Source organism: Phalacrocorax aristotelis, chromosome 2 (genome assembly GCF_949628215.1).
Source record: "Phalacrocorax aristotelis chromosome 2, bGulAri2.1, whole genome shotgun sequence".
Taxonomy (NCBI): domain Eukaryota; kingdom Metazoa; phylum Chordata; class Aves; order Suliformes; family Phalacrocoracidae; genus Phalacrocorax; species Phalacrocorax aristotelis.
In genome coordinates this window covers 140000820-140052188 of record NC_134277.1, presented here as the reverse complement: position 1 = coordinate 140052188, position 51369 = coordinate 140000820, and the positions used below count along the sequence as shown (strand labels likewise).

Here is a 51369-nt window from a genome sequence, read left to right as displayed (position 1 = left end):
CAAGAGAGATTTTGGCAACAGACCTGTTTTGCAGGCTGTCCGGGTGTCAGCTGGGATAGAGTGAATTTTCTTCATAGTAGCTAGTATGGGGCTGTGTTTTGGATTTGTGCTGGAAACAGTGCTGGTAATGCGGAGATGTTTTAGCTGTTGCAAAGTGGTGCCTACAGTAGTCAAAGACTTTTTCAGCTCCCCACGCTCTGCCAGGTGCACAAGAAGCTGGGAGGGGGCACAGCCAGGACACCTGACCCCAACTGACCAAAGGGATATAGAATCATAGAATCGTAGAATCATTAAGGTTAGAAAAGGCCTATAGGATCGTCAAGTCCAACTGTCAACCCAACACCACCGTGTCTCCTAAACCATGCCCTGAAGTACCACACCTACATGTATTTTAAATACCTCCAAGGATGGTGACTCTACCTCCTCTTGGGGTAGCCTGTTCTAATGCCTGACCACTCTTTCAGTAAAGAAGTTTTTCCTAATATCCAATCTAGACGTCCCCTGATGCAGCTTCAAGCCATTTCCTCTCATTCTACCGCTAGTGACCTGGGACAAGAGACCAACCCCCACCTCACTACAACCTCCTTTCAGGTAGCTGTAGGGAGCGATAAGGTCTCCTCTCAGCCTCTTCTTCTCCAGGCTAAACAACCCCAGTTCCCTCAGCCGCTCCTCATAAAACTTGTTCTCTAGGCCCTTCACCAGTTTTGTTGCCCTTCTTTGGACGCACTCCAGCAAGTCGATGTCCTTCCTGCACTGCGGGCCCCAAAACTGAACAGGTATTCAAGGTGCGGCCTCACCAGTGCCAAGTACAGGGGCACTATCACCTCCCTGGTCCTGCTCACCACACGATTCCTGATACAAGCCAGGATGCTGTTGGCCTTCTTGGCCACCTGGGCACACTGCTGGCTCATGTTCAGCTGGCTGTTGACCAACACCCCCCAGGTCCTTCTCCTCTGGGCAGATTTCCAGCCGCTCTTCCCCAAGCCTGTAGCATTGCATGGGGTTGTTGTGACCGAAGTGCAAGATCCAGTACTTGTCCTTGCTGAACCTCATACAGTTGCCTTGGCCCATTGATCCAGCCTGTCCAGATCCCTCAGCAGAGCCTTCCTGCCCTCGAGCAGATCAACACTCCCATACAGTTTGCTGTCATCTGCAGTCTTACTGGGGATGCACTCAATCCCCTCATCCAGATCATTGATAAAGATATTAAACAAGGCTGAGCCCTTGGGAACCCCGCTTCTGACCAGCCACCAACTGGATTTAGCTCCATTCATCACAACTCTCTGGGCTTGTCATCCAGCCAGTTTTTTACCCAGCAAAGAGTACACCTGCCCAAGCCATGAGCCACCAGCTTCTGTTGGAGAATGCTGTGGGAGACGGTATCAATGGCCACATAGACGACATCCACAGCGTCTCCCTCATCCACTAGGCAGTTCACCCTGTCATAGAAGAAGTTCAGGTTGGTCAGGCAGGACCTGCCTTTCATGAAGCCATGCTGGCTGGGCCTGATCCCCTGGTTGTCCTGCACATGCTTGGTGAGCTCACTCAAAATTAAGCGCTCCATGATCTTCCCTGGTACTGAGGTTAGGCTGATAGGCCTGTAGTGCTCAGTGTGTGAAGCTGGGGGAAGAAGAAGGAAGGGGGGGATGTTTGGAGTGATGGCCTTTGTCTTCCCAAGTAACTGTGATGTGTGATGGAGCCCTGATTTCCTGGAGATGGCTGAACACCTGCCTGCTGATGGGAAGGAGTGAATTAATGCCTTGTTTTGCTTTGTTTATGCATGCGGCTTTTGCTTTCCCTATTAAACTGCCTTCGTCTCAACGCATGAGTTTTCTCACTATTACTCTTCTGATTCTCTCCCCATCCCACTGTGGGGGGAGTAGGGCTTAGCTGCTGTCTAGGGCTAACCATGACTGAGGGATGTTGTTCTCTGCTGGAAGTGTCACATTCTCTGATCAGGGCCTCTGTTTCTTAAAAATCTTTTCATTCTGTCAGGGCAGCATTAACAGACTATAGCCTAGAAGCCAGAATGCATATCTCCAAGAATCCATAATTACTTTCACTGTGAAATTTGAACTTGAATTTGTCCTGTTTGTGATCTGGGGCAGCAGACTGGTTTTTGATTGAGTGCTACACTGAGAGACTCTGGCATCAGACATTTGTCCCCTTAGAGCTGGAGAGCACCTTTATATTGTTCATATATCCCCCTCCTAAGCCACTTTCAGCCTTTGTTTTAGTTCTGTGTAGGCTGCATGTTGGAACACGAAACAAAACGAAACAAAACATTTTCTTCATTAACGCTTCCCTTATTACTATTGGTCTGACCCTGATGGTTATGTCATACCTGACACTTCCCACAAATTTACGGTATCAGCACATAAATCAGCATTAAGCAATCATAAAGGATGCAGTGTGCATGAAAAACATTTCTTTCCTGAACATGTCTTCTCTGAACACAAAATCTAAGGAAGATGACACTTATTTGCATTTCAAGTAAGCAGGATGGGTAATGTGAAGAAGTGAATGTGGCTTCCTTTGTAACATATTTTTCTCATTCGTTTTTACAGTCTTGCAGAATCTGACTAGCACTTCTGCAGCGAGGATTCTCCTGTGCCAAGTTACTGCTCATAGCAATTCTTCTGTGTGCTATAGCTACACATACACACATTTGCTTATGGGACAGCAAAGTGAAGCGCACTTGCCTCAATAAGCCTGTGGCATTTTCTGGCTTCTTGCCTACACTTCCATTACTGCTCAGGAAGGCTTTTCATGCTCTGCCTTGGAAACAAGAGTACTCCAATGATTTCCAGAGCCCTTTTCATTCATACCATTGCCCATATGCAGGAAAGAGTTCAGCTGCACTTCTGCCAAGCCCTCTGCTTCCTCCTGTTCCTTACCTCTGCACGCTGCATCTTATTGCTCAGGCAGCACAGGCTCCTATGCTCCTTGCCTACAACAGGTGCACTTACAATTAACTCTGATTGAAAAGATACTGCCAAACACCTTCTGCCATTAGCTGCCAGAGTCTGAATGACAAACAGAAGCCACCCTTTCTGTTCACAGAATCACGGAATCCCAGGTTGGAAGTGACCTCAGACGTCATTTATTCCAACCTTTCTAGGAAGAGCACAGTCTAGACAGATGGCCCAGCCCCCTCTCCAGCCGAATCTTAAAAGTGTCCAATGTGATGGGGTCAACCACTTCCCTGGGGAGATTATGCCAGTGGTTGACTGTCCTCACTTTGAAAAATTTTCCCCTCATGTCCAATCGGAATCTCTCCAAGAGCAACTTGTGTCCATTCCCCCTTGTCCTTTCCATATGATCCCTTGTAAAAAAGGAGTCTCCCACTTCTTTGAAGCTACCCCTTAAGTACTGGTAGACGGTGATGAGATCCCCTCTGAGCCTCCTTTTCTCAAGGCTGAACAAACCCAGCTCTCCCAGCCTATCCTTGTATGGCAGGCTTCACAGTCCTTTGATCGTCTTGGTGGCCCTTCTCTGGACCCCTTCCAGCCTGTCCACATCCTTTTTGTATAGCGGGGACCAGAACTGTACACAGAACTCCAGGTGTGGCCTGACAAGCACTGAGTAGAGCAGGATGGTGACTTCTTTCTCTCTGCTGGCGATGCCCTTTTTGATGCAACCCAGCACCCTGTAGGCCCTCTTGGCCGCTGCAGCACACTGTTCCCTCATGTTGAGCTTCCTGTCCACCAGGACCCCCAGGTCCCTTGCCACAGAGCTGCTCTCCAGCCAGGTGCATCCCAGTCTGTGCTGCACTCCCGGATTATGTTTTCCCAGGTGCATGCTCTTACACTTGTCCTTGCTGAACTTCATAAGGTTCTTGTTGGCCCACTCCAGCAGCCTATCCAGATTTCCCTGCAGAGCAGCTCTCCCTTCTGGAGTGTCTCATTCCCCACTCAACTTGGTGTCATCCGCAAACTTCATCAGGCTACACTTGATGCCGTCATCCAGATCACTTATGAAGAGGTTGAATAACATTGGGCCCAGTATCGATCCCTGGGGGACCCCACTACTGACAGGTTGCCATTTTGAGAAAGAGCTATTTACCACCACCCTTTGGGTGCAGCCTGTCAGCCAACTCTCTACCCACTGCACAGACCACTTGTCTAGGCCATAACGCATCAATTTCTCCAGGAGGAGGCTGTGAGGAACTGTCTCAAAAGCCTTGGAGAAGTCCAGGTAGACAATGTCCACCGCCAGCCCCACGTCAACCAGGCAAGTCACTTTGTCATAGAAGGCCGCCAGGTTTGTCAAGCACAATCTGCCCTTAGTGAAGCTGTGTTGGCTTTTCCCAATCACGTGCTTCATTTGACTTGTGATGGCCCCCAGGAGGATTTGTTCCATAACTTTCCCAGGGATTGAAGTAAGGCTGATGGGCCTATAGTTACCTGGAACCTCCCTCGAGCCTTTCTTGTAGATAGGGGTAACATTTGCCTTCCTCCAGTCCTCTGGGACATCCCCCATTCTCCATGACTTCTCGAAGATTATGGAGAGCGGCCTTGCGATGATGTCGGCAAGCTCTTTCAACACCCTCAGGTGGATGGAGTCAGGGCCCATTGATTTGCGGGGGTCAAGCTCCTGTAGTAATTCATATACTAACTCTTCCCTCACTGATGGTGGGTCAGTGCTTGGTTCAATTGGCAATTTCATTCCCAAAGCCTGGGACCTGACAGTGCTGGTAAAGACCGAGGTGAAGAAGGTGTTGAGAACCTCTGCCTTTTCAGCATCGTTAGTGTCTGACTCACCTTTTCTGTTTAACAGTGGGCCTATGTTTTCCTTCTTTTTCTGCTTGTGGCTGACATGCCTGAAGAACCCTTTTTTGTGATTTTTGACATCTGTGGCCAGTTTCAACCCAAGCTGGGCTTTTGTTTTTCTAACTGTATCTCTGCACACTCTGCAATGCCCTTGTAGCTCTCAACAGATAATCCTCCACTTCTCCATCTCTGGTATGCTTCTCTTTTGGTTTTGGGTTGACCCAGGAGTTCATGGTCGAGCCAAGGGAGCCTCTTGCTCCACTTACTTCCCCTTCCTTTATAGGGGATAAACGGGTTTTCTGCTTCCAAGAGAGAGTTCTTGAAGAACTCCCAGCACTCACTAGCTCCTTTATCTTCCATGGAACCATCCCACGGGATCCCTCCCAGCTGAGCTCTGAGTGAACTGAAGTTTGCTCTTCTAAAATCCAGAACCCTTGTCTTAGAGCTGACCTTCAGCATGCTCGGGAGGATCCCAAACTCCACAGTATTGTCGTCACTGCAGCCAAGGCTCTCACTAACTGAGATACTACAAAGCAGGCTTTCTCAGTTTGTGAATAGCAAGTCCAGCAGTGCCTCATTCCCGGTTGACACATCTAACATTTGTATCAGGCAGCAGTCCTCTATGCGTTCCAGGAACTTGGTGGATGACATGCGAGCTGCCGTATTGTTCTTCCAGCAAATGTCTGGGTAGTTTAAGTCACCCATCAGGACCAGGTTCTGTTGGCCAGAAGCTTGCTTTAGTGCCCCAAATATTGCTTTGTCGGCTTTGTCTTTGTGGTTAGGAGGTCGGTAGCAGATGCCCACTGTGAGGTCCTGCTTGGAGACGACCCCTCTGATTTTAACCCAGAGGCATTCGATAGAGCAGTTGCAATCACCATAGCTGACTTCAATACATTCGAGGTTTTCTTTCATGTGGAGAACCACTCCTCCACCTCTTCTACCCTGCCTGTCTTTACGAAAGAGCCTATAACCATCCATCGCGATGCCCCAGTTGTTCGAGTTGTCCCACCATGTTTCGGTTACTCCTACGATATCATAACCTCTGAGTGGGCACGGAGCTCCGGTTCCTCCTGTTTATACATACACTTGAAGTGATTATTCTTCTGTTTTACCTCTTGGGAGAGAGCTAAGGAGCCTTTGTCACCACACTGCTTGTCCTGACTTACTCCCCTGTTGCATGTGCTGGCACGAGTGTTTCTGGAACGGATCCCACCCCTCAAGTCCTTCAGTTTAAAGCCTGCCTCACCAAATTAGCCAGCCTACTGCTGAAGGTTCCCTTGCCACTTCTAGACAAGTGGATTCCATCCCTCCCTAGAATGTTGTAGTCATTGAAGCACCCCATTGCTGTAGAAGCCAAATCCCTCACGACGGCACCAGCTACGTAGCCAGGAGTTGATATACATTATATGGCTATTTCTGGCTGCCCCCTTCCCTCAAAGTGGCAAGATAGAGGAGAAGATAACTTGGGCACGAAAGCTGTCTTGATAAAATCCAGTCTTTACTTACGTTCCCATGAAGTTGATGCAGGATAGAGCATAGCATACTGTGCTGGTTTTGGCTGAGAAGGGGTTAATTCTCCTCCCTGTGTGTGTGGGGGTCGGCTACCTTTCCAGCTTCTGGCAGGAGGCTGGGAGGGGCAGGGCCATGGTGGGGGCAGCTGACCCCGACCGGCCAGTGGGATGTTCATTCCATACCATGTGACACCGTGACCAGTACATTAAGGGGGGCAGTTTGCAGCTCGGGGGAGGCGCGGCGTCACGTGGGCGGGCGGCGAGCGGCTGCGTTGCGTGCGGTTTGTTTCAACGGTTCATTCCCCTTCCCCATCCTTACCCCCCTCCCCCCCCGCGTTTCGCACCTCTCGTTTTTCTCCTTTACATTGCATTTCTGTTGTTGTTTCTTTTATCTTCAATTATTAAACTGTTCTTATCCCAACCCACGAGTGTTACCCTTCTGATTCTCTCCCCCATCTACCGGTGGGGGAGTGAGCGAGCGACTGTGTGGGGCTGAGTCGCTGGCTAAACCACAACAGTCATTTTTGGTGCCCAAGGAGGGGCTTAAGGGTGGGAGATAATAACAGCTGCTGGTGACAGCACCGTTTTTGCAGTTGGTGTTAAAGATTGGTGTTGGTTTGTTTAGTCTGTTGTGTTCTGCTGTGATTAGTGATGTTTTGCCTGTGAGATTTGTTATACAAACACTGGTTTTCAGCTTTACCTGGTATTTGGGGTTTTTGCTGAAACTGTTACTGTACTTTGGATACCACCTTGTTGAAGCAATTAGCAATTATACCTCCTCCTCTGAGAGACTTTATATGGAGGAAACACTATGATGTCTCTGCCTCTATTACAACAACCTTTTTGTATCTTGAACATCCTTGGGTGGTTAAGGTGCCCTTATTGTTAGTTTTTGGGCATGTTGTTTTGGTTTTGACTAAGCAACTTAAGAATATTACCCAGAAATCTGCCCCAAGGCTTGATAGTTATGAGTGGCAGGGCATGTGGGATAGCATGGGCAAATACCTAGGGCAGTGGGCACCCCTAGTGTTTTGGAGCTTCACCCCCAAACAAGTGCAGAATCCTGAAAAACTAGTAGAATATTTGGAGAATATTGTTACGCTGTGAACTCCAGAGAGACACAGATAACTACAGCGTGCTGGGGCCTGGCCCATGCATACCGAGCCCTGCTTGACAGTATTCAGCGCCCCCAAGGGGAAGAGGTGGTCTCTGGATTGAAAGACAAAGTGGCAGACACTGTGGCCACTCAAACCCCCAGGACAAGGACTGGAGCTGGCTCAGAGAATCAAATGGGGCCCTGAGCAACAGCAGGCCTTTGCACAAATTAAACAGGAGATAGTTGATGCAGTAGCCCTTGGGCCAGTTTGGGCAGGACAAGATGTAAAGAATGTGCTCTGCACCGCAGCCGGGGAGAATGGCCCTACCTGGAGCCTCTGGCAGAAAGTACATGGGGAGACCCGAGGTTGACCCCTAGGGTTTTAGACTCGGGGATACAGAGGGTCCGAAGGCCGCTATACTCCAACTGAAAAAGAGATATTGGCAGCATATGAAGGGGTTCGAGCTGCTTCAGAAGTGGTTGGTACTGAAGCACAGCTGCTCCTGGCACCCCGACTGCCAGTGCTGGGCTGGATGTTCAAAGGAAACATCCCCTCTACACACCATGCAACTGATGCTACATGGAGTAAATGGGTTGCACTGACCACCCAACGGGCTCGAGTAGGAAACCCCAGTCGCCCAGGAATCTTGGAAGTGATCATGGACTGGCCAGAAGGCAAAGACTTTGGAATATCACCAGAGGAGGAGGTGACATGTGCTGAAGAAGCCCTACTGTATAACAAACTGTCAGAAGATGAAAAGCAGTATGCCCTATTCACTGATGGGTCCTGTCGCCTTGCGGGAAAGCACCAGAGATGGAAGGCTGCTGTATGGAGTCCTACACGACGAGTAGCAGCAACTGCTGAAGGAGAAGGTGAATCGAGCCAGTTTGCAGAGGTAAAGGCCATCCAGCTGGCCTTAGACATCGCTGAATGGGAAAAGTGGCCAGTGCTCTATCTTTATACCAACTACTGGATGGTGGCAAATGCCCTGTGGGGGTTGTTACAGCAATGGAAGCAGAACAACTGGCAGTGCAGAGGCAAACCCATCAGGGCTGCCATATTGTGGCAAGATATTGCTGACCAGTTAGAGAACCTGGTTGTGAAAGTATGTCATGCGGACGCTCACGTCCCCAAGAGTCGGGTCACTGAAGAACATCGAAACAACCAGCAGGTGGATCAGGCTGCTAAGATTGAAGTGGCTCAGGTAGATCTGGATTGGCAGCATAAGGGTGAACTATTTCTAGCTCGGTGGGCCTGTGACACCTCCGGCCATCAAGGGAGAGATGCAACATACAGGTGGGCTCGTGATTGAGGCGTGGACTTGTCCATGGACGTTATTGCACAGGCTATCCACGAATGTGAAACATGTGCTGCAATCAAGCAAGCCGAGCAGGTAAAGCCTCTGTGGTATGGGGGACGATGGCTGAAATATAAATATGGGGAGGCCTGGCAGATTGACTATATCACACTCCCACAAACCCGTTAAGGCAAGCGCCACGTGCTTGCAACGGTGGAAGCAACCACCTTCTGGCTGGAAACATATCCTGTGCCCCACACCACTGCCCGGAACACTTTTCTAAGCATCAAGTCAATATATTGCTGAGTTAATCTTTGTTCTGCTTGTATGCTGAAGTGCATTCTGTTCCGTCACTTGACACACAGCGCGTTTTAGGTGCCCAGCTCTTTCAACACCTACTAATTTGTACTGTGTTTTTTACTGAATGCACGAACCAAGTAATTTTCCTTCTTCCTGTTAGAAGAGCATCGACTCACGATCATTTGTTGTAATGTTGACCTCTCTGTTTTCAAAATCATGGCCATGTAAACCAAATTCCAAGCCCTTCCTTTGACTCTCATACTGACCCATCTAGGTAGCTAATAACCAGATATTTCAGTAGCCCACTCGTCTTTCATGTTTTTCAGTGACATCCATTATATTAAACATGTGTTCCTCAATAAGCACTTCTAATTTCTTAGGGTTGTATTTGAGGATCTTGATGTCCAAGACAAAGCAGTTATTCTCCCACTATTGTGTGGCATCTTGTTTAGCTTTGCATTTTATTTTCCTCATTTGCCTTTCTTCTTTTAAGTTTAGAGCGTTGAGACGCTTGCAAAATTATAGCACTTGACATAGTTTCTCGGCTGCCACTCCTCCTCAGTCAAAACTAAATCCTGTAGAAAAAAAATGGGAAGATTTACAAAACCTGATGTCTTATGAGCTAGAGAACAGGGACTTGACAGATCTAGTGTACTCCAGAGTCAGAGATCGTACACTGATACTTCTGAAGTTCCTGTTACACAATGAAGGTAAATTTCAAGAAGAGATTTTTAGAAAGTGTCTTCAGTTTCAAGTCTCACATGTGCCGAAGGCATTTTGTCCTCTAACAGAGCTGTGACCTGGCCCGCGGTCAGATCACGCATCTCCCACGCTGTTTCCCACTTCAATATCCTCGTCCTATCTAATGTGTGAAGGCATTTCTTCACCTCTGTAGGCAGGGGAGCACAGAACAGCCCTTATGGTTCTTCAGGCTAATGCCAAGCGCTGGCATCTTTTAGACTCTCTGTGGCTGATAATTAGCCTTTCCCCTATCAACACCAACTCCTGTTTTCCTTGCTGAGACAGAAATGCAATCTGATACTGAGGTATCTTCTCCTGTGGTTATTCAAAGGAAGGTGATTTTTTCAGGAAACGCAAGAATCCTGTGTGTTCCTAAGGAAGAGCTAATACTACTCCTAAGCACTGCATTGGCCCAGCTTATCCCCTTGAAAGACCCTTCCCCAGCTCTGCAGGTGGTCTGTTCTCTAGGGCCTCTTGTCCCCGCGGCCTGCTGGGCTCCTGTTACGCAGTGCAGTGCAGCCTGCACCCCCATGGGCTGTGTCTTCCACAGGCTACCGACGTTAGCCATGCTCCAGTCCCTCCCACCGCAGAGATGCCCGCTAACAAACTAGATGTCAAAGAGCCTACTCCTTACATTTGGAAAGTAATGACAAGTTACTTAACCTGGGTGCCAAGACCATCTTAAAAATAATACAAGTGTTTCTTGTTTGACTGCATAATTGAGCGTCTGTGAGTAATGTAAAAAAAAAGTGTTTACTCTTAGAACAAGAAAGTGTTTGGGTAAAAAATTGCTTAACTACAGCGAGGACGAGTCCCACCTGGAGTAACCAGCCATTTTTCCTTCCATGAGTGCTTATTTTGTTGTGCTATAGAAAACACAAATAAGAGCTAGAGGCTCGGCGCTCTCCTGGGAAACCACCTTGTGAGATGTAAGGCAGGGCAAATCTCATTCACAATACTGTTTTTAATATCTAAACCCCAACAACCGTAGCATTTGCCAAGGATCATATGTTTATTTATTGAAATGCTTCAGCATCTACGACTTGCTTCAGGTATTTGTCAATAACTTACACGTCTTAATTGTAAGGAGTGAAAAATCAACAAACACATTAAAATTTCTGAGATTCTAATGCCCGCAGAGAATTTCAGTAACATCAGTCACATTTATAACCTCGCATCTGACTGCTACTTTCCTTCTATCCAGAAAGAAGGAAAACAAAGGCTTGTGCCTCATGCCCAGAAAGTTAATGCATTCATGTAAAAACAGATTTTGGCAAAGAGCAGACAGAGAAAGGAGTTTCTCAGCTCAGAATTCTCTGTGGAAATGGTCTTAGTCCAGAGCCTTATTACATTACCTGCAGTGCCTGCTACCTGTTACCACCCGAGATGTCACCTCAGGTGTCTCAAATCCCTTAGGAACTCTGGTCCTGCAAGGAAAAACTTCAGAGGATGGTACAGCGCCTTGCTGTGACACATAGCTCAGCACCAAGCCTGACTTTGAACTCTTGGAGAGAACGACTGTCACGTTTAGCTTGGTGCTGATTTCTGGGTTTGTACTCCCTCTGTGCCCTGATACGGTCTGGGACCGCGGCTCCGTTGTTAACCAAAGCTTTGGAAGAGGTGGTGCGAAAATGCAGCATTTGCACATACAATCGTTACAAAAGCAGGATCAAAATGGTGCTATACCGTAACAGAGGCACGTGTTGTTTGTGTGAAGAGCACATGGGGATGTTCTGGGCTGGGCAACCTAAACTACACCCTAGGTCTTCTTTCCGCTCCATGTCTTCTGATTGTGATAATTGAGAGATTTTAGTGCTCAAAAACGGTGGCTTCCAAAAAGCGGAAGAAGCACCTCTAATATCTTTGTTTTTACCTTAATTTAGTGCATTTTTATTGTTCCTGTTTTGTGTCCGAAGAAAACCCCACTGAAAGAAAACTGCCACAGCAGACGCAATTGAAATGCAAACAGAAGGTTTCACAGGAGCCCTGCCAGCGAGCACTGTGTTGGAGATGCACAAAATTACCCTCCTGCAAATGACCTTACAATGAGGGGAGGGAACGAAGAGAGGTCTAAGTAGCGACGGTTGCCTTCTTCCCTACACCATTGCTCTTTCTCTGGGCAGACATCAATAAAAGGCAGTGATGCTAGAAGCTACAGGGACTTGTGTAAGATTAACTTGGGGTTAATTCATAGAATCAAAGAACGTCCTGAGTCGGAACGGACCTGCAAGGACCACTGAGTCCAACTCCTGCCCCTGCACAAGACAACCCCAAATTTATACCGTATCTCTGAGGGCGTTGTCCAAACGCTTCAGGCTTGATGCCGTGACTGCCTCCCTGGGGAGCCTGTTCCAGTGCCCCACCGCCCTCTGGGTGAGGCACCTTTTCCTAAGATCCAACCTAAACCTCCCCAAGCACATCTTCCTGCCATTCCCTCGGGTCCTGTCATTGGTCACCAGAGAGAAGAGTTATAGCGCTCCACGCAGGTTGTTCTGCTGGAAAGCAAAAGTACTTCCGTTACTGTGGTATAATTTGTTCGTTGAAAATACCTCTCCTGCAAAAGGGTAATGAATGTGGGATATTCTAACAGAATTTAAATGACCAAAAACTTTGGGTTTATCCTTCTGAGACAATATGTCTGCCAGCAATTACGCATTAGACTAGTTTGCCACTAACATGACCTTGACTCAAAGCATGTCTACCAGTTTGAATTACATTTTTTTCACTTTTGCTAAGGATTTGGTTATATTTTTAGAAGTATACTAGTGGCTTCTACTTCCCAACTCAGGTTTTGACCTTGCAAATATCTGGTCTGTCTTTTGTTATGTTTATCAATTAGTTTCTTAGGATTGTGACTAGACCTAATGATTTTCATAACAATTTTGCAATTAGTCTAATATTTAGCACTTATCTACCAAGCAATGTTTGTTCATACAGTGCTTTATAGTTTCAGAGAGTTACATGATAGCTCACTATTAACAAACAGACAGAAAAAAACCCCAAACCTGGAAAACAGAGTGGTTTATAAAACAAGCACAGATCAACAGGCATTGAACTGATGTGTAGTACAATGGTTAGTGCTTTAGCATGACTGAGCACGTGGGGAGAACTTCAGATGACAAAAATTGCTCCGGATAGGTAACGTCAAGGTGCAACTCTCAATGTCAAGGGAACTCTATTTACTCTTAGCTGCTGTAGGTTCCACGTCTATGTCCAGATCCGACAGAGCACAGTAGAAGAGCATCTGAATGTATTTTGTTGTTGTAACTGTAATGCATAGCAAAAACGCGTGAAACAAAGTTATTATATATCTTAGACAAATATATGGATTCTGAGGCTTTGAAAGCACTACACAGATATCAGGAAAAACTTAGAACACCTTCATCAATTGGATTAAGCACATATTATAAAGAGCTAAAGGCAAAAAAAGCTCAGTAATTAAAGGGAAAGTCTCCTTTAATGAGCCTTTCTTCAACATTTTCATTGACTTGTCAGACTGATAGTGGAGTTCAAGTGGAATAGAAATATTAAAGTTTTGCTTTTCAAGAGTGCCTGAATTTGACGAGTGGAAAGTACCCTTCTGGCCAATAATTCCTTATTTTATAATTTACAAGAATTCATGGGCTCCTCTGACTCAGATCCCACTCCTTGTGCAGAAAGTGAAGCAACAGTGTCCTGGTATTTCTGCCTTTGAGGGTATCAAACTGCACGTATCTAGTCTTCACAGTCCTTACACGGCTTTTATTGAGCCAACATCCTGAAATGGCTCAACACCACAAATAGCACGGAAACTACCATGCTGCTAGAAAGCTACGACCTAGTTGCCATGACTGAAACTTGGTGGGACGAATCCCATGACTGGAACGTGGCTATCGATGGCTACAGACTTTTCTGAAGGGACAGGTGAGGAAGGAGGGGCAGAGGCATTGCTTTCTACATCAAAAAATCAATACGGTGTGAAGAGCTGTCCCTGTAGAATAACCACGAGTCGGCCGAAAGCTTATGGGCAAGAATCAGAGGCAGAGGCAACAAAGGAAACCTGTGGCCGGTGTCTAGTACAGGCCGCCTGATCAAGGGGAGCCTGCTGACAAAGACTTCTTCCTCCAGCTCCAGGAGGCTTCGCGCTCGCAGGCTCTTGTCCTACTGGAAGACTTCAACCACCCCCACCTCTGCTGGAAAAGTAGCATGGCGAGCTGTAGGCAATCCAGGAGATTCCTAGAATGCATTGAGGATAGCTTCTTGAGCCAGGTTATGGACATCTCTACCCGAGGGGATGCAATACTAGACCTGATGGTCACCAATGCAAGTGAGCTCATAAGTGACGTGAAGATTGGAGGCAACCTGGGCTGCAGCAATCAAGCAGTGGTGGAGTTCACACTCCTGAGGGATGCGGGAAAAGCTAGGAGTATAGTCGGCACCCTCAATTCTAGGAAAGCAGACTTCCAGCTCTTCAAGGAGTTAGTCAGCAGGACCCCCTGGGAAATGGTCCTCAGGGGCAAGGGAAGAGAAGAGGGCTGGCAGATGTTTAAGGACACATTCCATAAAGCGCAAGAGCTCTCAGCTCCCAGGTGTAAGAAATCAGGCAAGCCAGGGAAGAGACCAGCATGGCTGAGTTGAGACATGCTGGTCAAACTAAAGAGCAAGACGGAACTGCACAGGCAGTGGAAGTGGGGACAGGTGTCCTGGGAAGAGTGTAGGTACACTGCACGGTTGTGTAGGGATGGGGTTGAGACGGCCAAGGCGCGGCTGGAGCTGTATTTGGCAAGGGATGCAAAGAATAACAAGAAAGGCAGAGGAGCCAGGAGACCTGCAAGGGTAAGCAAAGAACCTATAGAGAAACTCAGATGGAAGAAGGAGGTTCACCGTATGTGGAAAAAGGGACTGGCCACTTGGGAGGAATATAGGAAAAAAGGGTAGAAAGGAGGACCCGGGGCAGTACCGACCTGTCGGCCTCACTCTGTGCCTGGGAAGATCATGGAACACGTCCTACTAGAAGCTATGTTAAGGCACATTTAGGACAGGGAGGTGATCTGAGGCAGCCAGTATGGCTTCAGGAAGGGCAAGTCCTGCCTGACTAACCCAGTGGCCTTCTATGATGGAGTGACTACATCAGCGGACAAGGGAAGAGCTATAGATGTCATCTCTCTGGACTTGTGTAAGACCTTTGACACTGTCCCCCTTCTCTCTAAATTGGAAAGATATGGCTTTGATGGGTGGACTTTTCGGTGGATGAGGAACTGGCTGGATGTTCACAACGACAGGGTAGTGGTCAATGACTCAATGACCAGATGGAGACCGGTGATGAGTGGTGTCCCTCAGGGGTCTGTACTGGGACTGGTACTATTTAATAGCTTTATCAATGACATAGACAGTGGGCTCGAGTGCACCCTTCAGCAAGTTTGCAGACAGCACCGAGCTGAGCAGTGCCATTGCCACACCTGAAGGACGGGATGTTGTCCAGAGAGACCTAGACAAGCTGGAGAGGCGGGCTTGTGTGAACCTCATGAGGTTCAACAAGGGCAAGTGCAAGGTCCTGCACCTGGTTCAGGGCAACCCTTATTGCAGCCTTCCAGTACTTAAAGGGGGACTATAGGAAAGATGGGGCCAATCTTTTTAGCAAGGCCTGTTGGGACAGGACAAGGGGTAATGGTTTTAAACTAAAGGAGGGTAGATTTAGACTGGATATAAGGAAAACTCTTTTTTACTATGAGGGTGGTGAAACACTGGGAAAGGTTGCCTAGAGAGGTGGTAGGTGCCCCATCCCTAGAAACATTCAAGGCCAGGTTGGACGGGGCTCTGAGCAATCTGATCAAGTTGAAGATGTCCCTGCTCACTGCTGGGAGGTTGGACTAGATGACCTCTAAAGGTGCCTTCCAACCTAACCCATTCTATGATTCTATGATTCTGTATTAAATGACCATATCTAGCCACATATTGGAGCGTTTTTGCAGGTGTGCATGGTTCTGTTTTCAGTACCATGTGATGAAGCAAAGGATCTCAGACACGCTCTATACAGCGTAGTAACACTTCATAAGGAAAAAGGATTCCTGGAAAAATTATTTCTGTCCTCTGACCAAGCATTCAAGATTTTGGCACACTGACCAGAACAAGATGACGTTGCTTACCAGAGAGCCACTGTAGACATTTAGGTCGTTTTTCAGCTGGCAGATGGACTCCCAAATAATATGCAGGAATGCCTGAGAGAGCAATACCGATGCCAATCAGGGAGCTGATTGTGTCACTGTAGAGAGGAACTATGACCAGCAAAAGGGAACATATACAGTATACTATAGGGAAGAAGAGGTTAAGCTGTGGAGACAAAAGAAATTTCAGTGTTTATTAAAAGATGCAGTAAATATTGCCTTGTCAGGCTTTGCAGATCAAAACTAGACGTGTCAGGAGTAAAAACATAACCATTGACTATATGACTACTCTGCAGGGAATCTTTTGACTGCCTACAGTCACAACAATTTGCTAGCCTCTGTGCGTGCTGCAGAGAGCCTCTTATCTGGTACGCACCTGAATATCTGACCATTTTGATGTTTTCAGGCCTGCACAAGCTGAGTTCCTTTCCTCATTAGTAAGCAATCAACCTCTGAAAGCAGTACTTTAAAACTGAGCAGCAATGGCTACTTTTCCCTCCAACTTCAACTGCAATTTTTTAATTGTAAGTTTGCCTGGGAACTCACTCAGCTAGACCTTCAGATACTGTGTTGATGCTACAGAACTAACGCACCGATGGACGCCATTTTTCCCGGGCACTTAACAAATACCATACCACACCGCACCACAAATAAGGAAAGTTGCAATAACCTCTTCGTGGATTTGTTGTGCACTAAAATATCTTTCACTGGCTGTAGTAATGAGCCTTCTCAAGAGTCCAGGACCTGACATTGAATAGTAGCTGAAACGCCTGAGAGTTTACTGGTATTACTATTTCTTTTTCCTTATACAGGATAAAATGTAAGTTGATGAAAACCAACTGCTACGTTTCAGAAAAGGAAAAAGCGTATGCGGAGTTGTGCATTGACGAAGCTGGCAAATGCTGATAGGAATGACACAGTCATTATCAATAATCTGACTGTAATCCTTGCTTTAGTAGAGTCAACAGCAAAACTGCCAATAAGGCAAGATTTAAACTTTACCTTCCACATATTTTAGGGGAGAGTTTGGAAACGATGTGTGAACATGCTTCAGGGGAATTTGGTCTGCTCTGGAAGACTGGAAAGTTTTCTAGCCGTAGCTGCTTAGTAGGTGCTTAACTCCTTTCTTTGACTGTTTTCTTTGAACGTTTTTTTTATAATCGGGACGTTACGTTTAAATGGGGAGGAAAAAAAGTGTTGGTCAAAACGGTGCAGGAGGTTATAGGAAGAAATATTTAGATAGGGTGTTAATTTGGATTTCTCATAAGTTTTACCGCATCACCGCAGAGCCAAAACGCAGGTCACAGAGCCAAGAGAGCCCTGGGAACTGGGAGCCAGCACACTGTTTTTTGTGCCTGGGGGAAGCTGTGGTTTTCCGTACCCGCTTCCTGGACAGTCACTGGCCTAACACTAGAAACAAGTTTTAGGCGCGCTTTGTTCCTGTGCAGGCTCCCTCTCCTAACGGATAGCCAGACGCTCCTCTGCAATCAGTCATCACACTTGCATTTTACTACGGCCACTCTGCAGTGGGAGAGAGCACTCAAAATGTGTTTGATTATTTAAGCTTTTGATCTTCTGAGTGAGCAGAAATTTGGGCATTTATGGGCTTTGGAGGGATTTTGCTGAATTTGTTCAGCCCTGTAAGTTTGATCAGAGTATTAACCTCTGTGGAGCCCCCGTCACCAGCTCTACTGAGGTCCGCTGTGAACAACACAAAAGGGGGTTGTTCCTGGATGGGCTAAGAGCCCCAGGCATTTATTCATTCCTTAATTATTTTGAAATAAAGATAGTTATAAGGTTGAATGAAAGGAAAAAGAAATGGTAAATATCATTTCATCCTCACAGCAGAAGTACCAGAGCAGATGTTCTTGTGGAAACTCAAAATGGGGTTTGCGCCTTCTTTTCTTACCTTGTATGTTGAAAGGCTTTCTATGGCTGGGAAATAGTCTGTACCAGGACGGGTAATGTTATGGCTGTGGTATTAAGGATCACATGAACATGTCCCTTAGCTGTCTTTTAGGGCTTGTTTCCTCTCTTGTCTACTTACTTTAATAGGCCGTGGTCTATGCGGCTGAGTATATCTCAAATATACCAGTCCTGCAACGGAGAGACCCACAAAGAGCCAGTAGTTGAAGCAGTAGTAATTAATGAGGAGGAAAACATCTTCCACAAGGAGATAAAGCAAAGTCATTAAGCCCTAGGGATAATAAAAACAAAGACTATTTAATGTGGAAATAAAGACATGTCTTATAAAATAAAGAGGTAGGAAAGTTATAATCCGGCCCATTTCAAACATATTGGGAGTTAGGAGATCAGGTCCTTGCAAGAAGGAGGTACTTCAAACTCTGGGAAATCCGCAAATGTGCTGTGTGAAACATGCTTCTATCTCCTCCTTAAACGGAATGGTGAGACCGCCACATTTGGCTGAAGCGGTGTTGGGTTTGTCAAGTTTATGCTTCAGCACAAGCAGGAAACACTCCTAAGAAGGCCAGATGAGGAGCCCCAGACGCAGCTGCACCATGGAGAAGGCTGCTAGGAAGGTTTCGATAGGCAGCGGCTTACTCTGCTGTTCTGGTTGCCTTCATTTGGAAAGCAAACTTTTAATTGATTTTCACTGTTGGAGGCTCACACAGCCCACTCATACATTGAGACCAGTAGAGTAAATTCTGTGGTATGCAGGTATGCCGTACTGCCTGCATGGAAAGACCTAAAAATACCAGGAATTTAATGTCTGTTTTAAACCGAGGAGCGGAAAAGAATTCCATGTGAAGAACGTGAACGGTGGTGTATTAAGGGAGTATAGCTCATCTTACTGGTGCAAAATGAATCCCCCGAGAAGAATATTCATAATGAGACCATAACTTTTAGCAAACTATTTGATGTCAAACAGGATCGGTGTGATAATCTATTCATACACCATATGTAACACAGGGCAATGGAAGCCACCAGATAAAACACACGTTCACGTAAAAGCAGTGAAATGTTTTAAACAATTCCACCTACTTTGCTTGTGCATATCATTCCCCTTATTTTAATCTGTTAGATTTATGGATTATTTATTAGAATCGTTTGCACTAAGTCTATACCTTATGGGTCCTCGATTTTGTGTCACAAGATTCATTTGTATAGTGACAGCAGGAAAAGGTCAATATGTCTGTAGGCATCCAACGGTAGGCATTTAATTTTAAGTCCTTTGTCACTATTCTTATTACTAGACTACTAGAAAATTAGCCCACGGCAGGCTCTGAGAGGTGTTCCTGCCATATTCTTCCCCAGTGTCACTCTGAAAACTTACAGAAAGACCTAAACAACTCCTGTCTATACTGTTACATCGTTAGCCATTCTCTGTTTTCTAAGTCATGCTATTGTACTTACTCCTGACTAACCTTGTTCAGAGAGTGTATGAACGTTAATCAAGCCCTCCTCTTTCCACTGATAACAAAATGCCACCAGACAAAATAACACACCACCACACACCCCCAGTGGGATTTAGAAATTGTGGGCACTTGAGGAAGATGCCTCTGGCGCAGGAGAAGCTGGAGAGAAATGGCTGTCAGAGGTGAGGTGTTTACACTGCCCGGGTCCCAAGCCCCGGCTGCCCAGGGCAGGCACGGGGCCAGGCGGTCACTTACATTGAAGAGGAGAGCAGGGACTGGTGTGAGGCGCTTCACATGAATCAAGCTCAGACTGTCCGGGAGGTGTCCTTCCCTGGCCCCAACATAAAAAAGCCTGAAAAGAAGAATAAGAAAACTCAGCCAGACAGTTAGCCAAGGAATAGCTTGTTGCTTTCCAGCAACGGCAGCGTGAGTTCTTTTATTAGTGTATTGTAAATGCTGCCCTCTTCTCAAATGGCTTTAGTTTATCGATTGGTGCTGATCACAGGAACACACGTCAGATAGTAACAATCCTGCCATCGTAAATGAACATCTTGACATGGCAAAAATGAACTGTGTCACTTTCACAATGCAGAAGTAAAGAATGCAGTTTAATAACAAATAATTCCTTTGCATTGATGTATATCCTATATTTCCTACCTTGATGCTGCAATTATTGATGCGTTTAAGGCACTGTAGCAAGACATGGCCACTGCTATAGGAATTATCCACTTCACATAACTGAGGGTTTCACCGCCAAACATCTGTAACAGAAGAAGGAAATAATAATGAGGCCCGTTACGTTAAGCATATGGACAATCCTGAGAAACTCTCCTGAAAACACACCAGCCCAAATACAGTGTCATAGCCCACGCTTCCTTCTGAGACCCAGTAATGACTTGGGGAATTAGAATTGGGAAAAACTGATCAGATTCAACATAAAAATGACAGATATGTTTAAAAAAAACCAAAACAAATCTAAGCCTAGTTCCAGTCAGTGAGATAATAGAAGAAGTTGTATTGGCTTTAATGTACTGTACAAATCCTGACTGTAGCAATTTATGAGCTATAATTGTACTTTTGTATAAAATATTGGTAAGGTTTTAAAACGCATTTCACTGCAATTTTTTTTTGTGTTGAAAAAGTCACAGTGATCCTGCAGCATTAAACAGCACACACTCTACATTAGCATGCTAGCAAAACATCCATGGTTCTTAAACCACCCACACTTCCCATAGCTCTTTCTCTGTCTGGCCCTGGCAAAAGCATCCTCTATGATGAAGTACTGGTAGGAGCAGGATTTGCAGAGTATATCAGAGGATTTTACAGAGGCTGATTTATTCAAGATATTCTTTATATGCACCTTCTAGTACACTGGTGCTCTTACACAAAACCAGTGTTTTAAACAAAGCAACAATCTTCAGCATGGAAATGTTTCAATTGTTTTGCCAAGTATGCTACCCGAGCTTCTCCCACAGTGCCATATACTGCCACATGCAGTAACTTCTGGTTTAATTATTTTATAGAACTTACCACGGCCACTGCATCGCTTGTGAGGAGAGCTGACATGTCCAACACTACATAGTACGCTATGTTAGTCAGCAAGTAAATAACAGTCACAATAGGCATTGAAATTGCAATAGAAAGAGGTAGATTCCTACAAAAGGAAAATGGCAAAATTATTTCATGTTCTTTGAATAAGGACTATTTAAACAGAAGATTGTTCCCAAATCCAACCATTTGGGAACGGATGCCTCCATCACTTTCTGTAATCCACCACTGTGTAATCATAGGGCTACAAAATAATGTGCCATCACGTGTAGAACAATTCCGTCGGCAGCTTAGCTGGCTGCTTGTGGGTCTGTCACAAATTTTAGAGAAAAATCATACATTTATACTTGTAAATTTCATACACTGTCCTTCTATGAAGCAATTTAAGAAAACGCTTAAGCAATGAGATTTAAAGACACACTTAGGTGTTTTTGCGGGAGTAGCACTTTTTTCCTGACTTTGGGACTATGTACGTCCCAAGACAAGGTGGGCTCACTCTGAGTAGGTGAGGCACACCACTCCCACAGGGTGGACGTCCCTGCAGAGGGGAGGAGGTGATACTTCCAGTGCTACTGTGGGCTTTTTCATTTTATTTTGAATAAACCTTTCATCTCTAGTAAAATGAAAGTTTTTTCCCCACAAACAGTAATGCTGAAGATGACATGATAAAACAGTCATGAACCCGAAGCAGTCTTACTGTGCTGGTGGAAAATAAAATAACTGCTCTATCTGACTGAAAAGCAATAGAGGATTTTAGAGATCTAGGTGGACCCACACTTTCCCCTGCTTTCAGCAGGGATTTGGTCTCCTCCTTTATCAATTCTCGCCTAAAGTGGAAGGTTTAAAATACATATATGCAGACAAGTGATTTATTAGCGTGATACAATTGGTCATCAGGAAGGGTTTGCATACTTAGTACTTCTCTCAGAAAGAAGAAGGTTTTTTGCACGAAACTAGTTTGAATAATTTCCAGTCAGAAACAAATGCAGAGCGGCTTGTCCTGCCATCACCTGTCTTAACAGGACACTTCAGGGATTCAGAGGAAAGGCAGCCGTTTACCTCTCAGGGTTCTGCATTTCCTCAGTGACGTAGTTGAGTGTGTCCCATCCCGAGTAAGAGAATAGGGCAGAGTAGAGAGCCAGCGCGATCATCCCTGGATCTGTTGCTGAGCCCTCGAATGGAGCTCTCAGGTTTTCTGTTTCTCCTGTACAAATGGCAGGTACCAAGTGCGTGTTACATTTCAAAGATTACAACATAGGAAGACATCATGCAGGGCTAAAACATTGTGACCATGCTTTTCATTAAGACAGCTTCTGAGTTTAAAAGAAGGCATTGACCGGATCACATCTTCCTCCAGAAGTCTACATCATTCCTCCTCCCAGTCCTCTCTGTATTTAAGGGCTCAGTTCTGCTTTAACAAAGCAAGAGATGAGACTTCTACTGCCACCAAATGCCCTCAGCATTTTGCGTTCCTCACAGTCATGTTTCCTCTCTGCCTTTACCCTCCCTGACCCCACGGATTAATGCAATGGACCCAGAGTGAGAGGGAGATAGGTATGTGGAGCTACACCATACCACCCCTGGGGCCATGGCCGCAAATGGAGGCTCCACAAGAAGCAAAGGTTTCCCTACTCTCTTGCCTCCAAGCAGAAGGAGGGATCCTAAAAGATTGGTTGAATAGGAACAGGTCCCTGTGGGGGTGGCAGGCGAACCTCCAACTGGCCTACCTCACCTTCCCAGCTGCCCTTACACAACAGATATGGGGCTCTGAACTTGAGGGCCGTGTACATTAGGATGTAGGTGAAGGTCCGTCCAGAAGGTTGCCTAGGGAGAGTCGGTCAGCCCCAGGCATTACGACTTCCTCTGGTAAGAAGAAAGGAGGGTAATTGTTGTAGGTGATTCCCTTTTATAGGGAACACAGGGCCCAATATGGTGACCATACCCAACCCACAGGGAAGTCTGTTGCCTCCCCGGGGCCTGGGTAAGAGTTGTTACTAGGAAACTCCCTAGTCAGGTACGGCCCTCTGATTACTCTGTGCTACTGGTTATGCAGGTGGACAGTGATGAAGTTGCGGAGAGAATTCCAAGAGTAATGAAAAGGAACTTCAGGGCACTGGGGCGATTGGTTGAAGGACCAGGAGCACACATAGTGCTATACTCAATCCCATCAGTGACAGGGAAGAATACTGAAAGCAACAGGAAAACTCATCTCATTAACACGTGCTCAGAGGCTGGTGCCATCAGTGGAATTTTGGTTTTTTTGATCATGGGGAGGTTTACATGGTACTGGGCCTGCTGGCTGCAGATGGAGGTCATCTGTTTCAAAGGGGGAAGAGGATTCTTGCACATGAGTTGGTGAGTCTCATTGAGAGGGCTTTAAACTAGGTGTGAAGAGGGAAGGGGGTATAGGCAGGTCCACTAGAGAGGAGCCTAGGGGTGGCGTGCCAATGTTGGGGGTGAAACCGATAGCCCGGCCCAAGTGCATCTACACCAATGCACGCAGCACGGGCAACAAACAGGAGGATCTAGAAGCCATTGTGCAGTGGGATAGCTATGACTTAGTCACCACCACAGAGATGTGGTGGAATGACTCTCACGACTGGAGTGCTGCAATGGATGGCTATAAGCTTTTCAGAAGGGATAGGCGAGGAAGGAGAGGTGTTGGGGTGGCTCTATATGTTAGGGAGTGTTTCCATTGTATAGAGCTTGGCAACTGTGATGATAAGGTCAAGTGCTTATGGGTAAGGATGAGGGGGAAGGCCAACAAGGCAGATATCCTGCTGTGTGTCTGTTGTAGACTATCCAACCAGGATGAGGAGGTAGATGAAGTGTTTTACAAGTGGCTGGTAGAGGTCTCACAATTGGTTGCCCTTTTTCTAGTGGGGGACTTCAAGTTACCAAGTCTGCTGGAAACATAACACAGCACAGAATAAATGGTCTAGGAGGTTCCTGGCGTGTGTAGGAGACAACTTCCTGACACAGCTGGTAAGTGAGTTTACCAGGGGAGGTGCCTCGCTTGACCTCCTGTTCACAAACAGAGAAAGACTGGTGGGGGATGAGGTGGTCAGAGGCCGTCTTGGTGTTAGCCACCATGATATACTAGAGTTCTTGCCTGGCAAAGTAAGAAGCGCGGTCAGGAAAACCACTACCATGGACTTCTGGAGGGCAGACTTTGGCCTGTTCAAGACATGGGTTGGGAGAGTCCCTTGGGAGGCAGTCCTGAAGGACAAAGGGCTCCAGGAAGGCTGGGCTTTCTTCAAGAAGGAAGTCTGGAAGGCGCAGGAGCAGGCTGTCTCCATTGGCACAAGACAAACCAGAGGGGAAGATGACCAGCCTGGCTGAACAGGGAGATTTTGCTGTGTCTCAGGAGAAAAAGGAGAGTTTACCACTTTTGGAAGAAGGGGCAGGCAACTCAACAAGAGTACAGGGATCTCATTAGGTTGTGCAGAGGGACAATTAGAAAGGTAAAAGCCCAGCTAGAATTCAGTCTGGCCATTGTTGTAAAGGATAACAAACAATGTTTTTATGAATATATTAACCACTAGAAGAGAACCAAGGAGAATCTCCATCCTCTATTGGATGTGGAGGGGAACATTGCCAGTGAGGATGATGAGAAGGCTGAGGTGCTTAATGCCTTCTGTGTCTCAGTCTTTAATAGTCAGACCAGTTATCCACATGTCCTGCCAGGAGCCTGCTCCAGCACAGGCTTCCTACATGGACACAGACTCCTTTGGGCACATCCACCTGGTCCGACAGGAAGGAGGATCCAGGGGAGTGCAGGCCTGTCAGCGTGACCTCAGTACCAGGGAAGATCATGGAGCGGTTAATTTTGAGTGAGCTCACCAAGCATGTGCAGGACAACCAGGGGATCAGGCCCAGCCAGCATGGCTTCATGAAAGGCAGGTCCTGCCTGACCAACCTGATCTCCTTCTATGACCAGGTGGCCTGCATAGTGGATGAGGGAAAGGCTGTGGACATTGTCTCCTTGGACTTTAGCAAAGCCATTTAAAACTGTCTCCCACCACAGCCACCTAGAGAAGCTGGAGGCTCATGGCTTAGACAGGTGTGCTCTTCACTGGGTAAAAAACTGGCTGGATGACAAGCCCAGAGAGTTGGGATGAATGGAGCTAAATCCAGTTGGTGGCCGGTCAGAAGCGGGGTTCCCAAGGGCTCAGCCTTGTTAATATCTTTATCAATGATCTGGATGAGGGGATCGAGTGCATCTTCAGTAAGTTTGCAGACGACACCAAGTTGGGCAGGGGTGCTGATCTGCTCGAGGGTAGGAAGGTTCTACAGAGGGACCTGGACAGGCTGGATCAATGGGCCAAGACCAACTGTATGAGGTTCAACAAGGTCAAGTGCTGGGTACTGAACTTTGGTCACAACAACCCCATGCAACGCTACAGGCTTGGGGAAGAGTGGCTGGAAAGCTCCCAGCTGAGAAGGACCTGGGGGGTGTTGGTCGACAGCTGGCTGAACATGAGCCAGCAGTGTGCCCAGGTGGCCAAGGAGGCCAACACTATCCTGGATGTATCAGGAACAGTGTGGCGAGCAGGAGCAGGGCAGTTGTCGTGCCCCTGTACTCGGCACTGGTGAGGCCGTACCTCGAATACTGCGTTCAGTTTTGGGGCCCTCAGTGCAAGAGGAGATTGAGTAGACAAAGCAGAAGGGCAAAAAAGCTGGTGAAGGGTCTGGAAAGCAAGCCTTATGTGGAGAGGACGAGAGGACATGACTTCAAGGTGCATCACAGGAGGCTTACATTGGGTATTAGGAAAAATTTCTTTACTGAAGGAGTAGTCATTCATTGGAATGGGCTGCCCAGAGAGGTGGTAGATTCACTGTCCCTGGAGTTATTAAAAAAATGTGTAGGTGGCACTTCAGGGCATGGTGGTGTTGGGTTGACGGTTGGACTTGATGATAATGTCTTTTCCAACCTTAATTATTCTATGTTTCTTACAATTCTATGATGTGGATGCACGAGCAGAGGGAATGGCCCCTGGGCCAAACCGCGTTGTGGCAGCTTCACGTACGTGAGCGGGCTGGGAGTTTTGACAGGGTCAATTTGAAAGCACGTGTAAATTTGTGACTGTGATAACAGGGCAAGGCCTCTATAGTGGTGCAGCTTTTATAGACATCATGGACTCACACCTCTGTAAAACTGCAGCAGCTTCATGCAGGGAACTATTCATTCATAAAAGTGTGGCCATTAAGCAGAGCTTTCCCTCCGCATCTTCACATTCTTGCCCGTAGGGCTGGGTTTGTTGCTCAGGTTTCTTTGGACTTGAACAAACCCGAGACAACTTGCATGCATGGGTAACAGCTACAGAATTAAGCTGTCTTAAAGTCTGGTGTTGCTTTAGATCATAACAGCCAATGCATTAGAACTACAGCTGAGGAAAGCAGAAGGCAGCAGACAAGTGAAAACAAGCACGCTCAGTAGGTTTGTCTAGCTAGTTTCAGCAGGAGAAAAAGAATTTCACAGGAAAGGAAAATGAAGAAATCCTAGTAACTAAGCAACAGAGCTAGAGTTGGAAGAGACCTCGCTGTACCAGAGATGCAAATTAATAAAGTCAAATCTATTGTCACACGCCAAGATCAGAGGTAGCACTGGAAAAAACTAGTCTCTGGCTTTTCAGTGTATTCACTTCAGTCCAGGTACTGCTGCTACAGGGTGGCTCATCTGTCCTGTGGTGTCTTACAGTACCGCAGTGATTCAAAGGACCACAGTATTACAGCCTTTTCCCTTGTTTCTAGGAACAAGCACGCCCTCTCACCAATGAAGGAAAGGACCTCCCCTGTCCTCTCCCCACGCAGGGCGCCGTGTCGGCTCTCTGCCACGGGCAGGGCAGGGAGAGCGGCGGGGTGAGGAGCGACGCAAAGGATGTGTCCGGCAACTTCTGCTGTGCTGTCCTGTCACAGGACAAGTAGCAACACTAGCCTTTAACATGCGTGAGTCAGAGACACTGAGGCTGACTTTAAAGCAGTTAGCACTGAACCGATGTTAATTCAGCTGCTATTTGCTACTCAGCCTGAGCAGCGTAGAACTTGGTGTGTGTTGGTTTGCCACACTGAGGGTAGAAGAAGAATTCAACCCCCGTTGCTTAACGAGCCTTAAAATTCCTCTAATCCTCCTATGGCAGACAGGTGTTTTCCAGTGTAATTAGCACTTCTTGTGTTAGTCTTAGGAAGTCTGATCTTCCTGCACAGATTTTGAAACTCCTATACGGTTCGTTTTTAAGAATTGAAGTAAATGAAAAACATTCTCACCTTTACCGATTTTGTAGAGGCCAACAGATATCACCAAGATGAGAGCCATAACTTTTGCATATGTGAAAATATCTTGTACACGGGTTCCCCACTTCACATTAACACAATTAATAAAAGTTAAGGAACCTGTAGAGAAACAGAATATGCATGAGAGGAGCACTGATCTTTCATAATATCACCTAAAGCACATTTCAAATACTTTCTTCCAGATCCCACCCCTCTTTCAAGAAATAAAGCCAAACCAAATCTCACCATTTCAAGACCACCTGGACTTATTAAAAAGAATGAAATACCTGATTTAAAAGTTACACAATAGTTTTTTGGAGGATACTTTTTTCCTGACAGTAGGTAAGACAAAACGCATCACATTTTGAATTTTAGGACTCACTCCTGCTCCTTTCAAATAACCTTTGAATGTTACTACAGCCAGCAGAGTTGCTCACATGCAGAAGGTGATCTTTCTCTAGAGTCTTGTCTTTATGCTGAAGTTCTTCCTGAAGTTCTCCATGCCAATGTGAACCCTAGTCTACGTAGAGCGTAAGGACAGCTTCTGCACCAAAAAGCTGGGACGTGCTTGACCAGATGCTGAACTGAGCCAGGCCAGCATGCTGTTAGTCTGTGCCCTTGGCTTAGCAGCTGTGTCGTTCATGCTTTGACCCCAGCCCTGAAGATTACAGAAGTACTTACTTTGAGAGTTCTCTCAAGCCTCAATTTTGATGGAATTGAATAGAAATAACAAAGCAGTGTGGTTGCAGAGAGTGGGTGGGATCAGTTAATTTTCCTTTCCTCCTTCTGCCGTATTCTTTGCATTCAGTTTTGTTGGAGAAGTTAGACCCCGATGAGCAGCTAAAGCACTGTGACCAGCACTGCTGCTCGGCTGGTGGCGCGTCCAGCCAGAGCTCCAGCCGTGTGCCCACCTCCTCTCGCTCTAGTACACGCACACACAGCATCACAGGCAACTTCTCTCTCTTACAACTCCATAACTCAAAACAGGGGTAGACGAGGAAAGGAAAGGGTATGCATTGGTACCAGGTACAAAGCCCAGCTGCTGGCTTCGTACAGCAGGCCAAATGCAGCACGGGCGGTCCAGAGCGCTCCCAAGCATGGATCAAAATGGGCTACTTCTTCTCTAGCAGTCTTGTTGGTCTTTCCTTGTCTTTCTTTGACCTGCTTATAATCTCCACTTCAGTTTTGAAAAGAAGAGAAAGGGTTTTGTGGTGCTTAAAATGAAAACCATTTAGAAACCTTTCTATGTAGGAAGGAAATCAGCATCCACCCACGGATGCTCACAGACTTCTTGCCTTCATTATCACAAGTGACTCTGCATATTTGCCAGAGAGTCCTGTCATCTGTCAAGGTAATAAGAGACCTATTGACAGGAGTGGGATCTGATTTGCCTCCACTATTTCCCCTTAATATACCAAAAGTGTGCAATGGGGACAGAACTTTGGTTTTATTCTGGTATTAAAAAATCCCAAAAGGTTCTACAATGATTGCTCATGCCTAGTGTCACGTTTGAATATAATTTTAAACCTGTCTGTAAATAATGACTTCTGTAAACCTTGCTGTGGTAAATGTGGCATTTATATTGAAATAAGATTTTATGCTCTATAGTTAAAAAAATGTGCCCTCAGTGGAACTTAACCATATAACTCTTTCTTAAAAGTATGGTAACACAGATCAGTTACTGTTAGAATTATAGGTCTACGTCTTGAAAATTATAAATTCAGTGTTGACTGATGTTTTTAGTACTGAACATTTAGGGGTCATTTGTGATGCTATGAAGTGCTATTTCAAACACTGCAAAGGGTATGGTTACTGCATCTTCGTATGACACATATCCTGTATCACGTGATGCAGTGCAATTCAGTTCAAGGCAACGGGATCTTGACATGGAATTCCCAGTAAATTCTAGTCCATATATATGGTTAAATAAGCTCTCCACTCTGTTGGTGAAGTGCCAGTTAAATCCATGATCCTGAGCCTTGCCTAAATTGCTCAAGGTAGGAATATATTTGCTATCTGTCACTGCTAAATTGCGTCTCACGGCTAATATAATACCCTGTAATTTTCCCTACAGTCTGGACTGTTACTCAAAATGCTAAGCCTAGTCAGTGGTGAGGCAGCTACTTTACTGTATGAGAAAGCAGCAGCTGCCAGCCACAGCAGGGGCATGACTCAGAAATCAGAGGTGCTGCAGCACACAGCTGAATCGCATGAAGACCTCAGCAAGACTAACTACAAAAATGAAGGCTTAAAGAAATGTCAGCATTTGAAGGCTGCTTCTCTTAAGTGTTAGGATTTCATGAGGGGGACCTAGAACACTGGGAAAAGCAATTTTGGTCTAATAAATCACTGCTTTTCTGTGCAAGTGGAGAATTTCAGCTGACAAACTCTTTTGGTGTAGGGTTAGTTCCCTTTTTGAATGCTGAGTGGTCATGATGGTCTCAAGCTCCTGCACAGAGCCTCTTTCAGAAGTGGACTTCCTCTGCACCACAGTGGCAAGAGTCAGGGCCACAGAGAAAACACCTTCTCAGAACTGTCAGTATACATTACACTATCTTAATTTAAAATTACTTATCCTTTTGGAAGCTTTGGTTGAGTTGTACATTTTAAGCCATTTTTAAGAGATCGTGCGATAGCACGGCCTAAAAGGAACACATATTCCATCTTGACAAATCCACGTTTAAAAGGAAAAGAATCTGAGTGCAGTTCATCTACCAGAGGATAGGTTTGTAAGGCTCATCCCTGTGGTTACCTAAGACATAAAGTCATGACAAAGTCAACTCTGATTACACTACACATTTTTTCTGGAGACAAACTTAATATTAGGCAGAACATTATTAATTCCATATGATTTTTGAGATTTCTGTTCATTTTTTGTGATGTGCAAGAAATAGGGGAGAGAGGACACGGACCAAGCGCAGGCTGTGAATTAGGTGAATGATCCATAGATGTATGTACCTTTAACCAGCAGTCACAGTTTCCCCCCAGAGAAGTGGCTGTAATTGTCCTCTCCCCTCTAACAATCCTAGCCCTAGATAAAATCCATCTGGAGTACAGATTATTAGATCCCAAGAACTTGTTTTAGAGAGGCAGTAATTATTTTCACAGAAGGAGAAGGAATAGAAGTTCTGAAAAATCCCCTGGGCACCTACAAGTATAGTTCTTAACTTCTAGGAATCATAACTTTACTTACAAATACAAGCAGCTGCAATCAACCTGACTGCATCGTACGGCGGCTCACATTGAGGAAAAATTGGTTGAACAATATAGTTAGCAAAGGTGATTGCTATCACTGCCTGGGTAGTTGGTTCGATAATTAGCAAGGAAGACCACAGTCGGATGAAGGCTACAAAGGAACCAAATGCTTCCAGGATATAGGCATAACTGGCTCCAGATTTAACAATGGATGTTCCCAATTCAGCGTAACACAAAGCTCCAAACACTGAAAATATCCCACCAAGTGCCCAGATGACTAGTGAGAGTCCATAGGAGCCACCGTACATTAAAACACCTCTGGGTGCTACAAATATCCCACAGCCAATCATGTTCCCTACAATTAAAGAAACTCCATTTTGTAACGTGATTTCTTTTTTCATCTGCATTTTTTCACTTGTGTCTGCCATGTTGTCCATTTCAGCATTTCCATTTTTAGTTTTGGGTTTTTTATTGCAGCATATTTGCCAGGGGAATGGCATCCTCGACTACTGTTACCTGAAAACAAAGGAAGAGAACATCTTTTGTAGCACACATGGCATCAGAGACATAGATGAGATAATTAGTAGACAAGGCATAAATGGTAGAAAGAGCAATTATTTTGCCTATTTTTTATCTTGCAGCCCAGGAACCACATACTACTGGATTTTCTTAACTTCTACTGTTCCTTACCTTTTCAATGGATAAAAGTGAGGCCACAGTCTTTGGTTATAGATTCTGAACCTTTGATGAACTCCAAGTACACTTCTATTACTTATCTTGAATTGTAATTCTATGTTCTGTTATTGAAGTTACCTTAGGACAGAAAGAGACTCTGTACCCCTGGAAACATACTCTAATACAGCTAGAGTGTCCCACACAGGTATACCTCTCCCTAAGTTTTGCTCTCATCCCAGGAAGGACTTCACTTCATTATTATTTGTTTCATCAAATCGCACCCACCTGAAAATTATCTGCTGAGGAACAGCAGAGAAAAGAGAAAAGTTTACTCAGGAACTCCAGCCTCAGGAGGTTAATGCTAATGTCAGGATAAAGAAAAGAGCTTTAGTTGTCCCTAGAGATGAGATTGCTGCTGCAGTGAATAATGCAGCTTGTTTAGTTACTAACCTCACTTGATTTCTGGCAGAAGCCACTCGCATGCATAGGGACTGAGTTTTGAACACCCTGTTCCTGGAATGCTTTTGTGTAAGGGAGCCCAGCAAAACATGACTGTAAAAGCTTCCCACTCCGATGCTCACAGGGCGGGATCCAAGTATGGGGGGAGCTGGGAAGAATGATGTAACTGCATAGTTACGTCAATAAGTCAGCCTTGTGCAGACATCGCACCCCTCTGGGGCTGTGGTCCTCAGGGGCAGGGAAGGGAAATATAACAGCCGGGACCGTAGCGGCCGTCTCAGTTCTTTGGTCCTGCTGACCCATACCGATGCTTACTTAGAACAGTGATTTCTTTTGGTGCCTGCCTCAAAAGAAATGTATTTGTCCTTCCCTTGCCCCCTCCACACGCACTCTAAAACACTTCCAAAGAAAACTTCCTCAAAATTGTGTGAGCCAAAGCCAAGTTCTCCAAGCAGAACAAAGCTCCCCCGTGCGACGCTGGCCAAAACCATTTGACCACAACTTCATGTTGTTAAAGGGTGGGTCATTGGCCAGTTTAAAACAACCAACCTGCCCTCCCCAAACTTCCCAAAAGGTTTGCTTTCCTTTGTAAAGTATGTCTGGTTTAGCACCCCTGAATAATTTATGATTGGATGTGTTCTTTTCCAGCTTTTTTTTGGTGCAACTCAGTTTCCTAGTTGATCAGATAACTAATGAGGCCTGATGAGGATTACGTATTGAAAGATGTCAAACTCTCTTGAAAGATTAAATGCTTCTCTCATCCCAGTGGCACTTTCTCTAACCGCAGGAGCACTGTGGGAACATCAGGGTAATCTTAAACATTAATTTTTGCAATAGGTGTTCAAGCATTACTGCTGAGTCTCCTGTCTTTTGCTGACCTCCTCTTCACACATGGGTGTCTCCTCTTACTTCTTCCTTTGTGCCTCTAGAAGAAAAAAGTCACCTTGGTCTGGGGGGAGGAGTTTCAGGCATCCAATACAACAGTCACATATCTTCCTTAGAATTCCTGGTAAGCACTCCCAGTTTCCTACCACAAACACATTTTTTTCTGATTGTATGAAAGAAAGGAGTGGAAATATGTATGTCTGTTTCGCCCTGTCCCGTCTGTGTCCCCTTCCCCCCTACTCCCCCGAAATACATGCTAATACATCTAGAACTTCCTGGCTCCTTTTCTGCTCTCCACAGCATGGGAGATGTTGGCAGAAATCTCCTCTCATGATCACAGCTGTCGGACCAGAGGGCCCATCAGCACAGCAGCACACTAGAAATTTGGGCAGAACTCTGTATTAATATGACTTTGGCAGCAGAGCTCATTTAAAATCACATAGTGCTTCTTGTGCCTAATCTGGTATTTTTTTCATCTCTTATTTTTTATTTTATTTTTAAATGTGGGTCAATCACATTCACAGAGGCCTGGCCCACAGTCCTGCCCTAGTGTCACTGCTGTTACTTTGTCCTCATCCTACCGTCTTTCCTTTCTGGGGCCACCACTGCTGTTTCTGCCTCAAGATCGTGTCCCAAGAAGCTTAAGCTAAGAAGCGCAGCTGTTCAAGCACGTCTCTGTTCTCTGTCACTTGGGCACCTCCGTAAGTGCAGTAATTTATGCGGTAATTTAAAAACGGAGGTTCTTTGCATTCAGGCATTCTGCTTTAGCATGGTTGAGTTTTTAAAGGCTAACCCTACAGAAATAGTAAAACTTTATGGCACCAAAAATATAAGTACAGGTATTTTAGTATCTCTTGTGGATGAAGTCTGAAGAGCAAGTCATAAAAGCTTCCTGACATGAAGGAAGGTCCCTGTTCTCTTGGTCCCCGTGGACCGTGACAAGCAGAAAGAGCTTCTGCGCTCTTGAAATCAGAGATTCAGACAGGCATCGACATGCCAGTGTGCCTCGGAGCCTGCAGCAGGCTAAATGAAAGCTGCAAACACTTGCCTGTGCCTGCGTCAGTAAGGGAGCTCGACTACAGAACTTCAGCACCCTGTTTTCCTGCAGGTCCTGCTCTTCCTTAGGGCCTCTCTTGACAAACAGAGGAAAATTTTCCTCTCAGAGACAAAAGAGAATGCCTTGGGAGCACACACAGGCATAATGGCCCTAAATTCTTTACAGTCTCCTGTTTACCTCCCGACTGTATGTACAAAGAACAACAGAAAGGAACTCGCAGAGCGACACCTGAGGAGTTCAGGTGATTCTCCACAGCTCAGTTTTTTCATCAAGCCACTGCCAGAAACCATACAGAAAAGTGCAGGAAGAAGGGACAGCTGGATAGAAGTTGAAAACCAAAGTTGAAATCAAAGTCAGTTCTTCCATAAATTAGTGCAGGACTGGTTTGTCAGGCCAGGGTTTTCTCAGACACTTGCCATCCTTCAGGGATCCACATGCTCATGAGTGATTCCCTCCTCCTCCTCCTCGATTTGGCAATCAACCTTTGCCAAATAATTAAGTAAGGCTTGGTCAGGGGTTATGGAAGTGTGAACGGCTCCATAGATTTCCAGAGGGACCCAGCTGCCTCAATTTGTTAGGACCCTTTGAAATTCTCAGCTTTTAATTCAAGAAGTACTAGGGAATAAATCCGAGGAGCTCTCTCAGAGACCAAATAATATTTGCAGATTCCATTGGAAACTGAGGGCATTTAGAAAGTCATCTCCTATGAAAGATGTTGGAACATGCTGGACAGCAAATTTACTCCTTAATATTATTTCAGATACTTTCACGGCCTTTTCTCTCAGTGATTGTTGTCTACTGCCGCATCATTTCACAATAATGAAAGTGTGCTGTGCCATCAATAAACAGCAAAGTCAAACCAGGCAATGAAAGTGGTAAAACCCCAATATTTTCTCATTTCAGTTGGCAAATGGATGACATTAAGGATGTCGTTTTAAAAAAAAAAACAACAAAATCCAGTGTATTTTAATTAAGTTTGTATTAGGAAACAATATATGTGTAGAAAGCCGTTTTAAAGTCATGAGCAATCTCTTATTTTCCCCAAGTACACTCTAGGAAGTTTTTTTTCCTGCGTGCAGCAGATTGACCAAAATAAAAATCCCCAGTCATATATATTTCTATGAGTAGCTATTGGAACATGAAATCAGAAGAGCCAGCCGTTTTCAACAAGACCAAAATGTGTAGATCAAACCTCAAAACACTGTTTTTTTAGCATGAGCATCAACAGGTCTTAAAAGGAGTATTCCTCGCAGATTATGCTGCCCACCGCAAAGCAAGTCACAGAGGATATTTGAGAAAGAAGCTATTGTGCTCCAGGTCTAAGAAAGGTATTAAAAAGAGAAGGTAGCAGCTTACCAGAGGGTAGGTGAGGTGCTTGTTCCCTTTAGCAGAAAGGCTACTGTAACTGAATAGTGACTCTCTAGCTGCTGCTCTAGATAAGCACACATCTGTTGCACCAGGATGGGTAAGATAATGCTGATACGAATAGCCTCTTCTCTCACTCTTGGTTTAGCCTTGCCTTTAGCTGCTGTTTTTGATACAGTCGCATGAATACTAAAATCAACGAGACCTTTCAAGAAAGAAGATCCCAGAGTCCCCTGGAATGTGGTTTCTCCAAACAACCTCAGCTGAGGTCATTAGCAGGCAGAAGCAGGCAGCTGAAATATCTGCTGCTCTCTGTTCCTTAGGAAGCTGGGATAGAAATAGGGAAGTTTAGGAAAAAAAAAAAAACAACCAACCAACAAATTAAAATCCTTCATCCCGGTGTCACTGAAACCAAGAACAACATTTTCCCAGGTGCTAATTTTGAAACAAGTACCAGCAATGCCTTCTTGTGAATTTAGAAAGCCGGAATGAGACTTGTTACTAACACTGTTCACAAAGATGATGTTTATTCTTGCGTTGTAACTTGCCAAAGCAGAAGGATTTTCAGAATGGAGAGACTAGCGAAGAGTGGTAGTTAACTGAAAATCGTAGGTATTATTTCATTTCATTTCAAGCAACCTAATTATTCTTCTATACATTTTCTCTACAATAGAAACACCATTTTAAAATTGTTTAAATGGCTTTTTTTTTTTAAAAAAAACCACTATTCCAAGCAGGTATGTGACAAGTATTTCAAATAAAGAGCCTCCAAGTTGCTTTATCTTCGTCTGTGAAGAACAGTTATTTATCTCTGAGAGCCCTCTATGTCTGCCTGAAAAGATTGCACTATTCCAGCTGCCTGCGGGTCTTTGATTATGTACATTATACCATACCAAGAGAGATTTTGGCAACAGACCTGTTTTGCAGGCTGTCCGGGTGTCAGCTGGGATAGAGTGAATTTTCTTCATAGTAGCTAGTATGGGGCTGTGTTTTGGATTTGTGCTGGAAACAGTGCTGGTAATGCGGAGATGTTTTAGCTGTTGCAAAGTGGTGCCTACAGTAGTCAAAGACTTTTTCAGCTCCCCACGCTCTGCCAGGTGCACAAGAAGCTGGGAGGGGGCACAGCCAGGACACCTGACCCCAACTGACCAAAGGGATATAGAATCATAGAATCGTAGAATCATTAAGGTTAGAAAAGGCCTATAGGATCGTCAAGTCCAACTGTCAACCCAACACCACCGTGTCTCCTAAACCATGCCCTGAAGTACCACACCTACATGTATTTTAAATACCTCCAAGGATGGTGACTCTACCTCCTCTTGGGGTAGCCTGTTCCAATGCCTGACCACTCTTTCAGTAAAGAAGTTTTTCCTAATATCCAATCCAGACATCCCCTGATGCAGCTTCAAGCCATTTCCTCTCATTCTACCGCTAGTGACCTGGGACAAGAGACCAACCCCCACCTCACTACAACCTCCTTTCAGGTAGCTGTAGGGAGTGATAAGGTCTCCTCTCAGCATTTTCTTCTCCAGGCTAAACAACCCCGGTTCCCTCAGCCGCTCCTCATAAAACTTGTTCTCTAGGCCCTTCACCAGTTTTGTTGCCCTTCTTTGGACGCACTCCAGCAAGTCGATGTCCTTCCTGCACTGCGGGCCCCAAAACTGAACAGGTATTCAAGGTGCGGCCTCACCAGTGCCAAGTACAGGGGCACTATCACCTCCCTGGTCCTGCTCACCACACGATTCCTGATACAAGCCAGGATGCTGTTGGCCTTCTTGGCCACCTGGGCACACTGCTGGCTCATGTTCAGCTGGCTGTTGACCAACACCCCCCAGGTCCTTCTCCTCTGGGCAGATTTCCAGCCGCTCTTCCCCAAGCCTGTAGCATTGCATGGGGTTGTTGTGACCGAAGTGCAAGATCCAGTACTTGTCCTTGCTGAACCTCATACAGTTGCCTTGGCCCATTGATCCAGCCTGTCCAGATCCCTCAGCAGAGCCTTCCTGCCCTCGAGCAGATCAACACTCCCATACAGTTTGCTGTCATCTGCAATCTTACTGGGGATGCACTCAATCCCCTCATCCAGATCATTGATAAAGATATTAAACAAGGCTGAGCCCTTGGGAACCCCGCTTCTGACCGGCCACCAACTGGATTTAGCTCCATTCATCCCAACTCTCTGGGCTTGTCATCCAGCCAGTTTTTTACCCAGCAAAGAGTACACCTGCCCAAGCCATGAGCCACCAGCTTCTGTTGGAGAATGCTGTGGGAGACGGTATCAATGGCCACATAGACGACATCCACAGCGTCTCCCTCATCCACTAGGCAGTTCACCCTGTCATAGAAGAAGTTCAGGTTGGTCAGGCAGGACCTGCCTTTCATGAAGCCATGCTGGCTGGGCCTGATCCCCTGGTTGTCCTGCACATGCTTGGTGAGCTCACTCAAAATTAAGCGCTCCATGATCTTCCCTGGTACTGAGGTTAGGCTGATAGGCCTGTAGTGCTCAGTGTGTGAAGCTGGGGGAAGAAGAAGGAAGGGGGGGATGTTTGGAGTGATGGCCTTTGTCTTCCCAAGTAACTGTGATGTGTGATGGAGCCCTGATTTCCTGGAGATGGCTGAACACCTGCCTGCTGATGGGAAGGAGTGAATTAATGCCTTGTTTTGCTTTGTTTATGCATGCGGCTTTTGCTTTCCCTATTAAACTGCCTTCGTCTCAACGCATGAGTTTTCTCACTGTTACTCTTCTGATTCTCTCCCCATCCCACTGCGGGGGGAGTAGGGCTTAGCTGCTGTCTAGGGCTAACCATGACTGAGGGATGTTGTTCTCTGCTGGAAGTGTCACATTCTCTGATCAGGGCCTCTGTTTCTTAAAAATCTTTTCCTTCTGTCAGGGCAGCGTTAACAGACTATAGCCTAGAAGCCAGAATGCCTATCTCCAAGAATCCATAATTACTTTCACTGTGAAATTTGAACTTGAATTTGTCCTGTTTGTGATCTGGGGCAGCAGACTGGTTTTTGATTGAGTGCTACACTGAGAGACTCTGTCATCAGACATTTGTCCCCTTAGAGCTGGAGAGCACCTTTATATTGTTCATATATCCCCCTCCTAAGCCACTTTCAGCCTTTGTTTTTGTTCTGTGTAGGCTGCATGTTGGAACACGAAACAAAACGAAACAAAACATTTTCTTCATTAACGCTTCCCTTATTACTATTGGTCTGACCCTGATGGTTATGTCATACCTGACACTTCCCACAAATTTACGGTATCAGCACATAAATCAGCATTAAGCAATCATAAAGGATGCAGTGTGCATGAAAAACATTTCTTTCCTGAACATGTCTTCTCTGAACACAAAATCTAAGGAAGATGACACTTATTTGCATTTCAAGTAAGCAGGATGGGTAATGTGAAGAAGTGAATGTGGCTTCCTTTGTAACATATTTTTCTCATTCGTTTTTACAGTCTTGCAGAATCTGACTAGCACTTCTGCAGCGAGGATTCTCCTGTGCCAAGTTACTGCTCATAGCAATTCTTCTGTGTGCTATAGCTACACATACACACATTTGCTTATGGGACAGCAAAGTGAAGCGCACTTGCCTCAATAAGCCTGTGGCATTTTCTGGCTTCTTGCCTACACTTCCATTACTGCTCAGGAAGGCTTTTCATGCTCTGCCTTGGAAACAAGAGTACTCCAATGATTTCCAGAGCCCTTTTCATTCATACCATTGCCCATATGCAGGAAAGAGTTCAGCTGCACTTCTGCCAAGCCCTCTGCTTCCTCCTGTTCCTTACCTCTGCACGCTGCATCTTATTGCTCAGGCAGCACAGGCTCCTATGCTCCTTGCCTACAACAGGTGCACTTACAATTAACTCTGATTGAAAAGATACTGCCAAACACCTTCTGCCATTAGCTGCCAGAGTCTGAATGACAAACAGAGGCCACCCTTTCTGTTCACAGAATCATGGAATCCCAGGTTGGAAGTGACCTCAGACGTCATTTATTCCAACCTTTCTAGGAAGAGCACAGTCTAGACAGATGGCCCAGCCCCCTCTCCAGCCGAATCTTAAAAGTGTCCAATGTGATGGGGTCAACCACTTCCATGGGGAGATTATGCCAGTGGTTGACCATTCTCACTGTGAAAAATTTTCCCCTCATGTCCAATCGGAATCTCTCCAAGAGCAACTTGTGTCCATTCCCCCTTGTCCTTTCCATATGATCCCTTGTAAAAAAGGAGTCTCCCACTTCTTTGAAGCTACCCCTTAAGTACTGGTACATGGTGATGAGATCCCCTCTAAGCCTCCTTTTCTCAAAGGTGAACAAACCCAGCTCTCCCAGCCTATCCTCGTATGGCAGGCTTCCCAGTCCTTTGATCGTCTTGGTGGCCCTTCTCTGGACCCCTTCCAGCCTGTCCACATCCTTTTTGTAGAGCGGGGACCAGAACTGTACACAGAACTCCAGGTGTGGCCTGACAAGCACTGAGTAGAGCAGGATGGTGACTTCTTTCTCTCTGCTGGCGATGCCCTTTTTGATGCAACCCAGCACCCTGTAGGCCTTCTTGGCCGCTGCAGCACACTGTTCCCTCATGTTGAGCTTCCTGTCCACCAGGACCCCCAGGTCCCTTGCCACAGAGCTGCTCTCCAGCCAGGTGCATCCCAGTCTGTGCTGCACTCCCGGATTATGTTTTCCCAGGTGCATGCTCTTACACTTGTCCTTGCTGAACTTCATAAGGTTCTTGTTGGCCCACTCCAGCAGCCTATCCAGATTTCCCTGCAGAGCAGCTCTCCCTTCTGGAGTGTCTCATTCCCCACTCAACTTGGTGTCATCCGCAAACTTCATCAGGCTACACTTGATCCCGTCATCCAGATCACTTATGAAGAGGTTGAATAACATTGGGCCCAGTATCGATCCCTGGGGGACCCCACTACTGACAGGTTGCCAGTTTGAGAAAGAGCTATTTACCACCACCCTTTGGGTGCGGCCTGTCAGCCAACTCCCCACCCACTGCGCAGACCACTTGTCTAGGCCATAACGCATCAATTTCTCCAGGAGGAGGCTGTGAGGAACTGTCTCAAAAGCCTTGGAGAAGTCCAGGTAGACAATGTCCACCGCCAGCCCCATGTCAACCAGGCAAGTCACTTTGTCACAGAAGGCCGCCAGGTTTGTCAAGCACAATCTGCCCTTAGTGAAGCTGTGTTGGCTTTTCCCAATCACGTGCTTCATTTGACTTGTGATGGCCCCCAGGAGGATTCGTTCCATAACTTTTCCAGGGATTGAAGTAAGGCTGATGGGCCTATAGTTACCTGGATCCTCCCTCGAGCCTTTCTTGTAGATAGGGGTAACATTTGCCTTCCTCCAGTCCTCTGGGACATCCCCCGTTCTCCATGACTTCTCGAAGATTATGGAGAGCGGCCTTGCGATGATGTCGGCAAGCTCTTTCAACACCCTCAGGTGGATGGTGTCAGGGCCCATTGATTTGCGGGGGTCAAGCTCCTGTAGTAATTCATATACTAACTCTTCCTTCACTGATGGTGGGTCAGTGCTTGGTTCAATTGGCAATTTCATTCCCAAAGCCTGGGACCTGACAGTGCTGGTAAAGACCGAGGTGAAGAAGGTGTTGAGAACCTCTGCCTTTTCAGCATCGTTAGTGTCTGACTCACCTTTTCTGTTTAACAGTGGGCCTATGTTTTCCTTCTTTTTCTGCTTGTGGTTGACATGCCTGAAGAACCCTTTTTTGTGATTTTTGACATCTGTGGCCAGTTTCAACCCAAGCTGGGCTTTTGTTTTTCTAACTGTATCTCTGCACGCTCTGCAATGCCCTTGTAGCTCTCAACAGATAATCCTCCACTTCTCCATCTCTGGTATGCTTCTCTTTTGGTTTTGGGTTGACCCAGGAGTTCATGGTCGAGCCAAGGGAGCCTCTTGCTCCACTTACTTCCCCTTTCTTTATAGGGGATAAACGGGTTTTCTGCTTCCAAGAGAGAGTTCTTGAAGAACTCCCAGCACTCACTAGCTCCTTTATCTTCCATGGAACCATCCCACGGGATCCCTCCCAGCTGAGCTCTGAGTGAACTGAAGTTTGCTCTTCTAAAATCCAGAACCCTTGTCTTAGAGCTGACCTTCAGCATGCTCGGGAGGATCCCAAACTCCACAGTATTGTCGTCACTGCAGCCAAGGCTCTCACTAACTGAGATACTACAAAGCAGGCTTTCTCAGTTTGTGAATAGCAAGTCCAGCAGTGCCTCATTCCCGGTTGACACATCTAACATTTGTATCAGGCAGCAGTCCTCTATGCGTTCCAGGAACTTGGTGGATGACATGCGAGCTGCCGTATTGTTCTTCCAGCAAATGTCTGGGTAGTTTAAGTCACCCATCAGGACCAGGTTCTGTTGGCCAGAAGCTTGCTTTAGTGCCCCAAATATTGCTTCGTCGGCTTTGTCTTTGTGGTTAGGAGGTCGGTAGCAGATGCCCACTGTGAGGTCCTGCTTGGAGACGACCCCTCTGATTTTAACCCAGAGGCATTCGATAGAGCAGTTGCAATCACCATAGCTGACTTCAATACATTCGAGGTTTTCTTTCATGTGGAGAACCACTCCTCCACCTCTTCTACCCTGCCTGTCTTTACGAAAGAGCCTATAACCATCCATCGCGATGCCCCAGTTGTTCGAGTTGTCCCACCATGTTTCGGTTACTCCTACGATATCATAACCTCTGAGTGGGCACGGAGCTCCGGTTCCTCCTGTTTATACATACACTTGAAGTGATTATTCTTCTGTTTTACCTCTTGGGAGAGAGCTAAGGAGCCTTTGTCACCACACTGCTTGTCCTGACTTACTCCCCTGTTGCATGTGCTGGCACGAGTGTTTCTGGAACGGATCCCACCCCTCAAGTCCTTCAGTTTAAAGCCCGCCTCACCAAATTAGCCAGCCTACTGCTGAAGGTTCCCTTGCCACTTCTAGACAAGTGGATTCCATCCCTCCCTAGAATGTTGTAGTCATTGAAGCACCCCATTGCTGTAGAAGCCAAATCCCTCACGACGGCACCAGCTACGTAGCCAGGAGTTGATATACATTATATGGCTATTTCTGGCTGCCCCCTTCCCTCAAAGTGGCAAGATAGAGGAGAAGATAACTTGGGCACGAAAGCTGTCTTGATAAAATCCAGTCTTTACTTACGTTCCCATGAAGTTGATGCAGGATAGAGCATAGCATACTGTGCTGGTTTTGGCTGAGAAGGGGTTAATTCTCCTCCCTGTGTGTGTGGGGGTCGGCTACCTTTCCAGCTTCTGGCAGGAGGCTGGGAGGGGCAGGGCCATGGTGGGGGCAGCTGACCCCGACCGGCCAGTGGGATGTTCATTCCATACCATGTGACACCGTGACCAGTACATTAAGGGGGGCAGTTTGCAGCTCGGGGGAGGCGCGGCGTCACGTGGGCGGGCGGCGAGCGGCTGCGTTGCGTGCGGTTTGTTTCAACGGTTCATTCCCCTTCCCCATCCTTACCCCCCTCCCCCCCCGCGTTTCGCACCTCTCGTTTTTCTCCTTTACGTTGCATTTCTGTTGTTGTTTCTTTTAACTTCAATTATTAAACTGTTCTTATCCCAACCCACGAGTGTTACCCTTCTGATTCTCTCCCCCATCTACCGGTGGGGGAGTGAGCGAGCGACTGTGTGGGGCTGAGTCGCCGGCTAAACCACAACAGTCATTTTTGGTGCCCAAGGAGGGGCTTAAGGGTGGGAGATAATAACAGCTGCTGGTGACAGCACCGTTTTTGCAGTTGGTGTTAAAGATTGGTGTTGGTTTGTTTAGTCTGTTGTGTTCTGCTGTGATTAGTGATGTTTTGCCTGTGAGATTTGTTATACAAACACTGGTTTTCAGCTTTACCTGGTATTTGGGGTTTTTGCTGAAACCGTTACTGTACTTTGGATACCACCTTGTTGAAGCAATTAGCAATTATACCTCCTCCTCTGAGAGACTTTATATGGAGGAAACACTATGATGTCTCTGCCTCTATTACAACAACCTTTTTGTATCTTGAACATCCTTGGGTGGTTAAGGTGCCCTTATTGTTAGTTTTTGGGCATGTCATTTTGGTTTTGACTAAGCAACTTAAGAATATTACCCAGAAATCTGCCCCAAGGCTTGATAGTTATGAGTGGCAGGGCATGTGGGATAGCATGGGCAAATACCTAGGGCAGTGGGCACCCCTAGTGTTTTGGAGTTTCACCCCCAAACAAGTGCAGAATCCTGAAAAACTAGTAGAATATTTGGAGAATATTGTTACGCTGTGAACTCCAGAGAGACACAGATAACTACAGCGTGCTGGGGCCTGGCCCATGCATACCGAGCCCTGCTTGACAGTATTCAGCGCCCCCAAGGGGAAGAGGTGGTCTCTGGATTGAAAGACAAAGTGGCAGACACTGTGGCCACTCAGACCCCCAGGACAAGGACTGGAGCTGGCTCAGAGAATCAAATGGGGCCCTGAGCAACAGCAGGCCTTTGCACAAATTAAACAGGAGATAGTTGATGCAGTAGCCCTTGGGCCAGTTCGGGCAGGACAAGATGTAAAGAATGTGCTCTGCACCGCAGCCGGGGAGAATGGCCCTACCTGGAGCCTCTGGCAGAAAGTACATGGGGAGACCCGAGGTTGACCCCTAGGGTTTTAGACTCGGGGATACAGAGGGTCCGAAGGCCGCTATACTCCAACTGAAAAAGAGATATTGGCAGCATATGAAGGGGTTCGAGCTGCTTCAGAAGTGGTTGGTACTGAAGCACAGCTGCTCCTGGCACCCCGACTGCCAGTGCTGGGCTGGATGTTCAAAGGAAACATCCCCTCTACACACCATGCAACTGATGCTACATGGAGTAAATGGGTTGCACTGACCACCCAACGGGCTCGAGTAGAAAACCCCAGTCGCCCAGGAATCTTGGAAGTGATCATGGACTGGCCAGAAGGCAAAGACTTTGGAATATCACCAGAGGAGGAGGTGACATGTGCTGAAGAAGCCCTACTGTATAACAAACTGTCAGAAGATGAAAAGCAGTATGCCCTATTCACTGATGGGTCCTGTCGCCTTGCGGGAAAGCACCGGAGATGGAAGGCTGCTGTATGGAGTCCTACACGACGAGTAGCAGCAACTGCTGAAGGAGAAGGTGAATCGAGCCAGTTTGCAGAGGTAAAGGCCATCCAGCTGGCCTTAGACATCGCTGAATGGGAAAAGTGGCCAGTGCTCTATCTTTATACCAACTACTGGATGGTGGCAAATGCCCTGTGGGGGTTGTTACAGCAATGGAAGCAGAACAACTGGCAGTGCAGAGGCAAACCCATCAGGGCTGCCATATTGTGGCAAGATATTGCTGACCAGTTAGAGAACCTGGTTGTGAAAGTATGTCATGCGGACGCTCACGTCCCCAAGAGTCGGGCCACTGAAGAACATCGAAACAACCAGCAGGTGGATCAGGCTGCTAAGATTGAAGTGGCTCAGGTGGATCTGGATTGGCAGCATAAGGGTGAACTATTTCTAGCTCGGTGGGCCTGTGACACCTCCGGCCATCAAGGGAGAGATGCAACATACAGGTGGGCTCGTGATTGAGGCGTGGACTTGTCCATGGACGTTATTGCACAGGCTATCCATGAATGTGAAACATGTGCTGCAATCAAGCAAGCCGAGCAGGTAAAGCCTCTGTGGTATGGGGGACGATGGCTGAAATATAAATATGGGGAGGCCTGGCAGATTGACTATATCACACTCCCACAAACCCGTTAAGGCAAGCGCCACGTGCTTGCAACGGTGGAAGCAACCACCTTCTGGCTGGAAACATATCCTGTGCCCCACACCACTGCCCGGAACACTTTTCTAAGCATCAAGTCAATATATTGCTGAGTTAATCTTTGTTCTGCTTGTATGCTGAAGTGCATTCTGTTCCGTCACTTGACACACAGCGCGTTTTAGGTGCCCAGCTCTTTCAACACCTACTAATTTCTACTGTGTTTTTTACTGAATGCACGAACCAAGTAATTTTCCTTCTTCCTGTTAGAAGAGCATCGACTCACGATCATTTGTTGTAATGTTGACCTCTCTGTTTTCAAAATCATGGCCATGTAAACCAAATTCCAAGCCCTTCCTTTGACTCTCATACTGACCCATCTAGGTAGCTAATAACCAGATATTTCAGTAGCCCACTCGTCTTTCATGTTTTTCAGTGACATCCATTATATTAAACATGTGTTCCTCAATAAGCACTTCTAATTTCTTAGGGTTGTATTTGAGGATCTTGATGTCCAAGACAAAGCAGTTATTCTCCCACTATTGTGTGGCATCTTGTTTAGCTTTGCATTTTATTTTCCTCATTTGCCTTTCTTCTTTTAAGTTTAAAGCGTTGAGATGCTTGCAAAATTATAGCACTTGACATAGTTTCTTGGCTGCCACTCCTCCTCAGTCAAAACTAAATCCTGTAGAAAAAAAATGCGAAGATTTACAAAACCTGATGTCTTATGAGCTAGAGAACAGGGACTTGACAGATCTAGTGTACTCCAGAGTCAGAGATCGTACACTGATACTTCTGAAGTTCCTGTTACACAATGAAGGTAAATTTCAAGAAGAGATTTTTAGAAAGTGTCTTCAGTTTCAAGTCTCACATGTGCCGAAGGCATTTTGTCCTCTAACAGAGCTGTGACCTGGCCCGCGGTCAGATCACGCATCTCCCACGCTGTTTCCCACTTCAATATCCTCGTCCTATCTAATGTGTGAAGGCATTTCTTCACCTCTGTAGGCAGGGGAGCACAGAACAGCCCTTATGGTTCTTCAGGCTAATGCCAAGCGCTGGCATCTTTTAGACTCTCTGTGGCTGATAATTAGCCTTTCCCCTATCAACACCAACTCCTGTTTTCCTTGCTGAGACAGAAATGCAATCTGATACTGAGGTATCTTCTCCTGTGGTTATTCAAAGGAAGGTGATTTTTTCAGGAAACGCAAGAATCCTGTGTGTTCCTAAGGAAGAGCTAATACTACTCCTAAGCACTGCATTGGCCCAGCTTATCCCCTTGAAAGACCCTTCCTCAGCTCTGCAGGTGGTCTGTTCTCTAGGGCCTCTTGTCCCCGCGGCCTGCTGGGCTCCTGTTACGCAGTGCAGCCTGCACCCCCATGGGCTGTGTCTTCCACAGGCTACCGACGTTAGCCATGCTCCAGTCCCTCCCACCGCAGAGATGCCCGCTAACAAACTAGATGTCAAAGAGCCTACTCCTTACATTTGGAAAGTAATGACAAGTTACTTAACCTGGGTGCCAAGACCATCTTAAAAATAATACAAGTGTTTCTTGTTTGACTGCATAATTGAGCGTCTGTGAGTAATGTAAAAAAAAAGTGTTTACTCTTAGAACAAGAAAGTGTTTGGGTAAAAAATTGCTTAACTACAGCGAGGACGAGTCCCACTTGGAGTAACCAGCCATTTTTCCTTCCATGAGTGCTTATTTTGTTGTGCTATAGAAAACACAAATAAGAGCTAGAGGCTCGGCGCTCTCCTGGGAAACCACCTTGTGAGATGTAAGGCAGGGCAAATCTCATTCACAATACTGTTTTTAATATCTAAACCCCAACAACCGTAGCATTTGCCAAGGATCATATGTTTATTTATTGAAATGCTTCAGCATCTACGACTTGCTTCAGGTATTTGTCAATAACTTACACGTCTTAATTGTAAGGAGTGAAAAATCAACAAACACATTAAAATTTCTGAGATTCTGATGCCTGCAGAGAATTTCAGTAACATCAGTCACATTTATAACCTCGCATCTGACTGCTACTTTCCTTCTATCCAGAAAGAAGGAAAACAAAGGCTTGTGCCTCATGCCCAGAAAGTTAATGCATTCATGTAAAAACAGATTTTGGCAAAGAGCAGACAGAGAAAGGAGTTTCTCAGCTCAGAATTCTCTGTGGAAATGGTCTTAGTCCAGAGCCTTATTACATTACCTGCAGTGCCTGCTACCTGTTACCACCCGAGATGTCACCTCAGGTGTCTCAAATCCCTTAGGAACTCTGGTCCTGCAAGGAAAAACTTCAGAGGATGGTACAGCGCCTTGCTGTGACACATAGCTCAGCACCAAGCCTGACTTTGAACTCTTGGAGAGAACGACTGTCACGTTTAGCTTGGTGCTGATTTCTGGGTTTGTACTCCCTCTGTGCCCTGATACGGTCTGGGACCGCGGCTCCGTTGTTAACCAAAGCTTTGGAAGAGGTGGTGCGAAAATGCAGTATTTGCACATACAATCGTTACAAAAGCAGGATCAAAATGGTGCTATACCGTAACAGAGGCATGTGTTGTTTGTGTGAAGAGCACATGGGGATGTTCTGGGCTGGGCAACCTAAACTACACCCTAGGTCTTCTTTCCGCTCCGTGTCTTCTGGTTGTGATAATTGAGAGATTTTAGTGCTCAAAAACGGTGGCTTCCAAAAAGCGGAAGAAGCACCTCTAATATCTTTGTTTTTACCTTAATTTAGTGCATTTTTATTGTTCCTGTTTTGTGTCCGAAGAAAACCCCACTGAAAGAAAACTGCCACAGCAGACGCAATTGAAATGCAAACAGAAGGTTTCACAGGAGCCCTGCCAGCGAGCACTGTGTTGGAGATGCACAAAATTACCCTCCTGCAAATGACCTTACAATGAGGGGAGGGAACGAAGAGAGGTCTAAGTAGCGACGGTTGCCTTCTTCCCTACACCATTGCTCTTTCTCTGGGCAGACATCAATAAAAGGCAGTGATGCTAGAAGCTACAGGGACTTGTGTAAGATTAACTTGGGGTTAATTCATAGAATCAAAAAACGTCCTGAGTCGGAACGGACCTGCAAGGACCACTGAGTCCAACTCCTGCCCCTGCACAGGACAACCCCAAATTTATACCGTATCTCTGAGGGCGTTGTCCAAACGCTTCAGGCTTGATGCCGTGACTGCCTCCCTGGGGAGCCTGTTCCAGTGCCCCACCGCCCTCTGGGTGAGGCACCTTTTCCTAAGATCCAACCTAAACCTCCCCAAGCACATCTTCCTGCCATTCCCTCGGGTCCTGTCATTGGTCACCAGAGAGAAGAGTTATAGCGCTCCACGCAGGTTGTTTTGCTGGAAAGCAAAAGTACTTCCGTTACTGTGGTATAATTTGTTCGTTGAAAATACCTCTCCTGCAAAAGGGTAATGAATGTGGGATATTCTAACAGAATTTAAATGACCAAAAACTTTGGGTTTATCCTTCTGAGACAATATGTCTGCCAGCAATTACGCATTAGACTAGTTTGCCACTAACATGACCTTGACTCAAAGCATGTCTACCAGTTTGAATTACATTTTTTTCACTTTTGCTAAGGATTTGGTTATATTTTTAGAAGTATACTAGTGGCTTCTACTTCCCAACTCAGGTTTTGACCTTGCAAATATCTGGTCTGTCTTTTGTTATGTTTATCAATTAGTTTCTTAGGATTGTGACTAGACCTAATGATTTTCATAACAATTTTGCAATTAGTCTAATATTTAGCACTTATCTACCAAGCAATGTTTGTTCATACAGTGCTTTATAGTTTCAGAGAGTTACATGATAGCTCACTATTAACAAACAGACAGAAAAAAACCCCAAACCTGGAAAACAGAGTGGTTTATAAAACAAGCACAGATCAACAGGCATTGAACTGATGTGTAGTACAATGGTTAGTGCTTTAGCATGACTGAGCACGTGGGGAGAACTTCAGATGACAAAAATTGCTCCGGATAGGTAACGTCAAGGTGCAACTCTCAATGTCAAGGGAACTCTATTTACTCTTAGCTGCTGTAGGTTCCACGTCTATGTCCAGATCCGACAGAGCACAGTAGAAGAGCATCTGAATGTATTTTGTTGTTGTAACTGTAATGCATAGCAAAAACGCGTGAAACAAAGTTATTATATATCTTAGACAAATATAATATGGATCCTGAGGCTTTGAAAGCACTACACAGATATCAGGAAAAACTTAGAACACCTTCATCAATTGGATTAAGCACATATTATAAAGAGCTAAAGGCAAAAAAAGCTCAGTAATTAAAGGGAAAGTCTCCTTTAATGAGCCTTTCTTCAACATTTTCATTGACTTGTCAGACTGATAGTGGAGTTCAAGTGGAATAGAAATATTAAAGTTTTGCTTTTCAAGAGTGCCTGAATTTGACGAGTGGAAAGTACCCTTCTGGCCAATAATTCCTTATTTTATAATTTACAAGAATTCATGGGCTCCTCTGACTCAGATCCCACTCCTTGTGCAGAAAGAGAAGCAACAGTGTCCTGGTATTTCTGCCTTTGAGGGTATCAAACTGCACGCATCTAGTCTTCACAGTCCTTACACGGCTTTTATTGAGCCAACATCCTGAAATGGCTCAACACCACAAATAGCACGGAAACTACCATGCTGCTAGAAAGCTACGACCTAGTTGCCATGACTGAAACTTGGTGGGACGAATCCCATGACTGGAACGTGGCTATCGATGGCTACAGACTTTTCTGAAGGGACAAGTGAGGAAGGAGGGGCAGAGGCATTGCTCTCTACATCAAAAATTCAATACGGTGTGAAGAGCTGTCCCTGTAGAATAACCATGAGTCGGTCGAAAGCTTATGGGCAAGAATCAGAGGCAGAGGCAACAAAGGAAACCTGTGGCCGGTGTCTAGTACAGGCCACCTGATCAAGGGGAGCCTGCTGACAAAGACTTCTTCCTCCAGCTCCAGGAGGCTTCGCGCTCGCAGGCTCTTGTCCTACTGGAAGACTTCAACCACCCCCACCTCTGCTGGAAAAGTAGCATGGCGAGCTGTAGGCAATCCAGGAGATTCCTAGAATGTGTTGAGGATAGCTTCTTGAGCCAGGTTATGGACATCTCTACCCGAGGGGATGCAATACTAGACCTGATGGTCACCAATGCAAGTGAGCTCATAAGTGACGTGAAGATTGGAGGCAACCTGGGCTGCAGCAATCAAGCAGTGGTGGAGTTCACACTCCTGAGGGATGCGGGAAAAGCTAGGAGTATAGTCGGCACCCTCAATTCTAGGAAAGCAGACTTCCAGCTCTTCAAGGAGTTAGTCAGCAGGACCCCCTGGGAAATGGTCCTCAGGGGCAAGGGAAGAGAAGAGGGCTGGCAGATGTTTAAGGACACATTCCATAAAGCGCAAGAGCTCTCAGCTCCCAGGTGTAAGAAATCAGGCAAGCAAGGGAAGAGACCAGCATGGCTGAGTTGAGACATGCTGGTCAAACTAAAGAGCAAGACGGAACTGCACAGGCAGTGGAAGTGGGGACAGGTGTCCTGGGAAGAGTGTAGGTACACTGCACGGTTGTGTAGGGATGGGGTTGAGACGGCCAAGGCGCGGCTGGAGCTGTATTTGGCAAGGGATGCAAAGAATAACAAGAAAGGCAGAGGAGCCAGGAGACCTGCAAGGGTAAGCAAAGAACCTATAGAGAAACTCAGATGGAAGAAGGAGGTTCACCGTATGTGGAAAAAGGGACTGGCCACTTGGGAGGAATATAGGAAAAAAGGGTAGAAAGGAGGACCCGGGGCAGTACCGACCTGTCGGCCTCACTCTGTGCCTGGGAAGATCATGGAACACGTCCTACTAGAAGCTATGTTAAGGCACATTTAGGACAGGGAGGTGATCTGAGGCAGCCAGTATGGCTTCAGGAAGGGCAAGTCCTGCCTGACTAACCCAGTGGCCTTCTATGATGGAGTGACTACATCAGCGGACAAGGGAAGAGCTATAGATGTCATCTCTCTGGACTTGTGTAAGACCTTTGACACTGTCCCCCTCACCATCCTTCTCTCTAAATTGGAAAGATATGGATTTGATGGGTGGACTTTTCGGTGGATGAGGAACTGGTTGGATGTTCACAACGACAGGGTAGTGGTCAATGACTCAATGACCAGATGGAGACCGGTGATGAGTGGTGTCCCTCAGGGGTCTGTACTGGGACTGGTACTATTTAATAGCTTTATCAATGACATAGACAGTGGGCTCGAGTGCACCCTTCAGCAAGTTTGCAGACAGCACCGAGCTGAGCAGTGCCATTGCCACACCTGAAGGACGGGATGTTGTCCAGAGAGACCTAGATAAGCTGGAGAGGTGGGCTTGTGTGAACCTCATGAGGTTCAACAAGGGCAAGTGCAAGGTCCTGCACCTGGTTCAGGGCAACCCTTATTGCAGCCTTCCAGTACTTAAAGGGGGACTATAGGAAAGATGGGGCCAATCTTTTTAGCAAGGCCTGTTGGGACAGGACAAGGGGTAATGGTTTTAAACTAAAGGAGGGTAGATTTAGACTGGATATAAGGAAAACTCTTTTTTACTATGAGGGTGGTGAAACACTGGGAAAGGTTGCCTAGAGAGGTGGTAGGTGCCCCATCCCTAGAAACATTCAAGGCCAGGTTGGACGGGGCTCTGAGCAATCTGATCAAGTTGAAGATGTCCCTGCTCACTGCTGGGAGGTTGGACTAGATGACCTCTAAAGGTGCCTTCCAACCTAACCCATTCTATGATTCTATGATTCTGTATTAAATGACCATATCTAGCCACATATTGGAGCGTTTTTGCAGGTGTGCATGGTTCTGTTTTCAGTACCATGTGATGAAGCAAAGGATCTCAGACACGCTCTATACAGCGTAGTAACACTTCGTAAGGAAAAAGGATTCCTGGAAAAA

At 46.1% G+C, this 51369-nt stretch overlaps 2 protein-coding genes across 6 annotated transcripts in view; both read right to left on the bottom strand.

The window, feature by feature from the left end:
• Positions 1 to 9421: 9421 nt before the first annotated feature.
• LOC142053553 (Y+L amino acid transporter 2-like) lies at positions 9422 to 35103 on the bottom strand. Of its 3 annotated transcripts, XM_075085354.1 has the most exons (11): positions 34687 to 34852; positions 30253 to 30770; positions 27054 to 27179; positions 21846 to 21990; positions 20769 to 20892; positions 19896 to 19999; positions 19494 to 19590; positions 17909 to 18058; positions 15844 to 16027; positions 12902 to 12985; positions 9422 to 12213 (listed from the first exon to the last, which is right to left on the bottom strand). In XM_075085354.1, exons 2-11 carry the CDS (start codon positions 30752 to 30754, stop codon positions 12164 to 12166), a joined length of 1566 nt encoding a protein of 521 aa, XP_074941455.1. In that variant the 5' UTR covers positions 30755 to 30770; positions 34687 to 34852; the 3' UTR covers positions 9422 to 12163. The 3 variants fall into 3 exon arrangements, with proteins under 3 accessions (XP_074941455.1, XP_074941456.1, XP_074941457.1); XM_075085355.1 differs by lacking the exon at positions 17909 to 18058 and having other exon boundaries at positions 34687 to 35103; XM_075085356.1 differs by lacking the exons at positions 9422 to 12213; positions 12902 to 12985; positions 15844 to 16027 and adding an exon at positions 16036 to 17000.
• A 13120-nt stretch (positions 35104 to 48223) lies between these two features.
• The window catches only part of LOC142053552 (Y+L amino acid transporter 2-like), a 24851-nt gene continuing 21705 nt past the window's right edge, over positions 48224 to 51369 (bottom strand). For all 3 annotated transcript variants that reach the window (XM_075085351.1, XM_075085352.1, XM_075085353.1), the window contains one exon: positions 48224 to 48568. In XM_075085351.1, coding sequence (XP_074941452.1) covers positions 48477 to 48568 — 92 coding nt within the window. In that variant the 3' untranslated portion in view covers positions 48224 to 48476. The remainder of the gene's footprint in view (positions 48569 to 51369) is intronic.

Coding starts and splice junctions, on each gene's coding strand:
- LOC142053553 (XM_075085354.1), bottom strand. CDS start 30,754: ATGCCATTCCCCTGGCAAATATGCTGCAATAAAAAACCCAAAACTAAA. Junction 20,893..21,845: donor GAAATGCAGAACCCTGAGAG/GTAAACGGCTGC, acceptor TTCCTTTTGTAG/GAATCTACCTCTTTCTATTG. Junction 20,000..20,768: donor CAAGCGATGCAGTGGCCGTG/GTAAGTTCTATA, acceptor CTTCTGTTACAG/ATGTTTGGCGGTGAAACCCT.